Source organism: Bos mutus, chromosome 5 (assembly GCF_027580195.1).
Source record: "Bos mutus isolate GX-2022 chromosome 5, NWIPB_WYAK_1.1, whole genome shotgun sequence".
NCBI lineage: Eukaryota > Metazoa > Chordata > Mammalia > Artiodactyla > Bovidae > Bos > Bos mutus.
In genome coordinates this window covers 100,947,368-100,999,600 of record NC_091621.1, presented here as the reverse complement: position 1 = coordinate 100,999,600, position 52,233 = coordinate 100,947,368, and the positions used below count along the sequence as shown (strand labels likewise).

Here is a 52,233-nt window from a genome sequence, read left to right as displayed (position 1 = left end):
GGCGTCGGGCAGGCGACGGGGCTCCAGACACGGGCGGGGGGGGGCATTACGAGGGGCACGGGCTTCACGAGAGGGGGTGCTGGGCGGGCGACGGGGCTCCGGACACGGGCTGGGGGCTGTCTGAGGGGGAGCCGGGCGGGCGATGGGGACTGGAAACCGGCTGTGGGGGACGTCTGAGGGGCGCGGGCTTCACGAGAAGGGGCAATGGGCGCGCGAGGGAGTCGCGGACACCTGACCGGGGGCATCTGAGGGGGCGCTGGTGGGGGAGCCTGGGAGGGGAGCGGGAAGGGGATGAGGGGGGCCGGTCTAGGAGTCGGGAGCACTGGATGGGGCAGGCCCCGCTGAGTGTTGGGGGAACCTGGGGGGTAGGGTGCCTGGAGGGGGCCCCAGGACTGAGGGAGCCCACAGTGAGCGCCAGATGCACACGTGCTGGGCAGGCAGAGAGCCGCGGGCAGCCTGGAGGGCCCTGCGCTGAAGGCCAGGCCTCGCTGGAGACCAGGGTGGGGGGTTGGGGGGGCGCCAGTACTGGCAGGGGCAAGCAGCGGGGAGCCCTGAGGAACTGAGGGCGGGGGGGCCTGGATGGGAACACCGTGTAGGATCCAGGTAGGACAGAAGGGACCTGAGCAGCCTGAGGGTTAGCCTTAGTCTGCACTGGCAGCTTCCACTGTGGCCTTGGCTTAAACTCCAAAATTCAGTGGTTTCATGATAGTTTTCATCTCGAGATTGAATCCCCAAGTGTTTTGGGAGGAGGGAGAGGCCTGGCTGTTTCCCTGAGGATTTGGCCATGAGAGAGCCCAGCCCTGCCTGGGGACAAGCGGCAGATGGCCCCCAGTCTGTGGCAGCCAGGGAGGCCCCAGCGTAGGAGAAGAAACACGCTCCCAGGGCAGAGCCTGGGTTCTTCGGAGCCCCGGGAGACCTTCCTCCACGTGGGCAGGCAGGGCAGAGGCCACCGCTTAGGCTGTTCGGGCAAACATCTTATTGGCAGTCGGCTGGCCCTGTCCACCCACGGTCTGGCGGGGCCTTTCGCTGACCAGAATCTGTGCAGCCAGTGTACACGTTGAAAAGTGAAGGCTTGGCAGGTGGCTGAGGGCTGCAGGCAAGGCCACCCAGAGATCGAGTTCCTGAGCAAAGTCCAACCTCCAGACACATCCTTGGGCCAAGGTGAGGCAGACCCAGCAGTGGGCCCCGACCACGTTTGCACCAGATGCAGGAGCCGCACGCATGTCCTCCTCTCCTGCAAATGTCTGTTGTCTGGGTCCAGATGTGTGGGAACAGCAGTGGAGAATAAACACCCTTGTCCACCTCGGGCAAGCCGGGCGCCAACAGGAAGCTGGAGACAGGAAACAGGAGACAGCCCGGGAGGATGGCTTCTCCACCACCATGGGGATGGCGGGAGGAGGGAAGGCTGTCCTAGTGGCCTTCCGGAATTCCAAGGGTGGAGAGAATAGCTCAAAAGCCTTCAGTGGGGAAGGGCTTTCTTTAATCAGACGGAACCTGACTGTCAGTTGGCAAAGGGGTGAACCTGTCAACATTCTTAGAGAACTGAACCTAAAATTCCATACACAGTGAAACTCGCATTCAAGTGAAACAGCAAAAGAATGGTGTCTTCACACCTACAAACATCCACACACCAAGTGTCTCAAAAAGGACTGAAAGATATGCCCTAGAAAATGAATCCAAGGATAAGACCTTGATGCCGCAAAGAAACCAGCTTAAACTGTTCAGGGAAAATCAAACAACGACTTGAGAGAAAGTCCCACATGAGACGAACACGGCCTATGGAAAGAGGAGGGAGGAGCAGGAAGGAGGAGCACCCAACAGCTCTTGTATCACAACCCTGAGTGCTCACTGGACGGACTGATGCTGAAGCTGAAGCTCCACTACTTCGGCCACCTGATTCGAAGAGGCGACTCATTGGAAAAGACCCTGATGCTGGGAAAGGTTGAGGGCAGGAGGAGAAGGGGATGACAGAGGATGAGATGGTTAGATGGCGTCATTGACTCCATGGACATGAGTTTAAGCAAAGTCCAGGAGACAGTGAAGGACAGGGAAGCCTGGTGTGCTGCAGTCCATGGGACCGCAAAGAGTCGGACATGATTTAGCAACTGAACAAGAAGAAAATTTTAGAATCAAAAGAAGAAAAGTTTGAAATTCCAAAGTTTCCACAAGAAAAATGGAAATAGGACTTGCAGATTTCAAAACAGCCAGGAGAAAACTGAAGTGAAGACAAATTGTGCCAACAAAAATCAGAAAAGAGAAAAAAAAAAATACATGATAAATGAGGAACACAAAATTAGATGATGGGAATAAATTCAAACACCTGAGTAATCAGAGACATGGTAGAATTAAAAACATCTGTTAGAACACAGAGACTCTCTAATTAGAATGTTGACACACTTAAATACTAATTACAGGAAACACACCCCAAAAACGTCACCAAGATTGAAAATAAAAAGGTGGAAAGTATGTATCGTGCGACTTTTGTTCCTCAGAAGACCATAAGGAGAATGAAGAACTGAAAACTAGAAGATATTTGCAACACAAACACCTTGCAAATGATTCGTATCCACAATGATCAGATCAGATCAGTTCAGTCGCTCAGTCGTGTCCGACTATTTGCGACCCCATGAATCGCAGCACGCCAGGCCTCCCTGTCCACCACCAACTCCCGGAGTTCACGCAGACTCACGTCCATCGAGTCAGCGATGCCATGAAGAGCCCTCCAAATCCGTTAGAGAAAGACAAGCCAAAAGAATGACGGGCACGTCTGTCATCAGTCTCCTTTCAGAGAAGAACATGGAAAAAGCCAATAACCTCACCGGCGATTTTGGAAATAGAAACTAAAACCACACCAAAGGAGCACAAGCCCTGCTGGCTGGAACTCCAGGTGGTACAATTATCTTGTAAACAATGTGGCATTCTTCAAAGAAACTGGGTGTGTGCATCAGTTAGCCACTGCCGCATAACAAAGCACCCCCAAACTGGGCAGCTTCAAACAACAGCACTCACTCCTTTCCCTCAGGAATCTGCTACTTGGGAGAGATTCAGCGGCATGGCTGGTCTGCTCCTCGCTGCACCCCAGGTGCTTCCCAGAACATCCAGCACCTGTGTGCCTGGCAAGCTGGTTCCTGCTGTGGGCTGACGGCCTGGTGGGGATGCCCTCAAGGGAGGGTGGCCAGGTTCCAAGAGCAAGAGTGCCCAGAGAACCAGGCGGTCCCTGCATCACTTTCCAGACATCACGTGGCATCACTTGTCGACAAAGCTGACCCGACTCAGCAGACAGAGGGACGATGACCCCTACTTCCTGTGAAAATCAGCGTCAGAGTCAGTTTTAAGACGAGCACGTGGCAGGGAGAAGTGACGGCGTTTGGGAAAATGCAAGCTGCCAGGGTTTGCACACCTGTTCCCAGCGCTAAGGTTCAGTCAACAGATACTCCTAGGGACGTCCCATGCCTGGCTGCATGCCAGAGAAAGCTGCACTAACCCATCAGGAGACCTGGCAACATTTTCAAAGCAGCACCACTTAAGAACAAAAATACTGCAAAGTGGAAGTGTTAGTCGCTCAGTCGTGTCTGATTCCTTGCAACTCCATGGACTGGAGCCCATCAGGCTTCTCTGTCCATGAAATTCTCCAGGCAAGAGTACTGGAGCAGGTTGCCATTCCCTTCTCCAGGGGACCTTCCAACCCAGGGATCAAACCCAGGTCTCCTGCACTGCAGGCAGATTCTTTACCGTCAGAGCCACCAGGGAAGCCCTAAAAATACTGGGGGGAGGAACATGTACATGTCCAGACAATAGAACGAATAGAGTGAGGGGTGCCCACACAATGGTCTGGCACACGGCAACTGAAATGAAGGAGCCGCACCATTTGGGTCCACGTGGCTGGGTCTCAATCACGGGACGCTGAATGGGAGAAACAGAATATAGTATCATCATGATAATGCACAGTGTGCTTCCATTTGCACTCTGCAGAGAGAGTCAGGAGGGCATGGTATGTGCACGCACGCACACACACGCACACGTGCACACACACACGCCTGATTCTCGCCTGATGTCTGTGGACAAATCTTGAGCTCACAATGATAGCTTTAGTTGTGGCACAACACATCTCGTCTGTCCTTCCGCATTTCTAAGTTTGTAACCCTTTCAACAGTGAGAAGCCTCTGAGTGTGTACCCTGCAGCTCCGGCCCCATCGTCTGTTGGGCTATACCAGCCAGAAACTTGGCCCAAGACCCACAACTACCTCCCCCCACACCCCATTGCTTGCTTGCTTAGCCGCTCAGTCGTGTCTGACTTCTTTGCGACCCTTTGGACTGTAGCCGGCCAGGTCCCTCTGTCCATGGGATTTTTCAGGCAAGAATACTGGAGTGGGTTGCCATGCCCTCCTCCAGGGGATCTTCCTGACTGAGGGATTGAAACTGGGTCTCCTGTGTCTCCTGCACTGCAGGCCCATTCTTTACTGCTGAGCCACCACGGAAGCCAAGCCATCAGTGAAGCTCCCCATTAGGCGCATCAAGCTGAGCCCAGCTCTGGGTACATCCCTGACCCTCCCCCTCCACAGCCCTCCCTCCCTCCCCACCCCACTCGATCTTTGCTGAAAGCTTGGGCCTGACAAAGCCAAGGAGACGGTATTGGTGTTACTTTGTAATGTTCTATTGACATTTTTTGGCAGGAGTAAGATTAAAATCCTTCTTCTTGATCTGCCTCTAACCTTTCATTTAGTAGACTGTGCTTTTGCAAACAAAACATTCTTTAAATGATATTTTCTTACTTTGGAATTCAGGGAAAATCATTTTTTCCCACAATTAAATTCCAAGAGAAATCTAGTTATTTGCATAGGTTCAGTAGAAATCAGCCCTCTTTTTTTACCAGGATGTAATTAGACAAATGGAGAAGGGAATGGCAACCGACTCCAGTGTTCTTGCCCGGAGAATCCCAGGGACGGAGGAGCCTGGCGGGCTGCAGTCCATGGGGCCTCGAAGAGCCAGACATGACTGAGCGACTGCCACTAATTAGACAAAAGGACTGTGCCGCCATGGCCTGAGACAGGTGTCACATTTGAGAACACATTTCCCGTGATTCAGGATGACCCGTCCACCTGTGGAACCAGGGTTGTAGCCTCAGTGATGAACCAGGGCCCGCAGGCCCACGCCAGGTCTGAACCCTGGTGTGCCCGGGTTCAGCTTCGGATGCAGTCAGGCAGACGGGAACTGTGCCCAACCCCGAGGTCCTTGTGCAGAAAGAAACTCCCACATGCACAGGTGTTGCAGGCAAGAGAAACTGGAATCTCAGGCGTGCTAGAGACTCAACCCCACATTCCTGGTGAGGACATCTCCAGACAGAAGTGGATTTTCCGGCCTTGGTTGTTAGGTAACCCCGCGTGGCTTAGCTGCGCCAGCCCAGCGAGGAGGCGCAGGTGTGTTAATTACCACTTCTTTCAGCACCTGTGAAGGTGAGTCAGGTCCAAACACAGAAAGACCGGCTTTCTGTGAAGAACCGCCTTTGGAGAATATGTATCCTCGTAGCGGGGGACTACTTAAACATTTCCAAAATGTGAATGAGCGAGAGGATGGCGGTGGGTCCTTTCGGTGGGAGTCTGAGTGTGTTCCAGCAGACCCGCCAAGGTACTTTTTGATTCTCTAGGGTGTGTGTCTGTTTTACTTGCTGTTTACTACTGACTATGATTTTTAATAACTCAGAAAAGGTAGATTGCAGAAAATGGATGGGTAGGTAATGAGATTCTTGTCTGATAGCATTGCAAATGAATTTTCCCAGTGGTGACAGAATTTATTTCTGCAGAAAAGGTTAGTTGGAAGAGGTTGCAGTTTTACAGCCCTGTAGAACATTAACCAGGTTTTAATCTAAATCAGCGCACTTACTCAAGCAAGCTCTTTTTCAGCCACTCACTACACATCCTTCTCTCTCTCCAGAGTTTTAACCAGCCTCAGCATTACGCTGGTTTCCTCGTTAACGAGGTAAGTAAATCTTGGACACATCCTCGCTTCAGAGCTGGGGAGTCGTATTCTTAACTTTTGAAAATCACACTTGGGCAGCTCCGTATCTCTTTGCGTCCTCGGCATCTTCTCTAAGAGGTGTAACGGATGCCCTTAAACAAACACGCCTGACGCCCGGCTCCTGGCCTCCGTCCCCAACCTGCTCCGCTGGTGTCTCCCCATCCGTTACAGGTTGAATTGTGTCCCCCCAACAAAGATAGGTTGGCACCCTCATGCTCAGTAACCATGGACGTGACCTTGCTTGGAAATAGGGTGCCTGCAGGTGATCGAGGTCACTGGGGGTGGCCCTGAGCCCATGAGTGGTGTCCCCACAAGCAGACGGAACTGTGGGCGCAGACTCTAGGGAGAGGGCCACGAGATCACAGAGGCAGAGGCTGGAGGGACACGGCTGCCCACCCGGGAATGCCAGGAGTGACCCCCAGAGCCGGGAGAGGCGGGAAGGATGCTCCCGACGGACTTCCGGGGGGGCAGCGCCTGACACCGGAGCTCAGATGTCCCGCCTGCAGGGCTCTGTGGCCGAAGCCTCACAGCCGCCGGGTCTGTGGTGCTTTGTCAGGGCGCGCAGCACACTAATCCACCGTCTCAGCTGGTGGTGACTCCATGCGTCCTGAGAGGCACTCCTGCTGCTCACATCTGTTGTTGCTGTTGTTCGGTTGCCAAGTTGTATCTGACTCTTTGTGACCCCGTGGACTGCAGCACGCCAGGCTTCCCTGAGCCATCAGCGAATCCTGCGAGCTCCCCTCGGAGGCATCGGGAACCAGCCCGGTGTTTCCGCCCCTGCTACGACCCCGGCACCAGGCTTTCGTCTCCCACCTGTGTCATCCAGGTGTCCTGACTGGTCTCTCCGCCGCCCCTGGCATCGCTGTAGCTGTTCTTTGGACAGCAGCCCACGTGATACCATCACCCCTGTGCTCAGAACCTCCTGGTGGCTCCGCAGTCTCTCTCAGAATAAAAGCCAAAGTCCTCAACTCGACAACCAAAAAATAACCAGATGAAAGAATCGACATGTGAACTGAATAAACACTTGCCCAGAGAAGACCTGCAAATGGCCAATAAGCACGTGAGAAGATGCCCAACGTCCCTGGCCGTCATGGAAAGGCAGCCCAGAGCCACAGTGGGGAGCACCTCTGGTTGTGCAGTGGATGGGGGGCCACCTCACAGTGCAGGGGACACGGGTTCCATCCCCGGTCCGGGAAGGTTCCACATGCCACGGAGAACTAAGCCCCGCACAACTCCTGAGCCCACGTGCCTCGGTCCTGAGCTCACAAGAGAAGCCACTGGGGTGAGAAGCCCGTGCCCCACAGTGCGGAGCAGCCCCAACTCGCTGCAACTAGAGAAAGCCCACGTGCAGCACTAAGACCTAGCACAGCCAAAGTAACGGATTAATTTGAAAAAAACACAATAAGATACTACCTCACACCCGCTAGAGTGCCCAGAATCAAAAAGTTAGGGGACTCCCCTCACAGCCCAGTAGTTAGGACTCCAACCTCCCAGTGCTGGGGCCGGGGTTCAATCAGTGATTGGGGAACTAAGATCCTGCAAGCCGTGTGGCCAAAAAAAAAAAAAAAATCAGATAATAACAAGTATAGGTGAGGATGTGGAGAAGTTGGAAGCCTCTTGCATTGCTGGTGGGAATGAAAAACGGTGCAGCTGAGTTGGGCAGCGCCTCAGCAGCTCCACTCCTGGGTGTGCACCCAAGAGAAAGGGGAGCGCAGGCACACACAGAGCGTGCACCGCACGTTCACAGCGCACTGCCGGTAACAGCCAGGAGGCGGAGCAGACCGAACGTCCGTCAACCGACCAATATAGAAATGTGGTCTCTCCATACACGCTGCTGCTGCTGTTCAGTCACTCAGTCTTGTCCGACGCTTTGTGACCCCACGGACTGCAGCACGCCAGGCTTCCCTGTCCTGCACCATCTCCTGGAGCTTGCTCAAACTCCACTGAGTCAGTGATGCCATCCAACCATCTCGTCCTCTGTCGTCCCCTTCTCCTCCTGCCCTCAATCTTTCCCAGCATCAGGGTCTTTTCCAATAAGTCAGTTCTTTGCATCAGGTGGCCAAAGTATTGGAGCTTCAGCTTCAGCATCAGTCCTTCCAATGAACATTCAGGACTGATTTACTTTAGGACGGACTGGTTGGATCTCAAGAGCCTTCTCCAACACCACAGTTCAAAAGCATCAATTCTTTGGCACTCAGCTTTCTTTGTGGTCCAACTCACGTCCATACATGACTACTGGAAAAATCATAGCTTTGACTAGACAGACCTTTGTTGGCAAAGTAACGTCTCTGCTTTTTAATATGCTGTCTAGGTTTGTTGTAGCTTTTCTTACAAGGAGTAAACATCTTTTAATTTCATAGCTGTAGTCACCATCTGCAGTGACTTTGGAGCCCAAGATAATAAAGTCTCTCACTGTTTCCATTATTTCCCCATCTATTTGCCATGAAGTGATGCCATGAAATGATGGGACTGGATGCTATGATCTTAGTCTTTTGAATGTGGAGGTTTACGTTTTAAGTCAGTTTTTTCACCTTCCTCTTTCACCTTCATCAAGAGGCTCTTTAGTTACTCTTGCTTTCTGCCATAAGGAGGGTGTCATCTGCATATCTGAGGTTATTGATATTTCTCCTGGCAACCTTGATTCCAGCTTTGCTTCATCCAGCTTGGCGTATATGGAGTATTAGCTTATAGTGCTCAGTTACTGAGTTGTGTCCAACTCTGCAACCCCATGGACTGTACCACGCAAGGCTCCTCTGTGCATGGTAGTTTTTCAAGCAGGAAATACTTGAGCGGGTTGCCATTTCCTCCTCGAGGGGATCTTTCCGACCCGGGCATCAAACCCTCATCTCCTGCATTGGCAGGCAGGTTCTGCACCACTGAGCCACCAGGGAAGCCCAGATGAAGTACTGTTCAGCAATGAAAAGGAATGAAGCACTGAAATGGGCCCCAACAGGGTGGATCCTGAATCATGTTCTGCAGAGTGAAAGAGACAGAATGTCACAGATCACATGACCCCATTCACATGAAATGTCCAGGACAGGAGAACCCATGGAGACAGAGCAGATTAGCTGTTGCCAGGGCCTTGGTCAGGCCAGTGGGTGTGGGGTTTCTTACGGGAAAGAAGTTTCTTCTAAAACTGCCTCTGGTGAGGGTTGCACAACCGTGTGCATAGACTAAAAACCATCAAGTTTCACTTTTCTGACCACACCATGTGGCTCGTAGGACCTTCACTCCCCAGCCAGGGATGGAACCTGGGCGCAGCAGGGACGGCACCAAGCCCTAGAAACTGGGCCGCCAGGGAACGCCCTCAGATTGCACATTTCAAATGAGCGAACTGTAGGGCATGTGAATTATATCCCAATAAAGCCGTCTTCCCTGATGGCTCAGATGGTTAAGCATCTGCTTACAATGCGGGAGACCCAGGTTCAATCCCTGGGTCGGGAAGAGCCTCTGGAGAAGGAAATTGCACCCACTCCAGTACTCTTGCTTGGAGAATCCCACGGACGGAGGAGCCTGGTGGGCTGCAGCCCGCAGGGTCACAGACAGTCCGACACGACCGAGAGACTCACTTTCACTTTTTTCGCTTTCTTTCAAAGCTGTCTTAAAATACACTGAGTAATCACATAAATTAAAAGTTAAAAATCCTAACACTAGAGAGCAGATGGTTTAGACTCACCTCTTCCTGCTCCCCCAACTAAATATAACTTTAAAAATTGGGAAAAGGGCTTCCCTGGTGATTCACTGGAAAGAATCTGCCTGCCAGTGCAGGAAACAGGCTCCATCCCGGATCCGGGAAGATCCCACGTGCCACAGAGCGGCTAAGTCCCCGCGCCACGACCCCTGCGCCTGGAACCCACAGTGCTGGAGCCCGCGCCCGAGCCTGTGCTCTGTGAGCGGAGCCGCCGCGATGAGAAGCCTGCACAGCACAGCGAGAGTGGCCCTGCTCGCCGCGACCAGAAAAAAGCCCAGCACGACCAAAATAAATGGATAAAAAGATCACATATAAAAAAGAAAGAACTTACAGGACAGGGAAACGATCAACAGATACCAACAGTGAAATGAATCAGATGCTGTAAGAGACTGAAAAGCAGCTGCCACAAAAATGCCTCCATAACCGATTACAAATTATCCCGAAACAAGTAGAAAAATAGAAAATCTTCTTGCATAGAAACAACCTATTAAAAAGTCAAAGGGATATTGTACAGTTTAAAAATAAAATAAAATTTAAAAAAAAAAGTCAAATGGAATCACAGAACTGAAAAATACACCAAAATTTAAAACTCACCAAGTGGGCTCAATAACACAATGAATTGTGTTATGACAGACAATCTATGAACTAGAGAACAGGATAGCAGAAATTACCCGATCTGAACAACCGAAGGAAAACAAACAAAAAATAAAAACACAACCAAAAACCTCTTGAAAGCAGACAGAAATAATACACTGCCTATAAGGGAAGGACAACTGGAATAACATTGGCTTTTTTATCAGAAACCACAGAGGCCAGAAGGAAGTGTCGCATTTTTCAAATGCTGGAAGGAAAGGACTGTCAACCACCAATTGCATATCTAGCAAAAAATGCTTCAGGAACGAAGGGGGGCTTCCCTGGTGGCTCAGCGGTGGAGTCTGCCTGCCAATGCCGGAGAGGGATTTAACTGGCCGCCCAGTGGTTAGGGCTTTGCACTTCACCGCCAACGGCCTAGACTTGATCCCTGGTTGCAGGACTGGGACCCCCTTGCCACACAGCACAGCCACAAAGAGAAGTGAGGGGAAACAGAGACATCCACAAAGAAAACGAAAAGAACTTGTCCCTAGCAGAACTACCCCGACAGAATCCCTAAAAGAAGCTCTTCAAACAGAAATGATCCCCGAACACTTAAACCCTCAGAAAGGTGAGAAAAACAACAGAACGGGTAAAACAGAGGGAAATGTAATAACTATTCTCATCATGACCCTCTTATGCCACGTTGGGTGGCTGAAGCAACACTTGTAACGCTGTCCGATGTGGTGCTAAATGTACAGATAAGAAAGACTTGGGCACTTCTAGTTTTTAAATGGGAATATAAAGGGAGTGCAGAGAAGCCAATGGCACCCTACTCCAGTACTCTTGCCTGGAAAATCCCATGGACGGAGGAGCCTGGTGGGCTCCAGTCCATGGGGTCGCTAAGAGTCGGACACGAGTGAGAGACTTCACTTTCACTTTTCACTTTCCTGCATTGGAGAAGGAAATGGCAACCCACTCCAGTGTTCTTGCCTGGAGAATCCCAGGGACGGGGGAGCGTGGTGGGCTGCCATCTGTGGGGTCGCACAGAGCTGGACACGACTGAAGCGACTTAGCAGCAGCAGCAGCAGCAGTAAAGGGAGTGAAATGCAAGCAAGGTTTCTACACATCACTCAAAGGGCTGAAATTATATTAGCAGGCTCTGATAACTTGTATTTGTGTCCTGTAGTACCCAGAGAGTTGATGAAAGCTACAAAATGTTATACTCAAAAACACTCTAAAAAACCCAAAATGGAATTCTAAACAATGTTCAGTATCCCACAAGAAGGCAAGAAAAGAGGAAGAGAGGAACGATTAGAAAGGAAGCAAACAGAAATCAAGTGATAAAATGGCAGAGTTCAGCCTTGTATCAAAAGTCTACACATAAACGCTTTAAATACTCTGAGTAAAGCACACAGATTGTTAGACTAAATCAAAGAAAAACATAACCTGACTATATGCTGTCTACAGGACAGCAAACATAATGACATAGGTAAGATGGAAATGAAAGAGTGCAGAGTCCGTATAATGCAAATAGTAGCCAAAAATGTAGCCGTGACCACAGTATATTATTTATTACATATTGCAGCCATGAAATTAAAAGGCGCTTACTCCTTGGAAGGAAAGTTATGACCAACCTAGATAGCATATTCAAAAGCAGAGACATTACTTTGCCAACAAAGGTTCGTCTAGTCAAGGCTATGGTTTTTCCTGTGGTCATGTATGGATGTGAGAGTTGGACTGTGAAGAAAGCTGAACACTGAAGAATTGATGCTTTTGAAGTGTGGTGTTGGAGAAGACTCTTGAGAGTCCCTTGGACTGCAAGGAGATCCAACCAGTCCATTGTGAAGGAGATCGGCCCTGGGATTTCTTTGGAGGTAATGATGCTAAAGCTGAAACTTCAGTACTTTGGCCACCTCATGTGAAGAGCTGACTCATTGGAAAAGACTCTGATGCTGGGAGGGACTGGGGGCAGGAGGAGAAGGGGACGACAGAGGATGAGGTGGCTGGATGGCATCACTGACTCAATGGACGTGGGTCTGAGTGAACTCCAGGAGTTGGTAATGGACAGGGAGGCCTGGCGTGCTGCGATTCATGGGGTCGCAAAGAGTCGGACATGACTGAGCGACTGAACTGGACAGAATGCATTATTTATCTTGTTATAATTTATGATATATTAAAATCACATAAAGTAGATTGCAGAGCAAAGAAAATTGCTAGAATCAAAGAGGAATATCACATAATGATAAAAGGATCAATCCAGTTGGAAGACATAATGACTGTAAGTATTTACAAACCAAACACCAGAGTTAAAAACATATAAAGTGGGACTTGTCTGGTGGTCCAGTGGTTAAGACTTCGCTTCTAACGCAGCGGGTGTCGGTTCAATCCCTGGATGGACAACTAAGATACCATTTGCCACATGGTGTGGCCAAAAAAAATACATATATACATATATGTGTGTGTGTGTGTGTGTGTGTGTGTGTGTGTGTATAAAAAAATATAATAGGGCTGAAAGAAGAAATAGACAAGTCTACAATTACAGCGTTTACTTAGGGACTTCCATACTCCACTGTCAGCAAATGCTGAAACGGCTACACAGAGTCAACAAAGATTTAGAAGAAGGCGAAACCATCACCAAGCAACAGGACCTAAAGGGCATTTATAGAGCTGTCCACCAAACAGCAGCAGCATAGACACCCTTTTCAAGCATCCATGGAGCACTGACCAAGATAGACCACATCCTGGGTCATAGAACAAACTGCAGCAAATGTAAAAGGATTGAAATCATATAGAGTGTGTTGTCCGATCATGCGTGCGTGTGCTCAGTCACTCAGCCGAGTCTGACTCTTTGCAACCCCATGGACTGTAGCCCACAGGCTCTTCTGTCCATGAGATTCCCCAGGCAAGGATACTGCAGTGGGTTGCCATTCCCTTCTCCAGGGGATCTTCCTGGCCCAGGGTTGAATCTTTTGCATTGGCAGGCAGATTCGTTACCCCTGAGCCACGTGGAAAGAGCCTGTCCCGTCAGTAGAAGACTAGATAAAACAAAGGCTGACCTCCTCCATGCACGAGTAACTTCTCCAGCAGACTGCCTTCTGATTTCATCTGCAGCATCAGCTCTTCCTGATTTCCAAGGCAGACTCCCTGTGGACTTGAATTCTGACCCTCCAGCCTGTCTGATCAGATCTTGGACCCACCAAGCCTCTGCAATCTCATGAGCCAATTGCTTAAAATAAACACACACACACACATTATTGGTTGTTTCTCTGGAGAACCCTCATACAAAGCAGAAGGCAAAAAAGAAAGATAAATTAATAATATTAGGGAGAAAATAGGGGTGCTGCTATGAGCCCCACATGCAGTAAAAGGATAATAAGCAAGTATCATGAGCGGCTCTGGATCCTCCCTGGCGGCTCAGTGCTAAAGAGTCCGCCTGCCGATGCAGTAGACTTGGGTTCAGTCCCTGGGTCGGGAAGACCCCCCCAGAGGAGGAAATGGCACCCACTCCAGTGTTCTTGCCTGGAGAATCCCATGGACAGAGGAGCCTGGCGGGCTACCGTCCATGGGGTCACAAAGAGTCCAAAATGACTTAGCGGCTAAACGACAACAGGAGTAACTCTACAGACAGAATTTGACAGTTGAGATGAGATGAACTAATCTCTTAACACAAACTACCACCACTCACTCAAAGTAAATCAGATGATTTAAAGAGTCATATAACTATTAATGAAGTTGAATTCATAATTTAAAACTCAAACAAGGAAAGAAATCTCCAAACTTTCTGTGAAATCTCCATGGTTTCAGTGAAGACTTTTCCCGAATATTTAAACAAGAATAATTCCAATTCTGCACACTCCCTTCCAGAAAATAGAAAAAAGAGGAACATTTCCAAATTCATTTTATGAAGCTAGAATCGTCTAATATCAAAGCCAAATAAAGACAGTATCAAAAAAGGGCACTACAGACCAAAGTCCTTCATGAATATAGACACAAAAACCCTCAACAAAGTATTAGTGAATAGAATTCAGCAATGTGTAAAAAAAATATTATACACCATGACCAAGTGGGATTTATTCCAAGGCTGCAAGGATGGTTCAATATTCAAAAGTAATGTGGTCCACTGTATTAACAATCTGGAGTAGAAAAATTACATAATATCAGTCAATTCAGAAAAGGCAGTTTGACAAAATTCAACACCCATACAACGTGATGAAAACTCTCAGAAAAGCAGTAAGGGAATGACGTCAACCGTAAGTAACATATTTCGTGGTGAAAGACTGAATGCCTCCTCCTAAGACCAGGGCTAAGGGAAGCGCGTTCCCCTCGCTACCTTCACTCAGGCCCGACCAGGCTGGGGGCATCGCCCAGCGCAGTAACCCGGGAAGGGGCATCTCCGGTGCTCCGGGGTTAGAGTCCGCCTGCCAATGCCGGGGGCACGGGTCCAACCCCCGGTCCAAGAAGACCCCACACGCCTTGGGGCAACCAATTTTTTTTTAAATAAGATAAGAAAAGGGAAGAAATGCATTTATCTCCAAAATGAAGAAATAAAACCACCTGCATTTTATTTGCAGATGACATGATTATCTACTAGAGTAGCCCAAGGAATCTATCCATAAAATTCTAGAAATAATAAGTGAGTTCATGCAGGTCTCAGAATACAATATAAACATTTTTTTAAAAATCAGCTGTATTTCTATATACTAGCAATGAACACAAAGACACTGGAATTAAAAACATAACACTATCTACAATGATTCAGAATAAAGTTAAAATTCTGAAAATAACATAATGCTGATTTTAAAAATCACAGATCTAAATAAATAGAGAGCCATACCATTTTCATGGTTATAAGACTAAAAATAGTGTAAATGCCAGTTCTCTCCAAATGGATATACAAGATAACACAAATCCTATCAAAATTCCAGCAAGGCTTTCTGTAGATACGGACAAGATTATCCTCAGATGTGTACGGAATGGCCAAGCACTATAATGGCCAAAACAATTTTGAAAAGGAGAATAAAGTGGGGGCACTCAGTCAACGCGACTCTGACACTCCTGTGTGCACTTGTGTGTGCTGTGCCTGTGGGCAGGAGCCCCCCAGGCTCCTCTGTCTACGGGGATTCTCCAGGCAAGAATACTGGAGTAGGTCATCAGGCCCTCTTCTAAGGGATCTTCCCAGCCCAGAGATCGAGCCCAGGTCTCCCGCATTGCAGGCGGATTCTTTACTGTCTGAGCCACCAGGGAAGCCCAAGAATACTGGAGTGGGTAGCCTATCCCTTCTCCAGTGGATCTTCCCAACTCGGGAACCGAACCCAGGTCTCCTTCAATTGCAGGCGGACTCTTTCCCAGCTGAGCCACCAGGGAAGCTATGGTAATCAAGACCGCGGTACTGGAGGAGGGACAGACACACAGATCAGCGGATCAAGACAGAAAACCCAGAAACAGACCCACACAAAGGTGTCCAAGTGATTTTTGACAAACGTGTAAAAGCATTTTGAGGAAGGAGAGACAGCGTTTCCAACGACTTGCGCTGGAGCAATTAGATGTGCCTGGGTTTCCCGGGGGTGCAGTGGTGAAGAATCCGCCTGGCAACGCAGGAGCTGCAGGATGTGGGCTCGGTCCCTGGGTCGGGAAGATCCCCTGGATGAGGGCCGGGCAACCCACTCCAGTACTCTTGTGGGAAAATCCCATGGACAGAGGAGCCTGGCAGACTACAGTCCATGGGGTTGCAAAAGAGTCGGACGTGACTGAAGGACTAAACAAAGCCAATTAGACATGTGTGGGGGGGGGGCGTGGGGAGGGGGAGGAAGAGGGGAAGGAAACCCAAGGGTTTCACAATTTGCACAAAACTCAAAATGGATCATGAGCTTTAACGTAAAGCTAGATAACATTTTGGAAAAATGCATAGATCTTTGGGATCCAGGGCCAGGACAAAATTCTGAACTTGACACCAAAGGCAAAAGACATAAAAGAAAATATTGATAAAGCAGATCTCATCGAAATGTACAACTTGCTCTGTAGGAGGAAAAGACAAGCTGAGAAAAATATTTGCAAGCCCGTCTATCTGACAAAGGGCTAGTGTACAGAATATATAAAAACCCTAAAAACTCAGCAGTAAAAAAATAAGTCATCCAACTTTAAAAATCCGCAAGAGATATGAAGAGACATTTTAAAGAAAACATACACAGATGTCAATTAAGTATCTGTAGGGGCTTCCCTGGCGGTCTCCCAGTGGTTAGGAGTCCGAGCTTTCACTGCAGAGGGCAAGGGTTCAATCCCTGGTCCGGGGACCAAGATCTCACATTAGCCGCTAAAGCACAGTGAGATATCACCCCTATTACAGTGACAAAGTAAAAAGTTATGACCACAACGGGCCCGGCAAGGATGTGGGGAGACAAGATCACTGATGCCTGCTAGCAGGAAAGCGAAAAGGTAGAGCCTGGCAGTTTCCTCAGAATCTAATCATGCAGGCCCATGTGACCCAGAAGGCACCCTCTGGTTATTTACCCCAGAGAACTGAAGGCTTCTGTTCACACCAAAACACATACATACACATCCCTAGGATCTTTATTTGGAATAGACCCAAACAGGAATCAACACAGATGTCCTTCAACTGGAGACGGCTGAGCCAACCATAGTCGAGCCACGCCACAGGCTGATGCTGGAAGAAAGAGTGGTCCGTCCACACCAGGGAACACTCCTGAGCAACACGAGCGATGGGCAGTGACACTCAGACCAGGCGGGTGAGTTAGTCATTTCAGTCTTGTCAGACTCTTCGTGACCCTATGGACTGTGTCCCACCAGGCTCCTCTGTCTGTGGAATTCCCCAGACAAGAATACAGGCGTGGGTTGCCATGCCCTCCTCCAGGGGATCTTCCAGACCCGGGGATTGAACCTGTGTCTCTTACATCTCCTGCCTTGGCAGGGGGGTTCTTTATCACTAGAACCACTTCGGAAACCCCATGCTGAGCAAAATAGCCAATCCCAAAAGGTTCCTGACCTCTTGATTCCATCTTTGTTGTTGCTGCTCGGTCACTAAGTCGTGTCCAATTCTTTGCAACCCCATGGACTGCAGCACGCCAGGCTTCCTTGTCCTTCACCATCTCCCGGAATTTGCTCAGACTCATGTTCATTGAGTCGGTGATGCCATCCAACCATCTCATCCTCTGTCATTCCCTTCTCCTCCTGCTTTCAATCTTTCCCAGCTTCAGGGTCTTTTCCAATGAGTCAGCTCTTTGCATCAGGTGGCCAAAGTATTGGAGCTTCAGCTTCAGCATCAGTCCTTCCAATCAACAGCCAGGACTGGTGTCCTTTAGGATGGACTGGTTGGATCCCCTTGCAGTCCGAGGGACTCTCAGGAGTCTTCTCCACACCACAGTTCAAAAGCATCAATTCTTTGGGGCTCAGTCTTGTCTTGGGACCAACTCTCACATCCATCATGACCACTGGATAAACCATGGCTTTGACTAGACGGAGCTTTGTTGGCAAAGTAATGTCTCTGCTTTTTAATATGCTGTCTGGGTTAGTCATAGCTTTTCTTACAAGGAGTAAGTATGTTTTAATTTCATGGCTGCAGTCACCATCTGCAGTGATTTTGGAGCCCAAGAAAATAAAATCTGTCACTGTTTCCATTGTTTCCCCATTTATTTGCCATGAAGTGATGGGACCAGATGCCGTGATCTTCATTTTCTGAATGTTGAGCTTTAAGCCAAACTTTTCACTCTCCTCTTTCACTTTCATCAAGAGGCTTTTTAGTTCCTCTTCACTTTCTGCCATTAGGGTGGTGTCATCTGCATTGCTGAGGTTCTTGATATTTCTCCTGGCAATCTTGATTCCAGCGTGTGCTTCTTCCAGCCCAGCGTTTCTCATGATGTACTCTGCATAGAAGTTAAATAAGCAGGGTGACAATATACAGCCTTGATGTACTCCTTTCCCAATTTGGAACCAGTCCTTTGCTCCATGTCTGGTTGTAACTGTTGCTTCCTGACCTGCATACAGGTTTCTCCAGAGGCAGGTGAGGTGGTCTGGTATTCCCATCTCTTTAAGAATTTTCCACAGTTTGTGGTGATCCACACAGTCAAAGGCTTTGGCATAGTCAATGAAGCAGAAGTAGATGTTCTTCTGGAACTCTCTTGCTTTTTCGATGATCCAGCGGATGTTGGCACTTTGATCTAAGGAACACTAAAGTGACAAGCTTTTGGAAGGGAGGACAGATCAGCAGTTGCCTTTCTGCGGTTTGGGGACAAGGTGGGGCAGTGTGGTTATAAAAGGACAAAATAGCAATCCTTGTTGGGACTCTTCAGTGTCTTTGGAGATTTCTCAAACCAACCTGGTTGATAAAACTGTGTAGAATTTACCACAGACACACGTACGAGTAAAGCTAGGGGAACCGGAACAGGAGCAGTGGCTGTACCAGCACCGCTGTCCTGGTTGGGGTCTTCTGGTTTCTTTTTAGAAAACGTTGCTTTCCACTGGGGAATCCTGGCTAAGGTGTCCAAGGCCGCCTCTGCATTATTTGTCAGAATTGCAAGTGAACCTCTAGTTATCTCAGTAACATTTTCATTAAAACAAAACAAAACAAAACACCACCCCTGCTAGGAATGTTTTCTGAAGAAATGACCAAAAGGCAAACGGCCTGAGAAGCCCGTGCTCCTCAGGGAACGCTTGCCGAGGGGGGTCAGGATGGCTGGCGTCCTCCAGCGCCGTGCTCAGCGTGAGCGTGACCCTGCGCAGCCGTCATCCGTGCGTCCACGTGGAAGAAGCCATTCTGTTGAGTGAAAACAGTAGATTTGAGAAAAGTACATATAGTAAAAAAATTTAATTAACAGCCTTGTCTGTAACACCCGGGCCAGGTATATGTCTAATTGTTTTCCAAGTTATCCTTTGGAAGGGGTGTGATCATACATAGTTCTCCATTTTTCTTTCTGTGTTGGCTGGACTGTTAACAAGGACGGCCCTCCTGTTAAGATTAGGCTTCTAGATGAAATACAGTTCACCCAGTTACATTTTAAATCAGATAAACAACACTTTTTTAGATCTGCTAAATCTAGAAATCCTAGTTACCCGCATAAACCCCGAGTTACCTCTACCTTGGAAAATAAGACAGAGCCAGTCATCACAGACAGTGATGACTGTCTGACGTCTGGGGCTGGCGCCTGAGCCCCCCTCCCCGAACCCTCCGCCCAGTCAGGGCCTGCTCCCACCTGGGCACGCCCCCCAGGCCCTCCGTCCCACACACTCCCACCGAGGAGGCCTGCTGGGATCACAGCCTCTCCATGGGGTCGTTCTGTGTCCGTCTCTCTCCCTTCCTGGCCCGTGTCCGCAGCCCCAGGGCCTTTGCCCCTGAACACTCCACGTGCCCACCCCAGCCCGCTGTGCTTTCTCCTGGCTGCGGCACTTACTGCTGCTGTTTCCCTGCCCCCCCTCCACAAAAACGGTGAGTCCAGTTCCTTTACCCCCTGTGAGGCACCCCAGCTGCAGCTGCTCTCCAAGCGCTTCCTGAGTCCTGCCTCTCTCTCTCCTAAAGTTCTTGGGGCGCCTCCTGTAGAGGCCAGGATCCCCTCACTGACTCCCCCACACCGGAGTGGTCTTGCTAACACAGCCACCCCAGCCCTTCAAGCCCCCTCATCTGCAGCCCAGGAAGCAGCCAAAGCCCAGTGGAAAGCCCCAGGAGCCCCTGCGCCTCAGCAGTGGCCCCTCGCCCTCACCTCCTCAGGCGGCTGAGTGGTCCCACCCTTGGGCCCCCCACCTGGACAGGCCCCCACAATCTTCTAAGCAGGAGTGCGTGACTGGGCGGCACCTGGCAGACGCAGGTCCCCACCCGCCACCCAGCTCGCGGTCTCCCTCCGCCCCATCCAGGGAAGCTGGCACTGCCGTCACTCCAGCGTCTCAGGAAGGGCAGCCAGGCCCCTCGCGATGCCGGCTCAGGGTGGGACGGGCCTCGGGCTGTCCCGCCGTCAGTGAGGCCTCAGGGTCAGTGTTCCTGGTGCAAGCGCCCTGCGCTCAGGCCTCTGGACCACTCACTTCTGGCCGCCACTCCCCAGGCTGGCGGCACCACGACAGCAGCATGGCCTCCTGCGCAAAGTCAAGGACCACCCGGGGTCCCTGTGAGGTCCCGGGGGTTCAGCGCAGGCCCCGGAAGCTCCTCAGCCTCAAAGGAGGACGGCCTCGCCCAGCCCCGGGCCCCCTCCGCCCAGAGGAAAACCACGGGAAGCCGCCGACAGCAGGGCGGGAGGTGACGACGAAAAACGCCGGGCGTGGAGAAGTGGAAGCCGCAGACCCGGCCTCGCCCACCCCGGGGAGGCCCGGGTGCCTGTGTGGGGGTGGCACCTCCTGGGGCGTGGGGCCTAGAGCAGGGCAGGCGCAGGGCCGTGGAAGGCAGGCAGGGGGCTCAGGTCTGCGGCCTTGACGGGCCTCCCTCCCACCTCGGTCTCAGTCCCTCCGGCAGCCCAGACCCTAGCCTGGGGTCCCATTCTGCCCCCACCCATCTTCCACCCCCAGGCCCCACTGCCCTCTTTGCATCCCCCCCAAAACCCTGAGGACATCACCCCCACCAGAACCAGCGACCATGGAGCGCCGGGGAAACCTCCCCAACCCAGGCTGCCCGTTGCCCCCTTGCCCTCGAGTGCCCCCACACCCCTTCTCCCAACCTGCAAACGTGCCAACTCCTGGGAGGCTGGGGCAGGCATGGAGTGGGGAGGGCCAAGCCCCCCCAGGTGAGGAGTTGGGGTCAGTGTGCAGAGTGACTCCAGGGTCCAGTTCAGAAGAGCTGTGTAGGGCCCCCAGGTGATCTGCTGACGGCTGCCTGGAGCGGGTGGTCCTCGGCGGGGTTCCCAAGCCCCGCCCACCCAGGCCCAGAGCAAAACCTGAGACCTGGACAAACTCCCGAGCGCCTTCCTGTCCGGGCCGCTCTGTCCAGCAGCCCCGATCCACATCTGACATGAGGGGCCGCCCAGAACTGCTTCCTGGGCTCCCAGACCTCGTGTGACCCCACTCTGCCCTGCCGGCTCCGCCCCCTCGGGGAGGCCCCCTCCAGCTGCAGTCTTCCTCCCCCAAGAGGAGCAGAGATGCTACCATCTGCCTGGGGTGGGGGTGGCGCTCCCAGGGACGACGGGGACAACACGCTGAGGGTCTGGTGGGTGCTTGGCACCCAAAGCTGCCCCCTCAGCCGGATGGACGGATGGCTGCCCTTCCCCCTGGGCCCACCTGGGGTCTTCTCACCTGAACTGCTGGCAGTTTTCCCCTCCTGCACACACACACACACTCACACACACACAGCATTCCTGCTGCCCTGAAGGGAAGGCAGGGACCTGTGCTGAGGACAAGAGAGGGGGACCGTTCTCAAGGCCCCAGAGCCACAAAGACCCACACTCCGCAAGGGGGAACCGTGGGCTCTGGGACTCGGCCGCAGACAGGTGGGTGTCTGCCCCAAACCCCTATGCAGACGGGGCTCCATGGCACAGCCGCCCTCACTTCAGGCCCGGCCATCAGGACCCTTGATGTGGTCACCACAGCCGGGCACCCAGCGGCTTCCACACATGACACCATCAACCTCATGTCCCCTGAGCTGGGCTTAGAATCTGGCGTGCGGTGAACCCCCTCCAAGGGCCACAGTGCACCCCACGTGGACAGACAGCCGTGAGGGTGCTGCAGTTCAGTCAGTCCTCTGCCCCGGTGGCCTCAAAGCAGGTGGCTGGTCACTCTTTACTCCATGCGTTGCCTAAGCGTGGACTGCACACAGCGCCCAGCACCAGGCAGGAGACAGAACCCTCCCTCTTTCCTGGGGCTTCAAGTCTGTGCTCAGAACTCGGTTAAAACACAGGCGCTCACGCTTCTCTTGCTTAAATTAAAACTGAAGTCCAGCATCTTGGGCTCACAGAAAGTGCTCATCCAGGGTTTGGTACATGAATGGCCTGCAGCTGTTCACAGGGTCATGAGGTGGCCTGATTCACAGGAACGGCACGCCTCACGCTGGTGCGCCTCACGAGTGTCGTGCCCCGTTTCAGGCCCACGGTGCCCACTTGGGCACTGAAGTTTTGCTGTTGTTGTTATTCGGTCCCTCAGTCGTGTCTCTCTGTGACCCCATGGACTGTAGCACGCCAGGCTCCTCCGACCTCCGCTGTCTCGCAGTTTTCTCAGATTCATGTCCTTGGGGTCAGTGAGATACGGAGCGAAAGCCCTTCAAACCCTTCCTGGAAGAGGTCAGAGCAGGCACACCCGCCTGTCTGCAGGTGTGAGAATCGCTCGTGGACAAAGGAGGGAGGTGGAACTGATGAGGCCCTTGGGGAAGGGTTGTCGCCATCTGCCAGCGGAACCTTTTACATCCGTTTCAGATCAGTGCCAGGCCACAGTGGGGTCGCAATCAGCCCACCCACCAAGACGCAGGGAGCCCCTGCTCTCCTCAGCACTGGGCGCTGTCCATCATCACACAGGAAGAGGAGGCCCTGCTCCCCTGGAGCGTTCCTTCTACCCTGAGAGGCTGACCACAAACAGGTCAATGTCAGAGAAGAATGAGGCTGGGAAATGGGGCAGGGGGCTACTGCTCTGTAGGGAAAGACCAGAAAGAGCCACACCCCCTCCCCAGATGACATCTGGGCAAAGATCTGCAGACGTGTGGGTGAGAGCATTCCAGCTCAGGAAGAGTCTGTGCAGAGGCCATGAGGTGGAGCCCAGGAGGCCGCCGTTCGGCTGGCGCGGAGTCAGCGAGTGTGGGCAGGGCAGGGCGGCAGGGGCTGGGCAGTGTGGGCACCGCCACCAAGATTTTAAGAACTCCAGCTTTGACCGTGAGACAGGAACCCCCATGAGATAGTCAGTGGAGGGATGACAAGCCGTGGGACCAGGTAAGAGGCTGTCCCTTCATCTAGGGCACGAGCTGGCAACTTTTTCCGCAAGGGCCAGAGAGCAAATACTCCTAGCCTTGCCCGTCACGGGGTCTGTGCCACAGCTCCTCAACATGGCCTGTGTGGTGAACACAGCTGTAGGTGGCCAGTGAAGCAGAAGATTCCCCTCTGTTCCGGGAAAACTCCAGTCAGGACATTGACATTTGAATTTCACAGAATTTTCATGTCATGAAACATTCTTTTGATTTTTCTTCCCAGCCATTGAAAACTGAAAAAACATTCTTAGCTTGGGGTCAAATAAAAACCGTTGGCGGCAGGATTTGGACCGCAGCCGTCGTTTGCTGTCCACCCGCCAGCCCCCAGCTTTAAAACAGACCTCCACCGTCGTCCTGGGCCAGACAGAACCCAGCAGACGCTGGGGTAGGAGAACAAAAGGAACACAACCCGCTGCCACGATAAGCAAATGAAAAGAGCGGAGGCGGCCCTAAGTTCTCGCCGGCCCGTCTCCGTCGCAGAGGTCAGGCCCCTGGGGCTGGAGTGAGATCAGAGGCCAGACAGGCAGGCAGAGCTGGGGGCGGGGGTCGTGGAGGCCGTTGTGGGGGGACACACGGAGGGCTCCGGGCAGACGGAGACACGGCCGACTGACCCCACTGAAGCGGACCAGTCATTGGTGAACGAAAGACGTCCTAACCTTTACAGTGAGACTTAGGGAATGAACCCGTGTCGTCTCGTTCTCATACAAAGTGAGTTGTAGTCTAGAACAAGATGACAAAGTTGGAGAATTTATTTGGTCGGTGAATTACTGTGAGTTAGGAAACTGAGTGTCCGGGACAGACACGGAGAGCGAGCCCGGCCCCGCGGCCTCCCCGAGAGGAAGGGCCCCCCCCCGGCCCCCACACGTTAAGCTTCGATCCCTGCACCCGGCGCACCCGCGCACGGCTGCACCTTATCGTCCGAGACTCCAGGGCCTAAAGGCGCCCGGCGCGCACGCAGAGCCCCCCGGAGCTCCTCGGCGGGACGGACGCCGTCCGGGTAAGGCCTGTGCGCCTCTCGAGGCTCCGCGGCCGGGGGACGCCGCGCACCTGCGTGCACCTGCAGGTGGAATCGGGCGCCCGTCGCGCCGCAGCCCCCGATGCCGCGGCCCGCGTGCGCCCGCTCCGCCGCCGAGTCACCAGGAAGGCCCCGGCGGCCCACCCCGCCAGCGCCCCACGCGGGGCCAGCGCCCCCCGCGCCGCCAGCGCCGGGTACCTCACGGCCGCCCCGCTGGCCGCCCGGGGGCGGGGCCGGCGCGCGGGGACTGCGCCTGCGCGGCCGGCCCTCACGGAGCCCGGGGAAGGTTGCGCCTGCGCAGTCGGCCCACTCCGGCCCGGGGGCGGGACTGCGCCTGCGCAGTCGGCCCAACCCAGCCCTGGGGGCGGGGCGACGCCTGTGGAATCGCCCCTTCAGCGGCGCCTCGGCACCTAGAGCCGCCCGTCCGGCCGGGCCCCGGGGAGAGGCGGGCGTGCGGGCATTGCGCCTGCGCGCGCCGGCCCCGCCCCCGGCCCCGCCCCGGCCGCGCGGGGCCCTGGGAGGGGTGCAGCGTCCGGCGGCTGCGGCGGCGGCGCGGGAGGGGCCGGGGGCGGACAAAGCCGAGGCCGATGAATGGGGCGCGTCCGCCTGCGCGGCCGTGGGGTCCCCGCGGTGAGTGCGTGGCTCGCGTCCCGGGCCGGCCGTCCAGGCGCGCCGTCGGGGCCGGGGCCGGGACCGGAGGGCCGGGGCCGGACCCGGGGGCCGGGGGCTGGAGGGCGAGGCCGGGGTCGGGCCGGGCGGGCGCGGGGTCGCCTGCGCAGGGCGGGGCGGGGGCGGCCTGCCGTGGTGGGGACCCCGCCCGGGCGGCGGACTCGGCCTCGGTGCCCGGACGCCGCTCCAGCTGCGCGCCCTGCGGCCGCCGGCCCGGCTGACAGCGGGGCACCCGGGGCGCCTCTTCCGGCCGCGCGGCCGGCGGAGCGAGCGCGAGGCGGTGGGAGCGGGCGCGGACGCCGGGCCGGCCGCGGGCGAGCACGGGGACAGGCGTGCCGGCCGGCGTGGGCTCTCCGGCTGACCACGCGGCGTGCCCCGGGCCGCAGTCGCCCTGGGGCGGGGGTCACCGGCCAGCAGACAGGTGCCCGATGAGTGTCCGTCCTGAGGGCCTCTGCCCTCCGCCACCGCCACGGATCGCCTTCCACCCTGTGCCTTTCGGGTGTCCCCCAACCCCGGTACAGTATTTCATTTTCTGTGCGCTTCCAGGAAGGGGCAACCGGGGCCTCCTTCACACGGCTCAGCACACGAGACGCTCCTCATGTCTGCACGCTTCTGATGCTTCTTGGTTGCTGAGCGTGTTTCTGGGTATGACATTCAAGTGTAAGTAGTCAAAGCCCGAATGAAGCTGCAGAGCAGAATTTCGGTCGTTTTTCCAGTTGCGGTGGTTTTTTTTTTTTTTTGACCCAAGTAACGATGGAGTCATTTATCTTTTTTTCTGTGACCCACACCATTCTGCCTGCTTAAGAGAATTGCCAGCCCCCTAGACTCTCGGTGCATTTTGAGTGACAGTCCGTAGACACACGTAATATGCATCTCTCTGCAAGCAAGCCTCTGCCCAGCTGGGCCATCAGGAGACGCTTCTGTGGGCATTCTCAAGTTTGTAAAAAAGGGAAGTTATTTGTTTTGAAGTGAACTCTGATCAGATCAAGTCCATAGTATTGAAAAACGCATCTCAGACTTGCGTGAGACCAGTTTGCTAAGGCATTCTTGTGACTTTGTGTATTAACTTTTGATGTCTTCTCTACGTATGGTGTTAAAATTAGGAGAGGAGGAAGGATTTAGTTGGAGTTTTTAAAAAGCGCTCTGAACAAGCCAAATTGCAGTTATGACTTAATTTCCACGCAGAGTTGTCTTGTGAGAGGAGACTGCTCTCACCAGTTCATACCCGGGGCCTGCCACGAGCTGTCTGTGCCGGGCGCACGCTTCCTGTAATCCTTAAACAGATGGTATCGGCTTGTGGTGGTTTACATTTTCTCAGGAAAAGATGTGGCACAAGTTAAGAGATTCTATGAATCTTCAGGAAGTTAACCTCCTGTATTGGAAGAAAGCACAGACACTGAGTCCACATTGCCGCACACGTACTGTTAACCCTGATGTTTTGGGGCATGAAAAGTCTGCCCTACTTTTTCATGTCACCACACACAGAAGGAGGTTCGTGAGTGGCTCACGCTGTGGAGGAGTGCTCCTGAAGCGCTGGGAAGGGTTTGAGGGGAACCGTTAGGGCCGTGGATTGAACCCTGCGTCTGTGCAGAGGAGCCGAGGCAGCTGTGCTCAGGACATGGTGAAGAGCGTGTGTGTTGTCTTTCAGATCCCTGCCCGGCGTGGAAGCTGGAGAGAGAGCAGACCTGGGCAGCGGCGCTGTGGGAGCACGAGGTGCTGTGGCCGTGGTCAGTCTGTCCTCCCCGTGTCTCTCTGCCCGGCCTCAGCTCCTTCCTCCCAGCTCTGCTCTGATTCCCTCCTTCAGTGTGAGGACTGCCGGCGAGGGCAGGGGGCAGTGCTCGCAGGCACACGGGGGCGCCTGCCAGGGTTGGCTGGGGCCCCTCCGACTGTCCTCAGCAGCGCCGGTTCCTCCTAAGCTTCTCTGCACAAAGCAGGCGACTGAGAGGTGACCATCATTCTCCTGGTTACTGCCTGACGTCTAATGTAAGCTGTAGGAGGCATCATCTCTGTTTACGGTTGGTGTCTTACTGAATTCAGCCGCACGGAGTCCTGCCCCGACCACCCCGCAGCCTCCCGTCTGGCCTCCCGTCAGTGTCCGGGTGGCGGCAGACTTCCTGTCAGGCAGCTTCCAGAGCCTCGGCCCCTTCCACTTCCCTGTCTTTCCCTCCCTCCTCCCTTAGGCTCCGTCCCTGCCTGATTTTCGTCACTCTGAAGCATTTAGATCACGTCTAGCTAACTATCTGATGTGTGCTTTTGGCAGCTGGTATCCTGGAAGGCACGGTTAGGAATGAAAGCAGGCCTTTTCTCCTTCCTCCTGTTTCTGAGGTGGAGGGCCCGGGAGGGCTGGAGGTGCCTGCCTCCACGCGAGGCTTCTCGCCTCTCTCCTCTCGCCTGGCGCCGTTCTACCTGCTGGGGCAGTGGTGCATGTCCCGGTGGGGATGGGCAGAGAAGGCGGAGTGAGCTCTCCAAGGAAGATCACAGGCAGGCATGGGTGAAGGTGATGGGCAGTGCAACAAGCGTGCTCTCGGAAGACTGCTTGGAGAGGAAGGGACCTTTGCATCCCGCGCCGAGGGGCCAGGAGTGGCGGAGCGGAGGCCCTGCGTGAGGAGCGGCCTTGAGCTGCGGAGCCCGGCCCCTGCGTTCGGGCCGTCTCCTGTCGTGAGCCCGTCCCCCACCTTGCTCAGGTGCTCACCCTGCTTGGGTTCCGCTCTCCTTTGGGTGAAGCCCTTGTGGCAGCCACCTGCCCCCTCAGCGAGGTCTGCGCACCCCAGGAACCGGAGAGGCCGGGCCTGGGGCGGGGCATCCCCTGCTGACCCGCCGCTGCCGCAGGGGCTCCTCAGTCCGCGCAACCCTGCCCGGCCCGCCCCAAGCCCGCAGGTCTAAACGTAGGGCCCGTCCTCACTCAGGGCCCGGCGACTGAGCCTGCCCGCGGTTGGCCTGCTGGGAGGGAGCAGCCCAGGGCGCGTGCTGTTTGGAGCAGGAGCTTGGGTGTCGCGCAGTCGCACGCGGACACTTGAACCATGTCCAGGGGCAGCCCGCCGCGGCGACCCATCAGACCTGTGGCTGGTGGGACCACCCGCTGCCCCAGAGAAGCCGCTGGTACTGAGTGGAGGGCCCTCGAAGCCAGATCAGAGCCAGCCGGGCGGCCCTGGTTTGTGAGCCTCAACATCTCGGGGTGGACGGGCCACGGCCCCGCACGGAGCCCGTGTGCCTGCTCGGGCCGCGCCATGTTTCCAGCGCGGCTGCGTCGGGGTGCCCGCGGCGTCTCGAGGAGCTGGCTCCGGGTCTCCCGGTTCGGCCCCCGCAGTGTGCTCTGGCCTCCGTCCGGCTCTTGGGCTCTGTGCAGCCAGTCCTGGGTGGTGGCTTGTCTGCACTTGAGGCGGCTCCTCCCCGGGAAGATGTTAGCCGTGGCCCTGCATCCTCAGCAGGTGTGGCTCACTCTCAGTGTGGACCAGATCTGCACCGGTAGCCTTGGTGGGAAGGCTGCCACATCTGAGGGCGAGGCCGCCGGGCGCAGGGCGGCACTGGTGCCCCAGCTGTGCCCGGCAGCTCCCGGGAGCCCGGGGCTCGGGCTGCAGGCTGGTGTGCGTGTCCTGGAGGCTGGGCGGTGGCTTGGGAGCAGGTCCAGGTGCCGCTGCTCCGGCCCTGAGCTGCAGTGCTGGTGTGCGTCCCCCGCCCGTGCTTCTGGGCTCCGAGGAGGCAGCAGGGGCCGCAGCACGTCGCCGCTGAGCATCCTTCTCTTCTCAGGAAAGGCAGTCCAGCGGTTCGCACTCAGCACGTCAGCACGCTGCCTGCGAGGGCCCAGGTTCAGTCCCTGGTCAGGGACCCAAGGTCCTGCGAGCTGCACGCCACCCCCCTCCCCCAGAGGGAGAAAGAGGCAGAGGGCCGTGCTCGCCCCAGCAGCGCGGCCGTGGAGGGAGTGAACGGTAGTCCTCACTGCGTTCAGCGGCCAACCCGCAGTCTGGTCTCCCCACTCGGGACGTTGACTTTTTAAAGAGACGAGGCCAGTCGTCTTGCAGAAATGTCCCTGTGTCTGGGTCTGTTTGCCATTTTCTCCTTTGCTGTTGACAGTTGACCCTTGAACAACACGGCGGGCAGTTGGGGGCCACCCTCCGTGTGGTCAGCAGTCCGAGGATAAGTTGCAGCTGGACCCTGTGGTCCAGCTGCTCCACCCGTGGGTGCCACCCGCCGGGGACCCTGCATCTTCAGGCGGCGGTGCTGGGCCTCCTGTGCGCCGCCCTCAGACTGTCCTGTCGGGACAGACCCCGCCCGGGCTCTGGTTCCTTCCCCTGCCTTTCACGTGCTTTTCCTCGCCCGTGACACTCGAGGAAGGCGGGACGCTGCGCCTTCTCCCCTCGTCACGCCTTTGCAGGGAGCGGTGGCTGCAGTGTCGTCCCCCCCGCCCCGCCCCGTGGGGGGTGTTTTCATTTCTCCTCTTGATTCTTGAGCATCAGTGCAGACAGGCAGATCCAGCCGTTACGTTATAGCCTGCTGAGGTCTTCCGTCTCTCTGTTGTACGTTCAGACAGTTGTGACCGACTGTGGGATCCCCGTGGAGCCGGCTCCTGGCGGCACGTCCTTTCTGCAGCCTTTCCTGTTTCCAGAGCTGCAGTCGGCTCTTTCTGCAGAGCGCTGTGGCCCCCGGCACTGCAGGAGGGTGTTTAGAAACCAGAGTCCAGGGGCCGCTGTGCTCAGTGTGCTCGTGGGGCACTGCAGCCTTAAGCGCGGGTCTGGTGCACAGAGCTAGGGGATCAGTGTCTAAAACATCAAGAGTCCATACTGATGTTTTCAAGACAAATTTAAAATTATATAGTTTTACTTAATTTCTTTGTTTTTTTAAATTATATCTTTTTTGTATCCTGAAAACCTTGATTCTTAATGGCATTGGCATAGTTACATTTTGTTTTGTGCTAAAGTACATATAACCCAGGTAAAATGAAAACATTATGTTGCTGCTGCTAATGAAATCACTTAGCAAAATTTAAGGTGTTTTTTTGTTTTTAGTACGTATTCTGCTTCAGGTGAATAAAATCCTGTGTGTGAAAGCCCCTTCGTGAACATTCTTTGTTTGCAGTATGGTTGCTTATTTGATACACCTTTAGATTTCACACTTGAAATTTTCTATGTTTTAATGTAGAGGTAATCACACCGCTCAAAAGTCAATTTTCTATGTTTTCTGGAGAAGGAAATGGCAGCCCACTCCAGTACTCTTGCCTGGAGAATCCCATGGAGGGAGGAGCCTGGTAGGCTACAGTCCATGGGGTCGGAAGAGTCGGACGTGACTGAGCGACTTCACTTTCACTTTAGATTTCACACTTGAAATTTTCCGTGTTTTAATGTAGAGGTAATCACACTGCTCAAAAGTCAGCATTATATAAAAGATACGATCAGCAAGCTCACTCGCATTCCTGTCTCCTCCACTGTTTATAGGAACCATTTTTATTTCTGCTTCATCCTGCAAAATAAGGGTGTAAGTTGCTTCAGTCATGTCCAACTCTCTGTGACCCCATGGACGGTAGCCACCAGGCTCCTCTGTCCATGGGATTTCCCAGCAGGAATAGTGGAGCGGGTAGCCACGCTGTCCTCCAGGGGATTTTCCTAACCCAGGCGTCAAACCTGCGCTTCTTACGTCTCCCGTGTCTGCTGTGCCTCCTGCGTTGGTTGGCAGGCTCTTTACACCAGCACCACCTGAGAAGTGCCAAAATCAGCTCTTCAGACAGACAGTAATGCTCGTAACTCACCTGTTTCTCTCCTGTCTTTTACGTCATGAAACCTCACGAGCACTGTTTACTGTGTGTGTCTCGCTTTTTCCCAGTGGTCTGTGTATGAACTGGGCTGCCCTGGTGGCTCCGCTGGTGAAGAATCCGCCTGCAGTGCAGGAGACCTGGGTTTGATCCCTGGTTTGGGAAGATGCCCTGGAGAAGGGCATGGCAACCCACTCCAGTATCCTTGGCTAGAGAATCCCATGGACAGAGGAGCCCGGCTGGCTACAGTCCATAGGGTCGCAAGGGTTGGACGAGACTGAAGCGACTGGGATGCGCGTATGTGCCAGGCCTTACTCGCGGTGTGAGTGGTTTTGCAGCCTGGCTGTGGAGCTGCAGCGCCTGACCTGGGACAAGTGTTGCTATGTGTCTATTGAGGCGGTCTTCAGCGTCTGTCCCTGGACGTGGGGTTCCTGGGTCCTTGGGTGAATGTGGCTTGGTAGGGGGCTCCAGAGTCCTCACTGGGGTGGTGCCAAGCTTTGGGCCCTTCCTGCCTGGGTGGGTGAGATGACTTGAAGTTTTTCCTTTAATCTGCTGCGTCTGCAGCATGAGGAATGGAGATACTTGGTCGTGTATTTTTGGTGTTGTGGCAGGTGAGGGCCTGCACAAAAGCTGGTCTCTGTGTTAGGAAGCTGTTGAGTCCGCGGCGGGACATGCGCACATGGGATCCTGCTCTGACAGGCACTCCTGCGTTACAGCAGCCTGGAAGGCGCTTTCTTTAATTCTCAAAATGAAAAATAACTGTATGTTCCCCAAGTCAGAGCACACGCCTGGAATTGAGACTCTTCCACACACGGTATTTGTTCTAGCCCGTGGAAGGATCCTCTGGTCGGCTGCCTCTGCCTTTAGGCGCTTCGCCCTCGGAGCTGAAATGCGTGCAGTCATCTCAGCAGGCCTGGGCTCTGGGTCCGTCCTCTGCACTCCTATCCTCCCCCGTCTCTGCTCAGTTCAGGGGGCTGTGCTCCCTGCTGAGCGGAGCCCCACACCGCTCACCACCAGCTTCAGAGTGACCCTCTGGCTGTCATGGGGTGGCGGCTGCACGGCCCCACGCAGGGAGGCCTGCCGCGTCTGTCGGAGGAGGAGGCTGTTTCACCCGCTGCCCCTGATCACCCTGTTTGACCTCCATGTTGATGATTTTCCCGTGGGCTAGTTCCTACTTGCTGGACATGGAAGCTGGACCGCAGGACAGCTGGTTCTGGATGCCACCCAGGTGCCATGACCGGGGGCCCTCACCTTTCAAGCCAGAGATGCTCCAGAGCTCTGGGACGGGTGACCAAACCCAAGTTGTTCCTCACACCCGTGTAGAATTATGCCCAGCGCCTCAGGTGCATAATCCTTCTGCGGTGTGAGAACTAAAGCCAACATCCTTTTTTGTCTTTCTAAATATTTGGTGCGAAAATGGTAGAAAAAGTAGTAGGAAGCCGCTAGAGCCAAAGGCAGCATTTTCCCTAAAACAGAAACGTCGGGGCTTCCCTGGCCGTCCAGTGGTCGGGCTCTGCGTCCACCGCGGGGGGCGTGAGTTCAGTCCCTGGTCAGGGAACCGAGATCCCCGTGCAGCCAAAAGGAAAGAAATAGAAACATCCCACTTACGATGTTGAGCTAGTGTGTAGAGAGCTGGTCCAGCCATAGAGGAAGACAAACAGGAAGGCAGCGGGCTCCCCTGACAGCCCCGTCCCGGCGCGCGCTGGTGCTACCCCCGGCGCCAGACTCTCCCGTCTGTGCCAGGAAGGTGCTGGCGTTAGCCCTGGAGCAGGCCCTCGGGGCTGGCCGGGCCGGTGGTGGCGGGTTCCGTCACCCGGGCGGTCCCTGCCGGCGGCACTGCGGTCCCATGAGTCTTCCCTGCTCCTGGTCTGCTCGGGGTGGGCGGTGGGATCAGGTTGCTCTCTGGGGAGACTGCTTCCAGCAGATTGTTGCCCCCTCGCACGGCGCCTCGTGTGTGGCCCCCCGGCGCTTCCCCCAGGGGTGCACCCAGTGCGGGCGTTAATCAGCACCCCGAACGAGATGGAGCCATTCGGCTGAGTTCCTGCGTCTCTGTTCACGGGCTGGACGTGGAGTGGGAGCCCTGCCCTGGCTCTCTGGTGCTGTAGCTGATGTAAGGAGCTGAGGGTGAATTTCTCTGTCACTTCTCAAAAGTAGTAGTTCCTATCATCCTCCAGAGGTGACCGATTGAGGGTTTTATTTGGGATTATGCATTAATAGACTTAAACATTTGATGAGTTTTGATGTATAACGTTGACCCTTACTTACGTTCAGATTATCTCATTTTTGGACGGGGGAGCCCTTCAGGTTGACACCTTGGATCCTTCCCGCGCTGCCCTCGTCCACTCGCAGGGGTCCTGGCTCCCCTGCTCCCCAGAGCATCCTCGGCTCATTTCGTGGCTTCCCGCCCCTGGCCCTCGTGGTCCTCGGGAACCTTGGCTCCTTTAGTGGGAGATGTGTTTGAGAGCTGTAGTCTGGAGGTCGCGGGGGTCGCTGCTCTCAGGACTTTGTACCGAGCAGAGCGGGGTGGGTCCCACTCCCAGGGCCGCGGGATGCGCATCTGGCCTTCCCGGTCCATCTCTGCGAGGACAGGGGGACCGGGGCCCGCCTCACCAGCTCTGCACGCGGCCCAGTCCTTGCTGAAGGCACATCGGTGCCTCTAGCCCAGGGACCCACGTGTCGTCCAGCCGCTCCCTCGGCTCAGGGCCAGCGCTGTAGCCGCACGGCGCCCACTGGCTCTCCTGGGACGCTCAGGCAGTGCGTTCTGCAGGGAGACGCCCTGAGCACTCCGCTCTCCAGTCGACTTCTCAGGAAGGACTCAAGGAAAGCTGTCTCCCGAATTCCTGCTTGTTGGTAACGGTGTCTCTGCGTCCTTGTACTTGGATGTCAGGTTGACTGGAGGCAAAATGCTTGACTCACGTGGTTTTCCTTGAACGTGGTAAACATGTTACTCTGTCGTCTCACAGCGTAAAACGTTGCTGTCAGACCCGTGACAGATTGCTTTCCCTTACAGATGGCCCTGGTTTTTGCCCGAATGGCCTTTCTTTTCAATCCAGTGGTTTTCCTGGGATATGCCTGTGTGCTCACGGTTACAGGCACATGGTCTCCGCCCTCTGGCTTGTTCTCCTGTTTCTTCAGTAACTTTATTTGTGTGCTGAATTGCATGCCTGGCTGTGCACAGGCCCTTCTCTGGTTGCTGTGAGCAGGCGCCGCTCTAGTTGCGACGTGCAGGCTTCTCACTGCCGTGGCTTCTCTCATCGCAGAGCACGTGCTCTGGAGTTCGTGGACTCGGGAGTTGGAGTTCCTGGGCTCTAGACACAGGCAGGGTTTAGCTGCCCTGTGGCATGTGGAATCTTTCTGGATCGGGGATCAGACCGGTGTCCCTGCGTTGGCAGGAGGACTCTTCACCAGGGAAGCCCAGGATGCCTTTCAGTACACCTGTTTATTCCAGAGCTGTCAGTAATCTGTTCTCTTGCCCCGTCCCCCTTTTTTGTGGGGAAACACCTTGATTATACACATGTTGGATTTTCTTTACCTAAGTTTTAAATTAGTCAGCTTCTTCTGAGTCTTTTTTTATCCGTTTATTTCTTTTTCATTAAAACTTTTTCTTTCCTAAACTCTTCTGTTAACCTTACGCAATCCTCTGCGAAGTTTATCTGTTCTTTTGTTGCTTGTAACTTAGTCTTTATTCTAAAATGACATTTTACTTTTATTTGTAATAGTTTCTTAGGATCTGTAAGCTCATCTCAGTGTTTTTCTGTCTTGATTTATTTCGTTCTTTTGTATTATTTTCTTAATTTTGTTAGCTTCTTTTGAAATAAGTTACTCAATTTCACTTAACCTGTGTTTATGTTTTTCTAGCGTGATTTCATCACCTATAGAGATGTTTTTCCGCCTTCATTACTTTTTCTCTTATCCTTCTGTAGGATTTAATCTTAACCCTTTTCTGTTGTTTATTGTATTGGTTTCTAGTGGTGCTGTAACAAATTATCACAGACTTGGTGGTCGAAGGCAGCACACATCCGGAGGCCAGCAGGCTGCGCTCTGGGCCCTGGGCCTCGGTCACGGTCCTGCCAGGCTTCCCTTCAGGAGGCCTGGCAGAGGGTGGCTCCTCGCCCTTCACTTCCAGACGCCCCTGCGTCCCTGCGTGTGGGCCCGCCCTCCATCTTCAAAGCCAGCGACCCTGCGTCTCTCACCTTCCACAGGCATATTTTCATGTCTCTCCTCTGCCTCTTTGTTTCACTTTTGAAGACCCTCATGACAGCATTGGGTCTCCCCAGATAGTCCAGGATTCAGTTCAGTTCAGTCGCTCAGTCGTGTCTGACTCTGTGACCCCATGAACCGCAGCACGCCAGGCCTCCCTGTCCATCACCAACTCCCAGCGTTCACTCAAACTCATGTCCGTTGAGTCAGTGATGCCATCCAACCATCTCATCCTCTGTCGTCCCCTTCTCCCCCCGCCTCCAATCTTTCCCAGCATCAGGGTCTTTTCAAATGAGTCAGCTCTTCGCATCAGGTGCCCAAAGTATTGGAGCTTCAGCTCCAGCATCAGTCCTTCCAATGAATATTCAGGACTGATTTCCTTTAGGATGGACTGGTTGGATCTCCTTGCAGTCCAAGGGACTCTCAAGAGTCTTCTCCAATACCACACTTCAAAAGCATCAATTCTTCGGCGCTCAGCTTTCTTTATGGTCCAACTCTCACACCCATGCATGACCACTGGCTATGAAAAACCATAGCCTTGACTAGATGGACTTCTGTTGGCAACATAATGTCTCTGCTTTTTAATATGCTGTCTATGTTGGTCATAACTTTTCTTCCAAGGAGCAAGTGTCTTTCATGTCCGTGGCTGCAGTCACCATCTGCAGTGACTGTTCCACTGTTTCCCCGTCTGTTTGTCATGAAGTGATGGGACCGGATGCCATGATCCTCCTTTTCTGAATGTTGAGTTTGAAGCCAACTTTTTTGCTCTCCTCTTTCACTTTCCTCAAGAGGCTCTTTAGTTGTTTGCTTTCTGCCCTAAGAGTGGTGTCATCTGCATGTCTGAGGTGATTCATATTTCTCCCGGCAATCTTGATTCCAGCTTATGCTTCATCAAGCCTAGCGTTTCTCATGATGTACTCTGCATATAAGTTAAATAAGCAGGGTGACAATATACAGCCTTGACGTACTCCTTTCCCGATTTGGAACCAGTGTGTTGTTCCATGTCCAGTTCTAACTGTTGCTTCTTGACCTGCTTACAGATTTCTCAAGAGGCAGGTCAGGTGGTCTGGTAGTCCCATCTCTTTCAGAATTTTCCAGTTTGTTGTGATCCACACAGTCAAAGGCTTTGGCATAGTCAATAAAGCAGATGTTTTTCTGGAACTCTCTTGCTTTTTTGATGACCCAACGGATGTTGGAAATTTGATCTCTGGTTCCTCTGCCTTTTCTAAAACCAGCTTGAACATCTGGAAGTTCACGGTTCACATATTGCCGAAGCCTGGCTTGGAGAATTTTGAGCATTACTTTGCTAGCATATGAGATGAGTGCAATTGTGCGGTAATTTGAGCATTCTTTGGCATTGCCTTTCTTTGGGATTGGAATGAAAACTGACCTTTTCCAGTCCTGTGGCCACTGCTGACTTTTCCAAATTTGCTGGCATATTGAGTGCAGCACTTTCACAGCATCATCTTTCAGGATTTGAAATAGCTCAACTGGAATTCCATCACCTCCACTAGCTTTGTTCATAGTGATGCTTTCTAAGTCCCATTGACATCACATTCCAGGATGTCTGGCTCTAGGTGAGTGATCATACCATTGTGATTATCTTGGTCATGAAGATCTTTTTTGTACAGTTCTTCTGTGTATTCTTGCCACCTCTTCTTAATATCTTCTGCTTCTGTTAGGTCCATACCATTTCTGTCCTTTATCGAGCCCATCTTTGCATGACATGTTCCCTTTTTAAAAAAAAAAAAAAAAAATTTATCTCTAATTTTCTTGAAGAGATCCCTAGTCTTTCCCATTCTCTTGTTTTCCTCTATTTCTGTGCATTGATCACTGAGGAAGGCTTTCCTATCTCTCCTTGCTATTCTTTGGAACTCTGCATTCAGATGCTTATATCTTTCCTTTTCTCCTTTGCTTTTCGCTTCTCTTCTTTTCAAAGCTCTCTGTAAGGCCTACTCAGACAGCCATTTTGCTTTTTTGCATTTCTTTTCCATGGGGATGGTCTTGATCCCTGGCTCCTGTACAATGTCACGAACCTCATTCCATAGTTCATCAGGCACTCTGTCTATCAGATCTAGTCCCTTAAATCTATTTCTCACTTCCACTGTATAATCATAAGGTATTTGATTTAGGTCATACCTGAATGGTCTAGTGGTTTTCCCTACTTTCTTCACTTCAAGTCTGAATTTGGCAATAAGGAGTCCATGGTCTGAGCCACAGTCAGCTCCTGGTCTTGTTTTTGCTGACTGTATAGAGCTTCTCCATCTTTGGCTGCAAAGAATATAATCAATCTGATTTTGGTGTTGACCATCTGGTGATGTCCATGTGTAGAGTCTTCTCTTGTGTTGTTGGAAGAGGGTGTTTGCTATGACCAGTGTGTTCTCTTGGCAAAACTGTTAGCCTTTGCCCTGCCTCATTCTGTATCCAAGGCCAAACTTGCCTGTTACCCCAGGTGTTTCGTGACTTCCTACTTTTGCATTCCAGTCCCCTATGATGAAAAGGACATCTTTTTTGGGTGTTTGTTCTAAAAGGTCTTATAGGTCTTCATAGAACCGTTCAACTTCAGCTTCTTCAGCGTTACTGGTAATAGACTTGGATTACTGTGATATTGAATGGTTGCCTTGGAAACGAGCAGAGATCATTCTGTCCTTGTGATCACATGGACCACAGCCTCGTGTAGCTCAGTGAGTCGTTTTCCGTTAATTCTGCTGAGCGGCCCGGACGCGGAGCCCGGCGGGTCCCTCGCGCCCGCTGCGCCCTGTCCGTGTCGCTCCTGTTCCCGTGCGCCGCTGAACCCCGCGGCGTTTCTCTGCCAGCAGGACATCGTTTGCCCTTCTGCTAGTCGCCTGGTGACGCACTCTGTGTGGTTTTGCTAGCGGTGTTAGCTCATATTAATTCTTGTAGGAATATTTTTGCTGAGTATTGAATTCTGGTTTGGCTTTTTTTTCCCCACCACAACTCTGAAGACGTACTTCTTTTGTCTCCTGGTTTACATTGCTTGTCTTGAAAAGTCAGTAGTCTAGTTATTTTTTCTTGAAACAGTTCCTGGGGCTGTGTTGCAGTGTGTATTAGGAAAATGAGTATAATGAGCCTGTGCGCTCATCACCCAGCTTTGACAGACAGACAGTCAGACAGACGCATGGCCATTCCAGCTCTGTGTCCCCCCTCGGTTATTTCAAAGCAGATACCAGAAGTTGTGTTTCATCTGGACGTTCTCCAGTTAGTGTCTTGGAAAGACGGGATTCTTTAAAAAGTCGTATCCACAGTATCTTTATACCTTAATAAACTAAAAATTACGTCAAATGTTCACTCAGCGCCCAGGCCTCCCGTCTCGCCTGAGGAACGCGCTTGGTCGTCTGCTGACTCACACGGGACTCAAGCGGTTCGTTAGAGAAGCTGGGTGGTCTGTCCTGCTGCAGAAGCCCCGTGGTCTGGATTCTGCTGATGTCCTCCCGCTGGCGGTACTGAGCTAGGTTCCTCCAGCCCTCCTCACTGTTATCTCTGTGCTTTTTCTTATTTTTAGCACTTTTTTTTTCTCTTTAAATCTTGCTTGGGGTTTGTAGGGATTCTTGAATCTGTGGCCTGAAGTCTGATCAAAACTATGCTTTTCTTATTACACTTTCTTTTCTTATTCTTCTCCGTTATGGCACATCAGAGCATATTCGACAGGAGGCCCTGGTTCCTGCGTCCTGCGTATCCTGGCTTGCGCCTGCTCACCCCAGACTCCGCTCCTCCTGCCCCCGCAGCCACAAGTCTGGCCTCTTGGTGACTGTTTGTGTCTCACAGGTGAGCTCGCTTGTGTCGCACTTCAGGGTGCACGTGTGAGTGAGTGTCCGGTAGCTGTCTCTCTCTGATGTCACTTAGTGTGACCCTCTCCAGGCCCACATGTGTCACCGCATTCGTAGCCGCACCCCCTCCTGCACGCGTGTCTTCTGTGCACCGCCCCCAGCCCCTCGGACCTCCAGCGCTCCAGGAGCAGCAGCCTGTTTGCCCTGTGTGCCCCGGACATGTTTCTCAGCCTCTCTGTGCCCCTGCCCTTTGGTGTAGAAGGAGACACGTCACACTGAACCTTCCTTGAAAGACTGTCACGTGGCTTAAGTGAGCCCGCGCAGGCTGAGCAGGTAAGAGAGGCCCGAAGGAAGCGGTCCATGCCATCACCCCAGGCTGTGGCCCCAGGAGTCTTCGGAGAGCCTCAGCGTCAACCGAGAATGGGACGTTTGCCTCGAAGGGAGACGAGCTGGTTCCTCGAAGACCTGAGAGGAGCGGGCGAGGTCGTCCAGGCCAGAGGCGCTGTCCGGGCCGGCTGGGTGGGAGGGAGCTCAGGGCAGCCGAGCTTGCTCTGCGGCCTTCCTAGGAGAGCACCTCTCCATGGAGGCCTCAAGACCTCTCGCACAGACGCCCGTGGCTTGCCCTTCTGCCTTGCGAGGGTCCTCGTCAGGAGTAGGAGCAGAGACGATACTAAATGCGTTTCTTCACCCAGTGGCCGTATGGTTTTCCTCCTTGCTTTCTGTCGACCTGGTGCATTCTGTTGGTTGATTTTTAAATGTTAAACCAAACCTTCTGACACAGCCCACTTACTCGTGGAACATTATCTTCAACCTAGTGCTGAATTTGACTTGTTACATTTTTCAGAACTTGCCACGTTTTCTTAAGGTTGTTCTGTGATCGTAGGGACGTGACTCTGACTCTCTTCCTGTTATGTCTTTGTGGGTCTTGGTGTCATGGTGGTTGAACCTTGTTAAAAGACTTGGGGAATGTTTCGTCTTTTATTTTCTGGAAGAGTGTGTTTCACCAGTAATTTGTTTTTTTCTCTAAAGTTTGGTGAGATTCACGCATGGAACCATCTGGACCTGGAATTTTAAGAGAAGGGACTAGGCAAAGGGCTGCTCAGGCTGCAGTGTGAGGCAGGCGTCATGACTGCTATGCGACAGCGACGCGTCTCTTTAGTGAGTCTCCGTCGTGCGTGGCTTTTCGGGATTTACCTGTTTCACCTGAGCTGCTGAATTTACCACCATGAAGTCGCTCGGCCGTCTGCTTGCCGCCTTTTTGTGTGTGTAGGCTCTTTGGTGGCAATGCCCACTTTCATTCTTGCTGTTGGTAGTTCCTGTCTTTTCCATTTTTTTCTCTTACTAATCAGTGTAGAAGTTTGCCAATTTTTTTGATCTGTCCAAAAAACCAGTGTTCGGTTTCATTGATTTCCACCGCCACCCCCTCCCCCGCCTCTTCCCCACTCCCCCTCAATTTAATTGATTTCAAATCTTTTCTCGTTTTCTTCACTTTGTTTGCTTCAGGATTAAATTGGCTGTACTTTTCCTTGGGACTTTTTTCTTTAACCCCTTGGCTTCATACATGTCTAAGTGTTACTTACTTAAAGATACTTGGATTTTTCCAGATACCGTTCTGATGTTGATTTCTCGTTCAGTTCCCTTTTCCGAGGCCATTCTTTGATTTCAGTTCTTGTGAGTGTATTGCAATTTGCTTTATTGTCCAGAGAAGAGTCTGTCTTGATGAACAGTCTGTACCCACCTTGAGGCCACATGCATTCCACTTGTTTGCACTGTTCCATAAATGTCATTGAGGCAAGGTTTGATGGTAACGTTTTCAACTCTTCTGTTACCTTTACTGGTCTTCTGTCCGCTTGTCCCGTTAACTGTGAGTAGGGACGTGGGAGCCCAGCTGCCTCCGGCCCGCGGGGTCTGCTCCCTGTCTGTGGAAGGTCCCCTGTGGTCCGCTGCGTTCGTGCGCCCTCGCCGCGCAGTCCCGTGGCCCCGCCGGCGTGCCCGGGTTGGGGTTAGCACGCTGCACCTTCCTGTCTTTTTGCTTTGAGCCTCTCTCTCTCTCTCCATGTGTAACGTGTTTTTGTAGGCGGCGTGGAGTTAGCCTTCCTTTCGCCCTAGTCTGCCAGTCCCTGCGCTTCCTGGGCCGCAGCCGTATGGCCTGTGAGCAGAGGCGCTCTCCGTGTCCCCCTCCCTGGCTCTGTGCACAGAGTGCTTCGCGTCTGGCCGCCTGCGAGTGCCCTGGTGCCCCACGTTGGCTGTTGTCCGGCACCAGCTGGCTGTCGTTCCGTCCGCTCCTGACGTTGCCGCCTGGAGTCGTGTTCAGAGCCATGGGGTCCGGGCGGCCCAGAAGACTGCTCCCACTCACAGCAGCCCAGCTGTCACCTGTGTCTCTGACTGAGAAGCTTCAAAGCCAAGGTTCCCGCAATAAAGCGCCGGGGCGGCTCCTACAGCAAGGCTGCACTCACTCACATTTACAGGTTTATTATACGGAAAGGCGGAGAAGGCGGTGGCGCCCACTATTATACAGAAAGGGGAGAAGGCGGTGGCGCCCACTCCAGTACTCTTGCCTGGAAAACCCCATGGACGGAGAAGCCTGGTGGGCTGCAGTCCATGGGGTCGCTAGGAGTCGGACACGACTGAGCGACTTACTTTCACTTTTCACTTTCATGCATTGGAGAAGGAAATGGCAACCCACTCCAGTGTTCTTGCCTGGAGAATCCCAGGGACAGGGAGCCTGGTGGGCTGCCGTTTATGGGGTCGCACAGAGTCGGACACGACTGAAGTGACTTAGCATAGCATATAGAAAGGGGCTTCCCTCATAGCTCAGACAGTAAAGGAGACAAGGGTTCGATCCCTGGGTCGGGAAGATGCCCTGGAAAAGGAAATGGCAAAGGAGTCTGGCGGGCTACAGTCCATGGGGTCACAAAGAGTCAGACACGACTGAGCGACTTTCACTGTGTGAAAAGGGACACAGATGAACAGCCAGATGAGGACGCACAGGCTCCTGCGTGCAGGGGTGTCTGTCCTCGTGGAGTTGGGGTGCATCACCCTCCGGACCCGTGGGTGTGTTCGCTGGCCTAGCAGTTCCCCAAACCCCGAGCTGTTGGGATTCTGCTGGGGTTTTGTGCTGTGGGCCTGAGGAGTGTCCGCTCGGTCTCCAGGCCGTGCTGGGGGTCGGGGGCTGAGAGCTGGTTTCTGACCGTGGTGTGGTCTTTCTGCTGATGAGCCTCCATCATCGCCTCGCCAGGACGCAAGGTGTTCCTGTCACTCGGGAGCTCCTGAGAGTCTTAGGAGCCCTGTGCCAGGAGCTGGGGCACAGACCCGCACACACGCATGTGTCACACTCCCCCACCTTGGGGTAGCTGGCATACGGTGAGCTGTACTCAAAGGGTGGACGTGCTGAGCACACACACACTCCCCTCGTGTTCATACACGTGGGCAGCTGCTGCGCAGAGGCACCTTCACACACAGTGAGTCTTCAACAGTTGCAAAGGTGTTCTTTTGTTGAAAAGGATGATCTTTTCAACAAACGATATTTGAACAATTCATATACAAAACACTGAATTTGAGTCTTTCAAAGATCTAAATATAAAACAAACACAGGAGAAAATCTTTCTTAGATACAGCTCCCAAAGCATAATCCATAAAAAAATTAATTGCTGGGGACCTCCCTGATGGTCCGGGAGTTAAGAATCTGCCTTGCAGTGCAGGGAACTCAGCTGTGGTCCCTGGTCTGGGCCCTAAGGTCCTGTGTGATGAGAAGCACCTGAGGCTGGAGCCGCAGCTCCAGGCCCGCACATCACAGCCAGTGCCACAGTGCAGGGCGCGCGTGCTGCAGCTGAGACCCCACAGGCCAAGTAAGGAGTTCTTTTTCTTTTTAAAGAACACGTGGTTTAAAAAAAGCAAACTGGTAAACTGGACTTCATTAAAATTAAGAGCCTTTCCTTTCAGAGAACACTGAAAAGAGTGAAAAGACAAGCCACAGACTGGACTCACACACCTGATAAAGGGCTTCTCCAGACACGAAGGCGTCTGAGGACTCGGTAATGAGGAACTACACGATCCATAGGACATAGACAAGACACGTGAGCAGATGCTCCCAGTGGAGAGAAGCAAATGGCGAATAAGCCGTGAAGTGTTCAGTGTCGTCATTTAGTCATTTAGCTGAGTCGTGTCTGACTCTTTGCAGCCCTATGGACTGTAACCCACCAGGCTCCTCTGTCCATGGGATTCTCCAGACAAGAATACTGGAGAGGGTTGCCATGCCCTCCTCCAGGGGATCTTCCCAACCTAGGGATTGAACCAGGGACTCCTGCATTTTCAAGTAGATTCTTTACCACTGAGCCAGCAGGGAAGCCCACCTAATTAGAAGGGCTAAAATTGCAATGATGGGCCTCACCAAGTCTTGGTATTTTCTCTTTAAAGAAAAAAATTCAGTTTTGGCTGTGCCGGGCCTCATGGTCGCGTGTGGGCGCTCTAGTCTTGGCGAGCAGGGCTCCTTGCGGTGGGTGGGCTTCTCGCTGCAGTGGCCTCTCGCTGCAGACCACAGGCTCGAGACCTTGGGCTTCAGTGGTGGCCGTGTGCAGGCTCAGTGGTGGCGCAAGGACTCAGTTGCTCAGAGCCATGTGGGGTCTTCCTGGACCAGGGATCGAAGCCACCCCCTGCATTGGCCGGCAGATTCTTTACCACTGAGCCACCACGGACATCCCTTGGTGTTTTCTCTTTATGATCTTTTCTGACGTTTTGGGGCTTATAACAGCATGGATATGTTACTCCCAGATCCCTAGTTTACCCCTCTCCCCTGTCGCTCCCCTTCGGTGACCATAGGTTTGTTTCCTATGTCTGTGAGTCTATTTCTGTTTTGTAAATAAGTTTATTACCTTATTTTTTTTCACGTTCTACACATACCATACTGAATGAAGTAAGTCAGACAGAGCAATGTCACATTTTTCTCTGTCTGACTTACTTCATTCAGTATGGTGATGTCTAGGTCCCTCTGTGTTCCTGCAGATGTTATTTCATTCTCTTCAATGGCCAAGTAGTCCTGCATTATGTCGTAGCCCGCCTCCTCCATCCGTTCACCTGTTGACGGAGATTCCGGTTTCTTCCACGTGTTGGCCGTTGTGCACAGTGCTGCTGTGAGCACTGCGGTGCGTGGGGCACAGACGTGTGCCCGGGGTGGGACTGCAGGGTCACGTGGCTGCTCTGCTGGTGGTTTTTTAAGGAGCCTCCATGTTCTCCGTAGTGGCTGCACCGGTTTGCATCCCGCCAGCAGTGGAGCCGGGCTCCCTCTCCCCACACCCCCACCGTGGATCATTTGTAGACTCTGGATGGCGGCCCTGTGACCAGTGTGAGGTCGCACCTCACTGTCATTTCCTGCTACTCTGATTATTGGTGTTGTTGAGCATCTCTCCATGTGCCTTTTGGCCATCTGTATGTCTTCTTTGGGGAAATGTCTATTTAGAGGATATTTTCTTTCTTTTTTCTTTTTACCACCACCAGGATTTTATTCTTAAATAAATGCTCAGCCTCAGGCCTGGTTAGGCAGACAGCAGAAGAAGGCAGACCGCAGGCCCCTTGTCCGTGGGAGCAGTGGGATGGCCCAGGGAGGCAGAGACTCCGAGAAGGTAAGCAGGGCGCTCGGGGCAGGAGAGGCCGACGGAGAGGGTGTTTGGTCCTGTGACTGGGCTGTGAAGTCAGGAGCAAGCAGAGTCTCACCTGACCGTTGTGGGATCTCTCTCACACATACTGAGGCTGACGTATCCATGACTGGATTTTAAACGTGAGCGAGTCCTTGTCTTACTCGATTCCATCTGTTGTAGGTGACGCAGAAGGAGCACCATGCCATCAAGCCACCAGCGTCGCCGTGCCCGAGACCAGCAGGTCCGCCCCGTGTGCGCGCACGTCTGCCCCGCGATGCGTTTACCGGGAGAACTCCGGGAGCGGCATGAGGTGACACGCTCACGAGTTCGCCCGTCCACTGCTCAGTGAGATTCATGCTTAGCGTATTCATAAACATCCTGAGAGAGAGAGTTCTTCGGGCAGAACTGAATAGTTATGGTCAGTCATGGAGAACCAGCGGGAGCCTCGTCCCCAGGGAGCAGGTGATTCGGAGAATACAAACTTGAAAATAGAAGAGGAAGATGACTCGCAAACCCCTAATCACAGTGTGGAGAGAATGGACTTGGGAAGTGAGCCGGAGGCCGGGAGGCAGGTGGGCCGCGGCCGGGAGCAGGCGGAGGGCGGCGAGGTGGGCTGCGCGGGCCGGCCCCCCGGGCGGCGCGCCTCCCCCGAGCCCGAGGACGACTACGGGGCGCTGCTGGCGCAGTACAGCAGCACCCTGTACAGCGTGGCCATGGAGGCCGTGACGCAGAGCCTGCTCTCCGGCCGCGGCCTGGGCTCCAGGAAGAAGTCCCCGGCCTGGAAGCACTTCTTCATCTCGCCGCGGGACAGCACCAAGGCCGTGTGCACCTACTGCATGAAGGAGTTCAGCCGCGGCAAGAACGAGAAGGACCTGAGCACCAGCTGCCTGATGCGGCACGTGCGGAGGGCGCACCCCACCGCGCTGGCGGGGGACCCCGCCCCGGCGCCGCGCCCCGGGCCCCCGCCCGCCGACCCCGGGGGCCCGCTGCTCCCCCGGGCGACCTCCAAGGGCCCGGCTCCCCTCCAGGCGACGGAGGAGGCCAGCTCCGCGGTCTCTTCCGAAGAGGCCGCCTCGGACGCACTGGCCTCGGAGAGGTACGGCCGGGACGAGGGCCCGGCGGGGCCGCCCGCGCACGCGCCCCCCCTGCACTGCAGCGAGCCTGCCGAGAACGGGGCGGAGAAGAACCTGCCCCTGCCGCGGAGCGGGTGCGGGTCCCGCCGGCGGTCGGCCGTCTGGAAGCACTTCTACCTGTCGCCCCTGGACAGCTCCAAGGCCGTGTGTGTCCACTGCATGAACGAGTTCAGCCGCGGCAAGAACGGGAAGGACCTGGGCACCAGCTGCCTCATCAGGCACATGTGGCGGGCGCACCGTGCCATCGTGCTGCGCGAGAGCGGCGGCGGCCCCGGGGCGCCTGCCCCCGGCCCCGCGCCGCCCCTCGGGCCCGCCCAGCCGCCGGACGCGGAGCCCGGCCCCCTGCCGGCGTCTCCAGGGAGGGCGCTCCAGGACCCCGCCTCCGCAGCCTCCTCCCCTGACCGGCCGGCAGAGGAGCTGCCGGTGCTCTGGGGCCACGGGGCCGCGGCGTCCCCCTCCTCCGACGCCGGCGAGGCCTCGTGGGGGTCGTCTCCCGAGACGCAGCCGGGTGGCGCGCCGAGCCCTCGGCCGCGGGAGCCGGGCGCCGTGTTCCAGCAGAACAAGAAGGTGATGAAGCGGCTGAAGTCGGAGGTGTGGCACCACTTCTCGCTGGCGCCCACGGACAGCCTTAAGGCCCTGTGCAGGCACTGCGGCTGCGCCATCAGCCGGGGCAAGCGGGGCGACGTGGGCACCAGTTGCCTCATGCGGCACCTCTACAGGCGCCACCCCGAGGTGGCCGGGGGCCAGAAGGGCTTCCTGGGGGCCGGCCTGGCCAGCTCGCCCTATGCCACCCTGGCTTCCGCCGAAACGTCCTCCTCCCGGTTGACAAACCTGCCGACCATGGTCACCAAAAACCATCAAGCTGTGTTTCCCGTCAACAGCAAGAAGACCTCCAAGCTGTGGAACCATTTTTCTATCTGCTCCGCAGACCCCACGAAGGTCGCGTGCCTGCACTGTGGCCGGACCATCAGCCGGGGCAAGAAGCCCACAAACCTGGGCACCAGCTGCCTGCTGCGGCACCTGCAGCGCTTCCACGGCGGCGTGCTGAAGCCCGAGGGCGCCCGGGCTGCCCCACCCTCCCCTCCTGACACCCAGGCACCCCTGGGCGGGCCGTTGGCAGGTGCCGCCGCCTCTGACGACGGCAGCGAGAAGTTTTACGATTCTCACCCCGTTGCTAAGAAAATCACAAGTCTCATTGCTGAGATGATCGCCCTTGACCTCCAGCCGTACTCGCTGGTGGACAACGTTGGCTTCAATAGGCTGCTGGCATACTTGAAACCTCAGTACTCCCTGCCCCCGCCGGCCTACTTCTCCCGGACGGCCATCCCAGGCATGTATGAGGACGTGAAGCACGTCATCATGGCACACCTGCAGGAAGCCGAGAGCGGCGTGGTCCACTTCACGTCGGGCATCTGGATGAGCAGCCAGACGCGGGAGTACCTGACCCTCACGGCGCACTGGGTCACCTTCGAGCCCGCGGCCCGGCCGCGCTGCGAGGATCACCACTGCTCAGCGCTGCTGGACGTGTCGCAGGTGGACTGTGACTACAGCGGCAGCAGCATCCGGAAGCAGCTGGAGTGCTGGTGGGAGGCCTGGGTGACGTCCACCGGCCTGCAGGTGGGCATCACCGTCACCGACAACCCCAGCATCGGGAAGACGCTGAACGAGGGGGCGCGCTCCAGCGTGCCCTGCTTCAGCCACACGGTCAACCTCATCGTCAGCGAGGCCATCAAGAGCCAGAGGATGGTCCAGAGCCTGCTGAGCACCGCCCGGAAGATCTGCGAGCGGGTGCAGCGCTCGCCCCGCGCCAAGGCCAAGCTGGCGGAGCTGCAGCGGGAGTACGGGCTGCCGCCCCACCACCTGCTGCAGGACGTGCCGTCCAAGTGGAGCACGTCCTTCCACATGCTGGAGCGGCTGCTCGAGCAGAAGCGGGCGGTGAACGCGCTGTCTGCCGAGTGCGACTTCCGGGAGCTGCTGAGCTGCGACCAGTGGGAGGTGATGCAGTCCGTGTGCCACGCCCTGAAGCCCTTCGCCGCCGCCAGCCGGGAGATGAGCGCGCACGTGTCCACGCTGAGCCAGGTCATCCCCATGATCCACATCCTCACCCGCAGGGTGGAGATGCTGTTCCAGGAGACCATGGGCATCGACACCATGCTCCGCGCCCTCAGGGAGGCCATGGTGAGCCGCCTGTCCGCCACGCTCCACGACCCCAGGTACGTGCTGGCCACCCTGCTGGACCCGCGCTACAAGGCCTCCCTGTTCTCCGAGGAGGAGGCGGAGCAGTGCAAGCAGGACTTGATCAGGGAGCTGGAGACGCTGGATCCTACCTCAGAGCCCACGCCCGTCCCCAGCGGCTGCGAGCCGGGCTCCCCGCCCCGGGACTGCACCGGCGAGGAGAGCCTTTGGGCACTCATGGCCAAGCTGAAGAAGAGCGAGCGCGGAGGGCGGCCCAAGGTCCCCGAGGACATGGTGCTCGCCTACCTGGAGGAGGAGGTGCTGGAGCACAGCTGCGACCCGCTCGCCTACTGGAGCCTCAAGAGGGCCGCCTGGCCCAGCCTCTCCGCCTTGGCTGTGCGCTTCCTGGGCTGCCCCCCGAGCATCGTCCCCTCCGAGCGGCTGTTCAGCACGCCCCCCGAGAACGGCAGCTTCGGCCAGTCCAGGCTCCTAATGGAGCATTTTGAGAAACTCATCTTTCTGAAAGTGAATCTTCCCTTAATATGCTTCCAGTACTGAAGAGCCCGCTGGAGCCACCCGGCGAGCACGGCGTCTGCCCAGGCTGGCGCTCGCCACAGCCGGCCCTGCAGGACGGCAGGCCGGGCGCTCAGGTCCACGGCCGCGGGAGGGGCCGCCCGGCCCTCGCTGTTGCGGCCACACGTGCCTTAACCGGTCCTTCAGGCCAGGTACCACGGTGTGTGTTTTCAGAAGTCCACTAGAAGCAGCTTGTCTCGTCAATGATGAAATACGATGATTGGGTTTTCATTCGTAACTGTAAGGTTTTTTACAAGTTGGGGATCAGTAGTTTGTCTCAGTAGAATGGCAGAGGAGAGGTGAGCAGTTTTATTCCGTAGGCTTTTTATTCGATTATGTAAAAATCAGATCAGGTACTGTATTTTAGTTAAAAATTGCTTTAATTGCAACAGAACAGCCTTTGTGGCTGTCAAATAAAACCTGTAAATAGGAGGTGGAGTTGAAGCCATCTTGGCCGAGCAGTTCCTGACTGCGGCTCTGCAGGGCGTTGAGGGGGACGGAGCGTTCTGGGAGGCAGCTGTCGACCACGACAGAGGCGTGGCATGGGCACCAAGCCTGAGCTGACGTGACGAAGGGTCGGTCGCGCAGGGTTTCCGGAGAGCACGCGCCCGTTTCAGGGTCTGCTGTGCCGCGTGGGCGGCTGGTGTGGACACCCCCACGTGTGGTGTGCACCGTGTGGCCAGCGCGCGGCGCAACACGCTTACAGCCTCCTGTTGGTGAATCTCTGAGCCTCTGACTCAGTGGCTCTACATCATGAAGCTGTCTTGAAATTTGTGCACTGACCCCCAAGTTGATCCAATTATGTACACAGTTCTTTTTAGAAGAGGTGGCTTATTAACAGGGAAGAAGATTGCTATGTTATGGTTGTAAGAATAGCCTTAGGCGTTTAGATTTTCTTTTATAAAATAGGGAGGATTCAGCCATCAGTGGGGTATTTTAGGATCCCAAGGACATCAGAATGGATTATCAGTCATCAGGTTTTTTTTTTAACAATAATATGTCTTCAAAGTTTTTGTCTCAGCGTCTAGAAAAGAATTCATTTTCTTACTTCAAACCAGTTAAATATTCTGGGTGAAACGAGTCACTGATTTGCCTATGACCTTTTAGAAAAGTTATTGTTTTGTTAAAATACTGTATCTGTTATTAATCTGAATTTGCATTGACTATGTTTTTAGTGTATTTATAAATGGTGAACTCAGTTTCTGAAATTAAACTTTTTATTTGCAATTTTCTACTGCTGGAGGATACTGGCTTTTTATTCTCAGGATAATAAAACAATCCTACTCTTAGGGGCCAGCATGTACAGAAACTACCCTCAACACAGCCTTTAAATCTTCATGTTAGCCGCAGATGGGACCTGGGGGAAGTGGAGGTAATTCTTAAGCAGCATTTCTAATAGCAGCAGTGACATCCGAGAACCTTCCGGGGCGTGTGTTCCGAGCAGGCACTGCGACCCCTGTGCTGCTGGCGGGAAGAGCAGCCAGTGTGGAGACAGTGCGGAGGGCCTCAGAGTTGGGACTGGGGCTGCCTGTGGTCCAGCGGGCCACTCCCGGGCGTTTTTCTGAAGCAGAAACATTCATTTGAAAAGACAGATGCAGGGCCACCAGAGTGCCCACCCACACAGGAGGGGGCGAAGAAGACGCGTGTGTGTTTATACAGTGGAAGGTTAGCCGTGAAAAAAGAAGTCTTGTCATTGCACCAACATGGATGGATCTGGAGGGTATTATGCTCAGTGAAATAAGTCAGAGAAAGACAAATATTGCATCATTCCATGTTTTCAGTTCAGTTCAGTTCAGTCGCTCAGTCGTGTCCGACTCTTTGCAACCCCATGAATCACAGCACGCCAGGCCTCCCTGTCCATTACTAACTCCTGGAGTTCACCCAGACTCACATCCATCGAGTCAGCGATGCCATCCAGCCATCTCATCCTCTGTCGTCCCCTTCTCCTTCTGCCCCCAATCCCTCCCAGCATCAGAGTCTTTTCCAATGAGTCAACTCTTCGCATGAGGTGGCCAAAGTACTGGAGTTTCAGCTTTAGCATCATTCCTTCCAAAGAAATCCCAGGGCTGATCTCCTTCAGAATGGACTGGTTGGATCTCCTTGCAGTCCAAGGGACTCTCAAGAGTCTTCTCCAACACCACAGTTCAAAAGCATCAATTCTTCAGTGCTCAGCTTTCTTCACAGTCCAACTCTCACATCCATACACGACCACAGGAAAAACCATAGCCTTGACTAGACGGACCTTTGTTGACAAACTAACGTCTCTGCTTTTCAAAGAAATTCCATGTTTACGTGGAACCTAAACACAGTGAAGCGGGAACACACTCACAGAGAATAAATGTAGTTTCCAGAAGGGAGAGGGTGAGGGCGGAGTGAAGGAGGCGCGAGAGGTGCAGACGACAGGCCTCCACACCGTGAGTCTGGGCCGTGACGTGGAGGGCGCCTCAGCGGGAGCACCGTGCAGGCGTGTGGTGGCGCAGGGCGCCTTGGCCTCGTGCCATCCTCGGTCGGTGTGAAACGAGGGAATCACTGTGGTGTTTGCTTGTACTGTACGTCAGCTGTACTTCCATTAGGAAGACTCAAAATGAGAGAGGATCTGGGAAGACGGTGGAGGAGGAAGCCCCAGGAGTGCACGTCCCTCCCAGACAGCAGGCGCCAGCAGGATCTGACTCGTGGGGGCTCTGGAGAACACGGGAGGCTGAGACTTCAGGGCACGGCTGGGCTCGGGGTGGGGGACATGGGGGGGTGCAGCACAGAAGCAGCTGTGATGCAGCAGCCGTGCGTGCCTCCCGGAGCAGCTGACACAGCTGGCAGCAGCAGGCACGGGGGAAGGGTCCTGTCCTCCAGATGCTGAGGCCCTGTACGTGCTCTGACCGCGAGTCACTGCGGCTGGCCTCCGGGGGGCGGACGGGGGGGCAGCCGCCACTGTTGCTGCGCTCCCCCTCCATGGCTGCAACTCGCCACCCTCTTCTGAAGTGACTCCTAAAGACTCCAACATATTACATAATTGCATATATGGGGAGGACTTGAAGGTGACTGTGCTCCGGGGAAAGGCTCAGGAAAGACTTAAGAATCCATTAAGTTTACACCTCAAACTGATCCTTTGCACAAAGAGTGCCTACAATAATCAAAAGCCAAAGCACAAAGCTGGGGGAAGAGAAGAATCTGATTTCTGGAGTTACCAGATTGTTATATTAAAATGTCCAGTGCACAACAAAAAAATCACAAGGCATACAAAAAAAAAAAGTCTGGTCCTCTCAAAGGGAAAAAGTAACACCACAGAGTCTGTCCCTGAAAAAAGACGTGAATATACTAGACAAAGACTTTAAAACTGCAGTCTTAACAATACTCAAAAAACTAAAAAGACATGGAGAAAGTCAGTAATGTGTGAACAAAAATGGAGATATTGGGACTTCACCTGACGGTCCGATAGATAAGCCTCCACGGTCTCAATGCTGGGGGCCTGGGTTCAATCCCTGGTCAGGGAACTAGATCTCATGTGCCACAACCAAAGTTAGCACACACATTTGGTAACCTCAATTAAATGGGCCAATTTCTTGAAAGACACAATCTGCCAAAAGTCACACAAGAATTAATCATCTTCCCAAACAGAAAGCTCCAGGCCCATATGAGTTCACTGGTGAATTGTATCAAACATTGAAGGAGAAATTACACGAATTCTCTACAGTCTCTTTCAGAGGACAGAAGCAAAGGGTTAGTGCCTAACACTTCCTATGAGGCCAGTATTACCCTAAAACCAAAACCAGACAAAACACTGCAAGAAAAACTGCAGGCCCACGTGCCTTAAAGAAACTCTCCTTGAAGATAACAGGAGAAAACCCCTAGGTGACCTTGGGTATGGTGATGACTTTTTAGATACAACTTGGATGGATGAAATCACTAGTTAGACTGCTAAAAATAAAAACTTACGTTGACAGTGTCAAGAGAAAGAAAACAAGCCACAGACTGGGAGAAAACATTTGCAAAAGACATAGCTGAAAAAAAGACTTATCATTCAAAATATACAAAGAACTCTTAAAACTCAAGAAAACAAGGAACCTGACTGACAAGTGGACTTAAAGACCTCAACAGATTCCTCACCAAAGAAGATACATAGATACCAACCTGATGTGTAGAGCCGACTCACTGGA

General features: G+C 53.9%; 1 protein-coding gene across 6 annotated transcripts; it reads left to right on the top strand.

The window, feature by feature from the left end:
• Positions 1-24,642: 24,642 nt before the first annotated feature.
• On the top strand, positions 24,643-49,317 carry ZBED4 (zinc finger BED-type containing 4). Of its 6 annotated transcripts, none has more exons than XM_070371413.1 (5): positions 24,657-24,798; positions 38,436-38,566; positions 38,660-38,901; positions 44,062-44,186; positions 44,382-49,317. In XM_070371413.1, exon 5 carries the CDS (start codon positions 44,627-44,629, stop codon positions 48,065-48,067), a length of 3,441 nt encoding a protein of 1,146 aa, XP_070227514.1. In that variant the 5' UTR covers positions 24,657-24,798; positions 38,436-38,566; positions 38,660-38,901; positions 44,062-44,186; positions 44,382-44,626; the 3' UTR covers positions 48,068-49,317. The 6 variants fall into 6 exon arrangements, with proteins under 6 accessions (XP_070227513.1, XP_070227516.1, XP_070227514.1 ...); XM_070371416.1 differs by lacking the exon at positions 24,657-24,798 and adding an exon at positions 38,015-38,241; XM_070371415.1 differs by lacking the exons at positions 38,436-38,566; positions 38,660-38,901 and adding an exon at positions 25,384-25,497 and having other exon boundaries at positions 24,654-24,798.
• Positions 49,318-52,233: the final 2,916 nt, after the last annotated feature.

Bases quoted from the DNA above. Each gene is read 5' to 3' on its own strand.
- ZBED4 (XM_070371412.1), top strand. From the start codon at position 44,627: ATGGAGAACCAGCGGGAGCCTCGTCCCCAGGGAGCAGGTGATTCGGAG.